Here is a 66,513-nt window from a genome sequence, read left to right on the forward strand (position 1 = left end):
ACAAGTTTGAAAAAGTTATCGAGATTATCAATGATTTCATGCTATTGTCAGAGATTAGCGATTTTCTATCATTTTTTAAAAAACATTATTGAAAAAGTAAAGGGTGTGGAAGTAGGCCAGACACTATTAGAATAATCTGGTGTATATTTGAGATTTTTTGACCCAAGTATGGAAATATTATCGAGATTAGCAAGGATTTCATGCTATTTTCAGATATTAGCAATTTTCTATCATTTTTTTAAAAACATTATTGAAAAAGTAAAGGGTGTGGAAGTAGGCCAGACACTATTATAATGATCAGGTGTATATTCGAGATTTTTTTAAACAAGTATGAAAAAGTTATTGAGATTATCAATGATTTCATGCTATTGTCAGAGATTAGCGATTTTCTATCATTTTTTTAATGTTTCATTGAAAAAGTAAAGGGTGTGGAAGTAGGCCAGACACTATTAGAATAATCTGGTGTATATTTGAGATTTTTTGACCCAAGTCTGGAAATATTATTGAGATTAGCAAGGATTTCATGCTATTTTCAGATATTGGCAATTTTCTATCATTTTTTTAATGTTTCATTGAAAAAGTAAAGGGTGTGGAAGTAGGCCAGACACTATTAGAATAATCTGGTGTATATTTGAGATTTTTTGACCCAAGTATGAAAAAGTTATTGAGATTATCAATGATTTCATGCTATTTTCAGAGATTAGCGATTTTCTATCATTTTTTTTAATGTTTCATTGAAAAAGTAAAGGGTGTGGAAGTAGGCCAGACACTATTAGAATAATCTGGTGTATATTTGAGATTTTTTGACCCAAGTCTGGAAATATTATTGAGATTAGCAAGAATTTCATGCTATTTTCAGAGATTAGCGATTTTCTATAATTTTTTTTATGTTTCATTGAAAAAGTAAAGGGTGTGGAAGTAGGCCAGATACTATTATAATAATCAGGTGTATATTCGAGATTTTTTTAAACAAGTTTGAAAAAGTTATTGAGATTATCAATGATTTCATGCTATTTTCAGAGACTAGCGATTTTCTATAATTTTAAAAAAAGCATTTTTGAAAAGGTAAATGGTGTGGAAGTAGGCCAGACACTATTAGAATAATCTGCTGTGTATTTGAGATTTTGTTGACACAAGTCTGGAAAAGTTATTGAGATTAGTGAAGATTTCATGCTATTTTCAAAGATAAGCGATTTTCTATCATTTTTAAAAATGTTTCATTGAAAAAGTAAAGGGTGTGGAAGTAGGCCAGACACTATTATAATAATCAGGTGTATATTAGAGATTTTTTTAAACAAGTTTGAAAAAGTTATTGAGATTATCAATGATTTCATGCTAATTTCAGAGATTAGCGATTTTCTATCATTTTTTTTAAAACATTATTGAAAAAGTGAAGCATGTGGAAGTAGGCCAGACACTATTATAATGATCAGGTGTATATTCGAGATTTTTTTAAACAAGTATGAAAAAGTTATTGAGATTATCAATGATTTCATGCTATTGTCAGAGATTAGCGATTTTCTATCTTTTTTTTAAAAACATTATTGAAAAAGTAAAGGGTGTGGAAGTAGGCCAGACACTATTAGAATAATCTGGTGTATATTTGAGATTTTTTGACCCAAGTCTGGAAATATTATTGAGATTAGCAAGGATTTCATGCTATTTTCAGAGATTAGCGATTTTCTATCATTTTTAAAAATGTTTCATTGAAAAAGTAAAGGGTGTGGAAGTAGGCCAGATACTATTATAATAATCAGGTGTATATTCGAGATTTTTTTAAACAAGTTTGAAAAAGTTATTGAGATTATCAATGATTTCATGCTATTTTCAGATATTAGCAATTTTCTATCATTTTTTTAAAAACATTATTGAAAAAGTAAAGGGTGTGGAAGTAGGCCAGATACTATTATAATAATCAGGTGTATATTCGAGATTTTTTGAAACAAGTTTGAAAAAGTTATCGAGATTATCAATGATTTCATGCTATTGTCAGAGATTAGCGATTTTCTATCATTTTTTAAAAAACATTATTGAAAAAGTAAAGGGTGTGGAAGTAGGCCAGACACTATTAGAATAATCTGGTGTATATTTGAGATTTTTTGAACCAAGTATGGAAATATTATTGAGATTAGCAAGGATTTCATGCTATTTTCAGAGATTAGCGATTTTCTATCATTTTTTTTATGTTTCATTGAAAAAGTAAAGGGTGTGGAAGTAGGCCAGACACTATTATAATAATCAGGTGTATATTAGAGATTTTTTTAAACAAGTTTGAAAAAGTTAATGAGATTATCAATGATTTCATGCTAATTTCAGAGATTAGCAATTTTCTATCATTTTTTTTAAAACATTATTGAAAAAGTGAAGCGTGTGGAAGTAGGCCAGACACTATTATAATGATCAGGTGTATATTCGAGATTTTTTTAAACAAGTATGAAAAAGTTATTGAGATTATCAATGATTTCATGCTATTGTCAGAGATTAGCGATTTTCTATCTTTTTTTTAAAAACATTATTGAAAAAGTAAAGGGTGTGGAAGTAGGCCAGACACTATTAGAATAATCTGGTGTATATTTGAGATTTTTTGACCCAAGTCTGGAAATATTATTGAGATTAGCAAGGATTTCATGCTATTTTCAGAGATTAGCGATTTTCTATCATTTTTTTAATGTTTCATTGAAAAAGTAAAGGGTGTGGAAGTAGGCCAGATACTATTATAATAATCAGGTGTATATTCGAGATTTTTTTAAACAAGTTTGAAAAAGTTATTGAGATAATCAATGATTTCATGCTATTTTCAGAGACTAGCGATTTTCTATCATTTTAAAAAAAGCATTTTTGAAAAGGTAAATGGTGTGGAAGTAGGCCAGACACTATTAGAATAATCTGCTGTGTATTTGAGATTTTGTTGACACAAGTCTGGAAAAGTTATTGAGATTAGTGAAGATTTCATGCTATTTTCAAAGATAAGCGATTTTCTATCATTTTTAAAAATGTTTCATTGAAAAAGTAAAGGGTGTGGAAGTAGGCCAGATACTATTATAATAATCAGGTGTATATTCGAGATTTTTTTAAACAAGTTTGAAAAAGTTATTGAGATTATCAATGATTTCATGCTATTTTCAGATATTAGCAATTTTCTATCATTTTTTTAAAAACATTATTGAAAAAGTAAAGGGTGTGGAAGTAGGCCAGATACTATTATAATAATCAGGTGTATATTCGAGATTTTTTGAAACAAGTTTGAAAAAGTTATCGAGATTATCAATGATTTCATGCTATTGTCAGAGATTAGCGATTTTCTATCATTTTTTAAAAAACATTATTGAAAAAGTAAAGGGTGTGGAAGTAGGCCAGACACTATTAGAATAATCTGGTGTATATTTGAGATTTTTTGACCCAAGTCTGGAAATATTATTGAGATTAGCAAGGATTTCATGCTATTTTCAGAGATTAGCGATTTTCTATCATTTTTTTTAATGTTTCATTGAAAAAGTAAAGGGTGTGGAAGTAGGCCAGACACTATTAGAATAATTACGTGTATATTCTAGATTTTTTTAAACAAGTTTGAAAAAGTTATTGAGATTATCAATGATTTCATGCTATTTTCAGAGATTAGCGATTTTCTATCATTTTTTTTTAAACATTATTGAAAAAGTAAAAGGTGTGGATGTAGGCCAGACACTATTATAATGATCAGGTGTATATTCGAGATTTTTTTAAACAAGTATGAAAAAGTTATTGAGATTATCAATGATTTCATGCTATTGTCAGAGATTAGCGATTTTCTATCATTTTTTTAAAAACATTATTGAAAAAGTAAAGGGTGTGGAAGTAGGCCAGACACTATTAGAATAATCTGGTGTATATTTGAGATTTTTTTATCCAAGTCTGGAAATATTATTGAGATTAGCAAGGATTTCATGCTATTTTCAGAGATTAGCGATTTTCTATCATTTTTTTAATGTTTCATTGAAAAAGTAAAGGGTGTGGAAGTAGGCCAGATACTATTATAATAATCAGGTGTATATTCGAGATTTTTTTAAACAAGTTTGAAAAAGTTATTGAGATTATCAATGATTTCATGCTATTGTCAGAGATTAGCAATTTTCTATCATTTTTTTAAAAACATTATTGAAAAAGTAAAGGGTGTGGAAGTAGGCCAGATACTATTATAATAATCAGGTGTATATTCGAGATTTTTTGAAACAAGTTTGAAAAAGTTATTGAGATTATCAATGATTTCATGCTATTGTCAGAGATTAGCGATTTTCTATCATTTGTTTTTAAACATTATTGAAAAAGTAAAGGGTGTGGAAGTAGGCCAGACACTATTAGAATAATCTGGTTTATATTTGAGATTTTTTGAAACAAGTTTGAAAAAGTTATTGAGATTATCAATGATTTCATGCTATTTTCAGAGACTAGCGATTTTCTATCATTTAAAAAAAAGCATTTTTGAAAAGGTAAAGGGTGTGGAAGTAGGCCAGACACTATTAGAATAATTTGCTGTGTATTTGAGATTTTTTTGACACAAGTCTGTAAAAGTTATTGAGATTAGTGAAGATTTCATGCTATTTTCAAAGATAAGCGATTTTCTATCATTTTTAAAAGGTTTTATTAAAAAACTAAAGGGTGTGGAAGTAGGCCAGACACTATTAGAATAATCGGGTGTATATTCGAGATTTTTTGAAACAAGTTTGAAAAGGTTATTGAGATTATCAATGATTTCATGCTATTGTCAGAGATTAGCGATTTTCCATCATTTTAAAAAAAACATTATTGAAAAAGTAAAGGGTGTGGAAGTAGGCCAGACACTATTAGAATAATCTGGTGTATATTTGAGATTTTTTGACCCAAGTCTGGAAATATTATTGAGATTAGCAAGGATTTCATGCTATTTTCAGAGATTAGCGATTTTCTATAATTTTTTTAATGTTTCATTGAAAAAGTTAAGGGTGTGGAAGTAGGCCAGACACTATTAGAATAATTACGTGTATATTCTAGATTTTTTTAAACAAGTTTGAAAAAGTTATTGAGATTATCAATGATTTCATGCTATTTTCAGAGATTAGCGATTTTCTATCATTTTTTTTTAAACATTATTGAAAAAGTAAAAGGTGTGGATGTAGGCCAGACACTATTATAATGATCAGGTGTATATTCGAGATTTTTTTAAACAAGTATGAAAAAGTTATTGAGATTATCAATGATTTCATGCTATTGTCAGAGATTAGCGATTTTCTATCATTTTTTTAAAAACATTATTGAAAAAGTAAAGGGTGTGGAAGTAGGCCAGACACTATTAGAATAATCTGGTGTATATTTGAGATTTTTTTATCCAAGTCTGGAAATATTATTGAGATTAGCAAGGATTTCATGCTATTTTCAGAGATTAGCGATTTTCTATCATTTTTTTAATGTTTCATTGAAAAAGTAAAGGGTGTGGAAGTAGGCCAGATACTATTATAATAATCAGGTGTATATTCGAGATTTTTTTAAACAAGTTTGAAAAAGTTATTGAGATTATCAATGATTTCATGCTATTGTCAGAGATTAGCAATTTTCTATCATTTTTTTAAAAACATTATTGAAAAAGTAAAGGGTGTGGAAGTAGGCCAGATACTATTATAATAATCAGGTGTATATTCGAGATTTTTTGAAACAAGTTTGAAAAAGTTATTGAGATTATCAATGATTTCATGCTATTGTCAGAGATTAGCGATTTTCTATCATTTGTTTTTAAACATTATTGAAAAAGTAAAGGGTGTGGAAGTAGGCCAGACACTATTAGAATAATCTGGTTTATATTTGAGATTTTTTGAAACAAGTTTGAAAAAGTTATTGAGATTATCAATGATTTCATGCTATTTTCAGAGACTAGCGATTTTCTATCATTTAAAAAAAAGCATTTTTGAAAAGGTAAAGGGTGTGGAAGTAGGCCAGACACTATTAGAATAATTTGCTGTGTATTTGAGATTTTTTTGACACAAGTCTGGAAAAGTTATTGAGATTAGTGAAGATTTCATGCTATTTTCAAAGATAAGCGATTTTCTATCATTTTTAAAAGGTTTTATTAAAAAACTAAAGGGTGTGGAAGTAGGCCAGACACTATTAGAATAATCGGGTGTATATTCGAGATTTTTTGAAACAAGTTTGAAAAGGTTATTGAGATTATCAATGATTTCATGCTATTGTCAGAGATTAGCGATTTTCCATCATTTTTAAAAAAACATTATTGAAAAAGTAAAGGGTGTGGAAGTAGGCCAGACACTATTAGAATAATCTGGTGTATATTTGAGATTTTTTGACCCAAGTCTGGAAATATTATTGAGATTAGCAAGGATTTCATGCTATTTTCAGAGATTAGCGATTTTCTATCATTTTTTTAATGTTTCATTGAAAAAGTTAAGGGTGTGGAAGTAGGCCAGACACTATTAGAATAATTAGGTGTATATTCTAGATTTTTTTAAACAAGTTTGAAAAAGTTATTGAGATTATCAATGATTTCATGCTATTTTCAGAGATTAGCAATTTTCTATCATTTTTTTAAAAACATTATTGAAAAAGTAAAGGGTGTGGAAGTAGGCCAGATACTATTATAATAATCAGGTGTATATTCGAGATTTTTTGAAACAAGTTTGAAAAAGTTATTGAGATAATCAATGATTTCATGCTATTGTCAGAGATTAGCGATTTTCTATCATTTTTTTTAAAAACATTATTGAAAAAGTAAAGGGTGTGGAAGTAGGCCAGACACTATTAGAATAATCTGGTGTATATTTGAGATTTTTTGAAACAAGTTTGAAAAAGTTATTGAGATTATCAATGATTTCATGCTATTTTCAGAGACTAGCGATTTTCTATCATTTAAAAAAAAGCATTTTTGAAAAGGTAAAGGGTGTGGAAGTAGGCCAGACACTATTAGAATAATTTGCTGTGTATTTGAAATTTTTTTGACACAAGTCTGGAAAAGTTATTGAGATTAGTGAAGATTTCATGCTATTTTCAAAGATAAGCGATTTTCTATCATTTTTAAAAGGTTTTATTAAAAAACTAAAGGGTGTGGAAGTAGGCCAGACACTATTAGAATAATCGGGTGTATATTTGAGATTTTTTGACCCAAGTCTGGAAAAGATATTGAGATTTTTTTGAGATTTGCAAGGATGTCATGCTATTTTCAGAGATTAGCGATTTTCTATCATTTAAAAAGTTTTATTGAAAAAGTAAAGGGTGTGGAAGTAGGTCAGACATTGTTGGAATGCTCTGCTGTTTGTTTGAGGTTTTATAGTCATACAAATATTATGAATGTCATCATTTTTCAAAATTGTATGGGTAATTTTCACCCGGTCCCTACATTTACATTTACATTACATTTATTCATTTAGCAGACGCTTTTATCCAAAGCGACTTCCAAGAGAGAGCTTCACAAAGTGCATAGGTCACTGATAATAACAACAAGATAGCCCCACAGCATTGCGGGTAGTCAAAAACAAGAAGTACATATTGTGAACAACCAAAAAATAGTGCTAAAGGGAAGAAACCATAAGACCATGTAGTTAAACAAGTTAAAATTACACAACATTAATCTCTAAGTGCAGGTGTACCTGTAGGAAAGCAATAAAAATAGGATTAACTAAAAAAAAAAGAATACAACAGTTTAAATCAGCTACCACTAACCAACAAGAGCAACAGTCTAAGCAAGAGTCATTGTGAACCTTGAGGAAACTAGCGTTGGGTTCAGCAAACCATTCCTAAGTACCATTGTACTCCCGGAACAAGTGCGTCTTGAGCCTTCTCTTGAAGGTGGAGAGACAGTCCGTGTCTCTGATGGAGGTGGGGAGTTGATTCCACCACTGGGGTGCCAGGCAGGAGAAGAGCTTGTGCTGGGACCGGGCGGTCTTGAGAGGTGGGACCACCAGGCGGTTGTCTGAAGAAGACCGTAGGTGGCGGGTGGGGGTGTAAGGCTGCAGAAGAGACTTGATGTAGTCGGGCGCAGTCCCGTTCACTGCTCGGAAGGTCAGTACCAGGGTCTTGAATCTGATGCGGGCCGTTATGGGTAGCCAGTGGAGGGAGATGAGGAGCGGGGTAACGTGGGAGCATCTGGGTAGATTGTAGACCAGACGGGCCGCTGCGTTCTGAATTCTCTGAAGAGGGCGGGTTGCGCATGATGGGAGACCGGCGAGCAGCGAGTTGCAGTAGTCCAACTTGGAGAGGACAAGTGCTTGGACAAGCAGCTGGGTGGAGTGCTCAGACAGGTATCTCCTGATCTTCCGGATGTTGTAGAGGGTGAATCTACACGACCGGGAGACCGCAGCAATGTGGGCCGTGAGGGAGAGCTCGTCATCCATGGTAACCCCAAGGTTCCTGGCAGAGGATGAGGGGGTCACCGTCGCAGATCCCAGGGTGATTGAGAAGTCATGGGAGATGGAGGGTTTGGCCGGGATGATGAGAAGTTCCGTTTTGGCAAGGTTCAGCTGGAGGTGAAGGTTCAGCTGGAGGTGGTGCATTTAAAAGCTTTGCATTTCATAGCATTCAACCCCAAGCACAACTGACCTCAGATATGGTTTTGAGTGTAGTGGAACACGTGGAGAATATCTTCCATCCATCATCAGACCCCTCAGCTACTCTCCGGTGATGTGATAATGAGGAGCCCCCATTGCTCCAGTCCAAGTCAATGGAGCCTGGTAACCGGAACTGGCTACAACAATAATACAATGATGTGCTTAGAACATTTAAGAGACTGTAACTTGCACACGCTCCAGGCACGCACTGTTAAACACCACTGGAATTTAACACCAATGGACACAAAAAATACTGAACAATGGCAACTGCAAGAGAACGATGTGTGAAACAGCTCAAAGGACTAGCTGAGCTGTAAGCACCCAACCCCACTGAAAAGGCTCTCACCTTGTTGTGCATGCCGACCATAGGTGCGAATCTCCTCGATGAACTCGGACACTTAAGCTATCAGGCCGTCTGCTGAAGCAACATTCGAGAGCGTACCCCTTGCCCACTCTAGGCTTCGCTGCATTGTTTCCATCCTGAAAGAAGACTGGTGTTAAAGTAGACAAGGCTAGATTTGTTGTTGTTGTATCCAAACCAGTAATAATTTATCGACCATGTGTATCTGGAATAAGAACGTGAACAAATAGTCTCCATAATAAATCGTCTAACAACTGAAAATAACCTAAAGGGAGAAATACCAGTAATATTAGAAGCTAAAAGTTGTGGTAGCATTGCACCCTGTGGTGGTCTGGTAACAACACAGGCTTGAATGAAATAGGATAAGTTTCGTTTTAAGATAAAAGAAAAAGCTAACGCCAGCCAGCCTTACCAAGGTTAAGCTTGTTTGCCTTCAGCAGCGAGTTTGCCTCAAAATACAAACTAGATTGACTAATCGACTTTAAGTAACAATAAAAGACGAATCTCAAGAGTTTGCAGCACCGGAGGCTAACTCGTTTTGCTAGCTACATAACTAGTGGATATATAGTTGGATATGAACTGTCCAGCCTTAACATGGTAGCTTTCACGGATAAAAACAAAACGCAAATAGCTAGTCTTTATCCAACAGTATAGACTAGTCAGTTACTGGCTAGCTAGCAAGGCAGGAATATCACAGTAGCAACCATTTGCTAAAAACAAACATACAAAAGCTACCCGCAAAGCCAGTGAGCAAGTAAAACCCCATGTTAGCCTAGCTAGCCGGTGAAGATTACGATAATAATGATTCATCACAAATAATGATTTCGAAAAAAACTGTACCTTGTCAACGTGGACTGAAGGTCGTCGTGTCCAGCGTTATCGGATAACAAAAGCCGAGTGCAGTCATTTAGGGTCTGCTTGCAGTTTCGTAGGAAGTTCCTTCTTGCCATCTTAAACTTCTGACTGTGCTGGGCTAAACTTGTTTTGAATCGGCCACTTCTCCAGTGGGGAGGATCCATGGTACTTGAAAATACAGGGAGGAATCCAATCACACAAGCCCAGCTAACTGCAGGAGGAGCTAGGGAAATTGTGGGCAGTGATTTGCATGTGGCGTTCAGGCGTTTATTTAACGCCTGCAATTGCACGTGTAAATATGCACGCGTTTATTTAACGCCTGCAATTGCACGTGTAAATATACACACGTTTATTTAACGCCTGCAAATGCACGTGTAAATATACACGTGTTTATTTAACGCCTTCAATTGCACGTGTAAATATACACGTGTTTATTTAACGTCTCCAAATGCACGTGTAAATATACAGGTGTTTATTTAACGCCTGCAAGCCTTAACTAATGCTACATTCATGTGTAACTTTCGCCTGCACATTTACGGCTGCAGCCGCTTATGAAACAGCTACAGGAGCTTCCTAAACGGGTGTCCAATCAAAAATACGCGTTAAAATTACGCGTACATATGACCCTTTTGGCTTTCCATAACACACAGCCTTTCTGGAAATGGTGTGCTGACCAAGCCCCACCGTCACCCTCATTTCGCTTCCAATCGCAGCTCGCCGTTACGAATATAAATTCTTTTTCGGCGGCCATTGTTGTTTTCAACTGGAATTGCCTCATAGCCGTGCTGGAGGCAGCCACGTTCGGTAAGTCCTATTTTTACACATTTTAAGCTAGAATCAATGATTGGGTTTGTGAAAGTACACTACCCTTGAATTATGGTGAAGGTTTGAGCACTTTGAGACCTTTAAATCGTGAGTTTGAAGAGATGGAAAACCGAACTCGAAAAGTAGCTAGCTTTTCTCCCTGTGTAATTAGCTAGTGAATCATGTAGCATCTCGGCGAATTCCTCAAGAAGGTGGAGGAGGGCAGCTTTTAGGAGAACAAGCGATTCCCCACAGACCTGTCGACTCAGAATTTTGATTTGGGTCGAGAAAGTCTTTGTAATAAGCCTATGCGCCAGGGAGACCGCATAGGCTTAGGCGGCAGCCATGTTTTGGTCGCGTCATGTTCATAAGTTCACCATTTTACAGTTCAGTCGACACAAAAACCTCGAGGTATTATTAGCACAAAGTATCAAAACACAAGGCTACAGTTTTCTCAGAAACTTTCTAGAAAGTCACTAATTATATATATTCACTACAACAGCTTGATTGATGGAAAGATTAAAATGTATTGTTTAGAACAGACAATAAGTCAGTCTTTTCAAAGGTATGCAATTTACTTAAATGTTTAGTTTAATTGTTTATTTGATAGTTAATATAAAGGTGAATTGCCTTTCGTAATTAACAACTATAAAAGTCATAATTTGCTCTATAGAAAGTCAACACAATTGATCGTTGGTTTCACTTGTTGCTTGTCTACCCTTTTGGTTTGCCATTTACTATGTAGTCTACTGTTGGTATTATAGGCTTGTGTGCTGTCAGTTATGTGTTTACTGCCTTTTTTCTTACTGTGCTGCCACATGCCAAAGAAAAATGTAATGTATGCATTTGATGAATAATAAAGTTTTGTTGTTTTACTATGTCTGGCCATTAAATCCATAGACATAATAATTTAATCATAGACATTCTTTATTAAGTGACCTAAAAACAGGTGTAAAGCCTGGTCATTTCCGGTTATTTTCTGCCACGAGGTACGAAGGCAAACAAGCATCTAAGTGAAGCAACTACTAAATCAAAGTAAGTCATCACAAATTATGCATACAACTTAAATATATTATATATATATATAGTCAACAGTGAATGAGGTTGTTAGGCTACTGGCGTAAAGTTAAGTTTGGTAATAATTTCAGTAGACCCTAACCGTTGTTTGGCCAAACGAGAACTGAACGTTATGAGCTAGCCTAGCCTAGCCTAGCTGTTGTTAGGTTCAGTTTTTCATGTTTTTTCCGCAAGATGATACAATTTCAACGTTTCATATGTTAAAGATATAATTGAAAGAGGCAAATAGTAGTACTATACAAATGTATTCGAAGGGTAGTGAGTTAGGTAGTCTGCGTTTGTCATTAAACTGAGTAGGAGACCTGTTTAGTAGGCTTTGCATACACATGTGCCATCGAAACCCAGAAACCACAGAGCCCCCCGATCAAACCCCGATTTACCCCCTGATTGTAACTTATGTCATAGAGTTATATCCGTGATTCAGACTGTAGCTTGTTGCAACATTTCTTAAACGGTCTTAACAGCAGAGGTATTGTAGTTGAAAGGGAATGGGTCTCATTTGTTTCGTTACCCGGGCTTGCATGATTAAGTTAATGACTCGTGTATAGCGTTAGCTATGGAGGATTATAGGGGCCAAAACTAAATAAATAAATACTTGGATAAATAAATAATTATATAACACAAAGCTTAAATAAATGACACAAAATATAAAAATGTTACATGTATTTGTGTGTATATATATATATGTTTACGTTTTCATGTGTTTACATTTATTCATTTATACTTACATTTATTCATTTATACTTACATTTATTTATTTATACTTACATTTATTTATTTATACTTACATTTATCCACGGTGAAACTTCCTGCAGCAAAATAAATCTGTCGTCCCCCCGTCACCAAGTCAGGGGGCGGGTCAAAGCCTCTGATTGGTGAATGAACAGTTTTACACACCAGGCAGGCTCAACCAGTCGATCAAGCTCTCTTCAAGCTAGAGGGATCCTCTATCGCCTCACTCTACAGCTGCTAGGGGTGTGCGACACTGCACGATGTGGTATAGATCCGATACCAAGGAGAAAATACAGGGCCAGTATTGCCAATACCGATACTTTGGGCTTAGAAAAGCAGTGGAGGGGCAAAGTGAGTTTGAGCGAAGTTAGATGGTGTTTGCACAACCACTATGATGTAAAGGGAGTTGTGTACTCAGTGTGGAATGAAACTTAAGTATCGATCTTATCAAGCTATCAATCAGGCTATTGATACCAACGTTGGTATCGATAGTTGCCGGGTTTCCCAACCCGGCCACTGTCGGTCTTAAGATCGATATGCCCACCCCTATGCTGTATCATCTCGCTGAGGATCGTGAACACATTTTCATTGATGTCTGTGTCAGTTAGGGCCAATATCATTCCTATAATTTCAGCGAAGATCTCAATATGATGTAAAAAAAAAGTGAACTGGCAGGTGCCTCCATCTCTTCAGCTTCCGCCAACATTTCGACCACTGTAGCATTCAATATTTCATTCATTGAATCCGCACAAGGTGCTGCCACCTTGGAATAGTCAAAAGCAGTCGATTCAAGTTGAACCACCAATCAGAGGCTTTGACCCGCCCCCTGACTTTGTGACGGGGGGACGAGAGATTTATTTTGCTGCAGGAAGTTTCACCATGGATAAATGTAAGTATAAATACATAAATGTAAGTATAAATAAATAAATGTAAGTATAAATGAATAAATGTAAGTATAAATGAATAAATGTAAGTATAAATACATAAATGTAAACACATGAAAACGTAAACATATATATATACATACAAATACATGTAACATTTATATATTTTGTGTCATTTATTTAAGCTTTGTGTTATATAATTATTTATTTATCCAAGTATTTATTTAGTTTTGGCCCCTATAATCCTCCATAGTTAGCTAGCTTTTAGCCGTGGAGTGCATTTCATTAACACAGTGAATGAACTAGTTAGTACTGTTTAACCAACACGGTTGAATATAGTAGGTTTAGTTTGATTTGTTGCCAACGTGGGACAACTGCACAAGGCTTCTCAGACATCACTCATGGTTCCCAACAGTTGGTGTGTAGCAGAGAGGATAGAGAGACTGACTTGTAACCTTACGCTCATGAGTTCAAATCCCCATTCAGCCTATTGTTGTTGGCCAAACATGAAATCGTTTTGCTTCTACATTGTACATTTTTATAATATTTTGCCATTTTGAGGAGGAACCCGCATCGATGCTTGCAGCTATATTTTTAATTGTATTCCACTTAGTATTATTAGTTAATGTATCCTTAGTATAGTTAGACCATATATCTAAATTTAAGATTCCTATATGTTTATTGTATGCACCTTCCTGCCAAAGCAAATTCCTTGTCTGTGCAAAATTTCATGGCGAATAAATCCCTTTCTGATTCTGGCTAATCGTAAAAAAGATTTACTGGAACACCAGCAACAGGAGGATGCATGGTCACAGGTGATGTTAATGTAGGAACAATAACCTATATGAATATTAATTGTTGAATTTTTCCAAATTTCTATATTGACCAAGAGATGGTGTACTTAGGGCAGAAAAAAAAGGCTGATCTTTTTAGGCTATCAACCTGCCCCCACCTCTCATATGGTAAAATATGGAGTTACTGGATGGAGTCTCAACTTGATGGCTCTTAAACATTATTGTGTAACTTACTGTAGCTTTGCTAGTTATGTTGATAAATAAGGGTCAATATTGTGGTGTGATTGTAGTTGTTCTTGGATATAAAAGGAATTGTGAAGCATTGTTCTGTGGATTCTTGATCTCCCAATAAATTAGGTTTTGAACATTGAGTTATCTGTTCTGACACAGTGTTAAAGCATTGGTAAATTGGTCCGTAAAAATCAATTGTTTTGGTCTTGGTTGAGCATTTAAAATTTGTGTTAACTCTATGCATTTTGTGTCAAAGCAACAAGAAATGTGTTAATTGTATAGCCAACACAGACGGATGTTGTGCTAACTGTGTTAAGAGTTTCGGAAACGAAACTCAACATAGTAAAAACTGAATATATAGACCAATTATTTGTTTGTAAACAATCGGGATGCGCGCGCATGTGTTTGCAGAAAACCGGGAAAGGATAGCATTTTAAATGGCAAAAGGACAATACGGATTATACAAATAGTTAGATTTAAAAAGACCAAAAAGGTCGAGGAGGACAGCCTTTAAGAAAAAAGAAAAGCAATTACCTATTGATCTGTCGAATCAGAATTTTTATTTGGGTTACAAAAGTCTTGAAATTTGAGTGAGAATGTCGCCCGGTACAGACCGCATAGTCGAGGGGCAACCATGTCTTCACGTCATGTCACAAAGTTCATAATTTTACAGTTTTACAGCATATTCTACATCTAAAAAGTCGACCAAGGCAGTAAAAATGTTTTTTCATTAACATCAATTAACCGTAAAATAATTGTAATGTTCCAGAACCAAATGTTCGAGATATATCTGTAATATCACATTACAGGCTGTTCTTAGCAGGTAAATATGACTTTTATTAATATAACTTCTCTGTAAAAGAACAGCATTTCCAATAAATACAAATCAAGAATAAAGTCTTATTAGGTTGTATTGATTTATCATATTAATTCAAAGCAACTTGTGTACCCAACGCACAGCATTCAGATGCTGTAATCGATATCCTAATACTACAGACATTACCGGCGCTTCAGATTACACCTGTAGCGCCTGCTAGCTGCGCGACTTGGATAATATTATATCTTGTCACAGAATTATCCAATGGACAGGTTAGATAGGGATCTAACTGGACAACATTCACACTCAAGGTGAACACTTTATGTATCCAAACTACAGACCATCACATTACACATATCAAAACAATAAATACTCAAGGAGTATTTATATATAATGTAAATATGCAATATTTCAGTACACAAGGCAAATATAATTAATACCTGTTCTCCATTCTAAAGTTTCTAATGATGGCAGCAACTGTGAAGCGGCTGAGATTTGGTTGGACCCTCTGGCCAGCCTCCCTCATGCTCAAACCATGGTCAACCACGGTGGCCCAAATCTCATTAGAGATCACCGTTCTCCTTTTTCTTTCTCCTCCACCTACTTCTTCTTGTCCTCTTCCTCCTCCTCCTCCTTGTCATCCTCTTCCTTGTCCTCTTCCTTGTCTATTTCCTTGTCTTTTTCCTTGTCCTCCTCTTCCTCCTCTCACTCTTACTCCTCTCCTTCTCTGGTTGTTGATATGTTCTAAGTTCTCAATTTTTCACAAAACAAAATAGAGGCTCAAGGCCCTTTTTATACTGCAGTCCTGATCGCAAATTGCTCACCAGACCTGATGGTTAAGAGATTTGAGTAGTTGCGTGTTGTAGGTTGATGCTTTGAGACTTTACTTGAGAAGTGTGTGCAACAACTGAACATTGTGTGTAGTGTTTTGACAAACGCAGAGTTCATCATGGAAAACCTGCTAGCGAGCTGGAAAGTTACCATGGAAACTTACCAAAAGGTTTCATTACCTCTCTTTCTGGAACGGAATCCTTGGAGTAAGCCTCTTTTCAGGGTTAAACAAACCAAAGTTTTCACTAAACCCGCTACCTTGAATACCCCCCCTGGTCACTTTCTTTTTTCTCTTGAGGCATCAACAACACAGCTGACAGGTTAGGCTCTCTGTCAATACACGAGGGTGACCTGATTTGGGTTTGTGAAAAAGAGGACACTTAGGCGAGGGGGGGGGGGGGGGGGGGGGGGGGGGGGGGGGGGGGGGTGGTAGTGTATTGCATGTCGCACCATGAGAATGCATACAAATGTCACAAATGAAATGAACCTTCACAAAATAGCAAAGTGCTAACGTGTCTTTTTTGTGGCATTTAGTCCATGCTTCTGTGGCTTTCAGTGGTTGTTTCATGTCTTTAATGTTTTGTCCATATTAAAGCAATAATGATAAATAACACATTCTAAATAATAATAACAGTCTTTATATGGCCACATGTTAAAATAAGAAAATTAAGACACTTTTCAGTCCTCCTCATATTAAAGCAATAATGATAACAAAGGCGGAAAGGTGCTCAGTTTTGCCAGATTGGAAATGGCGTAAAAGTATCGTACCAAAGGCTCAAAATGATCGTATTTGGAGGATAATTATCGTGCATCTGGCAACAATGAAAAGGCGGTCAACCAAGGACAGTTCTCTCTAGTCAGAGCTCGCTGGAGAAAGTGGAACGTAATACCTGTAATAAACTTGTAAGAGTGTAATAACTAGTTTGTGAAAGACCCAGAGAAACACAAATATCCCACAAGGCAAAATCTAGGACAATTTTGGAATCCCTGCCAGACGCATTTTTTAGGTCTCGAAAAGAGGACATGTCTGGGTAAAAGAGGACGTCTGGTCACTGTAAATACACATGCTGAAACAATTTCTAAAACAATTGAACGTGCTGTATCTAACCAACTGTCTAACTTTCTCTCTCAGAACAACCTGCTTGACCCCAACCAATCGGGCTTCAAGACCGGCCACTCCACAGAGACTGCCCTCCATTCAGTCACTACTGCCCTCCAGTCTGCCAGAGTGACTTCGAGGTCATCCGTCATCATTCTGCTGGACCTTTTCTGCAGCGTTTGATACGGTTAACCACCAGATCCTGCTCTACAGACTTTCTGAGATGGGCATCACTGGCACTGCACTCTAGTGGATCTCATCCTCCCTATCGGGAAGATCCTACCAGGTCTCCTGGGGAGGCAAACTGTCAGACCCTCGCCAGCTCTCCACTGGTGTCCCACAGGGCTCCGTCCTTGGACCCCTCCTCTTCCCTCTGTACACCACCTCACTTGGACCAATCATCACCTCCCATGGCTTCTCCTACCACTGCTACGCTGACGACAGGCAGCTGTACCTGTCGTTCCCCCCGACCGATCCGAGGATCTCAGCTAGGATTGAGGCCTGCCTCGCAGACATCTCCGCCTGGTTGACCGAGCACCACCTCCAACTGAACCTCGCCAAAACAGAACTTCTCATCATCCCGGCCAAACCATCCATCTCCCACGACCTCTCTATCACCCTGGGATCTGCGACGGTGACCCCTTCATCCTGCCAGGAACCTTGGGGTTACCATGGATGACAAGCTCTCCCTCATGGCCCACATTGCTGTGGTCTCCCAGTCGTGTAGATTCACCCTCTACAACATCCGGAAGATCAGGAGATACCTGTCTGAGCACTCCACCCAGCTGCTTGTCCAAGCACTTGTCCTCCCCAAGTTGGACTACTGCAACTCGCTGCTCGCCGGTCTCCCAGCATGCGCAACCCGCCCTCTTCAGAGAATTCAGAACACAGCGGCACGCCTGGTCTACAATCTACCCAGACGCCCCCACGTTACCCCGCTCCTCATTTCCCTCCACTGGCTACCCATCACGGCCCACATCAGATTCAAGACCCTGGTACTGACCTTCCGAACGGGACTGCACACGACTACATCAAGTCTCTCCAGCAGCCTTACACCCCCACCAGCCACCTACGGTCTTCTTCAGACAACCGCTTGGCGGTCCCACCGTTCAAGACCGCCCAACACAAGCGCTTCTCCTGCCCGGTCCTCCAGTGGTGGAATCAACTTCCCACCTCCATCAGAGACACAGACTGTCTCTCCACCTTCAAGAGAAGGCTCAAGACACACTTGTTCCGGGAGTACAACGGTACTTAGGAATGGTTTGCTGAACCCAATGCTAGTTTCCTCAAGGATCACAATGACTCTTGCTTAGAGACTTTTTGCTCTTGTTGGTTAGTGGTAACTGATTTAAACAGTTGTATTCGCTGCAAAATATTCTATTTTAGTTAATCTTATTTATTTATTTTACTGTTGCTTGCTTTTCTACAGGTACACTTGCACTTACAGATTCATGTTGTTTAATTGTAACTTGCTTAACTACATGCTCTTATGGTTCTTCCCTTTGGCACTTATTCTTTGGTTATTCACAATGTGTGCTTCTTGTTTTGGCTACCCGCAATGCTTTGGGGCTATCTTGTTGTTATTATCAGTGACCTATGCACTTTGTAAAGCTCTCTCTTGGAAGTCGCTTTTGATAAAAGCGTCTGCTAAATGAATACATGTAAATGTAGGGAGTTTTGGATTGTTAATATTGTTGCTAATGTTGCTAATGCTCTGACATTCTGGTTCCGCTTCGGATGCCATCAAGCGGGATCTCTAGTTGTAATTAGTACTTCACTAATCACAATCAGCATTCATTAGCAGAATGCTAGCGTGTTATGGGCAAAAACGACTCACCCTGTAAGAAATCGAAAGGACATAAGTACTCGTTCATTCCACTATCGACCTTTAATCCATGTTGAACATGCAAAACCTACAATCAAATCTGAGATTTGTCAACGACAATCATCCGTTGTTGGCCTCTTCAACAAGGGCCAAGGGTTCACACTGACTTTAAATTACTTTAATGTCTTTAAACACATTGCAATTTGCACTACAATACACAATTTGTATCTTTTTGACCATTTGTATTTTGTGTAGGGCTGTCAAGCGATTAAAATATTTATTCGCGATTAATCACATTTCACATGATTAATCGCGATTAATCGCAAACTATTTAATCTGTTAAAATGTTACCCCAATAAATTATATTTAAAAAACAAAATATTAAAAGGGTGTACTTAAAAACTTCAAATAGGCCTAACCGGATGTAATGTCCATATAAGAAGTTCAGATGGAACACAACTTAAATTGTGAGGGAGTTTTATTCACTCACAAACTATACTGCTGTAGCTATATAAACATCTCCAACATTTGACTTCTGGAAAATAAAATAGCCTACATTTAAGACATGTTGTCTCATAGCCTACTATGATATCCTGTTCCATAATATTTAAATCTCACTTAAAGATACTTCAGATACTTAAGCAACCACAGATTTACCTTAATATTGAAGACAGTTTCTATTTTGTTGAACTCAGTCAGCTGCTCGCTTCTTTTGGGAGTGTTGTCTGCCATTTGTTACAGGAGCGAACGCTGCTGCTGCTACTGCTACAGTGCTAACGCTGCTCCTAGCTTTGTGCTTTTTGCATGCGATAGTTTAGGCTGGAAGTACTGGAAGATAACTAAACTCAGCCTGAATTACGTGGAGTTCAGAACTCCACTTTGCCACTAAGAGCCGCAAAGACCAATATCATGCCTTCTATAAGCCCTGTCGCATTGATATGATTGACATGAGTAGTAGGGGGAAAGGGGCTTTAGAGCATCATGCCTGTGCAATGGCACAAGAATAATGCTAGTTCTACCGGGCACTTTCTGTGCGGATGATAAACCGCTGCTTAGTTGACCAAATCATATATTTGAATTTCTATTACAATTGAAATAGTTTGGGGAATGGTACTGTCTTATTTTCTTATCTTTCTTTCTTTATCTTTTGACTAAACTTGTCTCACCAAAGACAACAGAAAATCAGTGCACTTGTATTGAAGTAGCTATTGAATTTGTATTCAAATCACAAAAGTTAACTTACTAAAATGACTAATGTTATAGTCTTTATTTCATAGTAATGCCCCCCGCCCCTCCTTTTCAGGGTCATTCTTCTGGTCACCTTAGTTGTAACAAAGTCACTAATGGGAGTTGCATAGCTCCAATCATGGTTGCAAACTTACACCTGCTAGCAGTCTTTAAAAGAAAACTATAGGCTACAAGCTCATAAAAAATGAAAAGTGACATGTTGCAAATGAACACTGGGGTTCATGGAATTGAACTCATGTGTCTGTCTATTGCAGTTGTGTGACCTTGATGGTCTACGGCTAGCACACCTCAAGGTTCCGCCACCATGACACTCCTGGTGGACGCAGTCTGGGCGGTGTGGAGCATGCGGGGTGAACATCAGCAATGACCTCACCTGGTCTGTTCACACGGACAAGGTGGTCAAAGCGGCCCGTAAGCGCCTCTTCTTCCTTAGGAGACTGAAGAAGTTTGGTATGGACTCAGTCATCCTCACCAACTTTTACAGATGCACTATAGAGAGCATTCTGACTGGTTGTATTACAGTGTGGTATGGGAGCTGCACAGACCGGGAACGCAAGGCCCTACGAAGTGTGGTCCGTTCTGCTGAGTTCATCATCGGCAGGAAGCTCCCAGCCCTATAGGACACCTACCACACATGTTGCCTAAGGAAAGCCGGCAGGATTCTAAGAGACTGTTCCCACCCATCCTTCAGTCTCTTAACCCACGTTGCCTTCTGGCAGGCGTTACCGCAGCATCCGGTCGCGCACACGCAGACTGGACAACAGTTTCTACCCAAGGGCCATCAGGCTTCTGAATGGACACTGATATGGACATTGTTTTTCTGCACACTAGTCACTTATACAGTGTCACTTTCAGCTACTGGTTGCTCTATCAGTAACTTGCACTACTGTACCTCGCCAACAGGCTCCTGTATGGTCATTGACATAGTCACTGATCTGCAAATTTGCACTATTGTACTGTACTTACTTTGGTTAGAATAGGTTATAGGATTGAAACAGGTTTTTTGTGCATTAGGGTTAGTATAGTGTACTATCTATTGTTATCTGTAATTTAGGAAGTTTTAGTATTAGGGTTAGTATGGTCGATATTTATTGCTCTCTGTATATTTAGAAAGTTTCACTTATTTAAGCTCAGCATTGATGTAAATTGTGTTCCGTGTACTTATATGTTATGTTATGCCAGGTGCTTGCGTTGTCTTGTCTTAAGAATTTCAGTGCCCAGTCTAACCTTGTGTTGTTCTGTGTACCTGACAAATAAAAGACTTGAACTTGAACTATTCTAGTTCGATTAGCTTTCCATACCAATAGAGTTCTTCGCAATCGCCAAGATCCTTTATTTCACACGTATGAGTTCTTGTTTGAGCGATATCGATTCAGCCGACAAGGACTCATTTATTTGCAAGACCTTCTCGGGCCGTACATTGCAAATATCACACGTCGCAGCAAGCTTTATGAGCTTATGCTGCTGTATGTGAATATGTAACGCTATGTTTTAAGAAATGTCTTGTCTTATCTGTTGTGCCTGTGCTTTTTATGATTCACTGTGGGAGAGTGGGAAACGTCATATCGATTCCTTATTATGTGACGTGAAGAAATTGACAATAAAGCTACTTGAAACTTTTACTGCGCTTCAGACTCTCTGCCTAGCCTTGATGTTTTTTGTGTCAGGTATATTTTTTTAGGCAATGCAGAAAACATTGGCAAAGCCGCAGCATGTGTTGCTGTAAGAAAAATGTAGGCTATTGGCGCTCAACCAGGTGATGAATCAATTCATCATATTCCCTACCTGGCCATGTCCCAGTCAATTAAATCTAAGAGGGATTTACACATAGGCCTACATGCATATACACATATATAGTACATGATATAAGTGCTTTCTGTAGGCCTACATTTATCCTCACAAGTGCCTCACAAGCTTGTTTTTATACTTATTCTGAAAGAGTTGATATCATTATTTTCGCTAGCAAGATCTCATTCGATGATTAATTTCCATTAAGCGTACTGCCAGCAGGCACATTTAAAGAAATGTGATCTGATTGATTGGGGTAATAAAGCACTTAAGATGAGCCTATACATTTTACAAAAAAAAATACAAATATTACATTTTTTTCCCCAAGCTGCCTGTCTTGCTCTGGCAGCGGTGGCGGTGTTTGACCTAGCCATGATAATATGCTTATTGTCTTCGTAGAGACTCATAATAATAGTTTGCTCGGATGGTGAGAATATCACCGCTCTCTTTTTCGTTTTTTCCGCCATCATACCGTTAGAAAATCACTGTATGGTGATCAACCTTTCCTGCCTTTTGAAGCAGGACGTGCACGTGCACTTGCCCTGATGAGTTTAGCCTGATTGAAATTAACCACATGATTTAGATGCGGATCAGTCGTTGACGAACCGATATTTGCTGTTCTCAATTAGCTCGTTAATGTTAATGGACTAAAGGGACAATTGATCAACTTATGCTGGGGACACACTTAACGATTTTTTTTAACCTTATAAGATTTTCAAACTGTGAGAGGACAATAACGACAGTTCGGTGGGTAAAATGAACATACAGTGAATATCAAAGTCCATTGAAGTCCTATGCAAATCTCAAAATGAAAACAATTGGCTGTAAAACGCTAGCTTTTCAACAAAGCCACCGGAGTGACGTAGGACGGGGGACCGCCCTTTTTGGCTCTGGTCTGTATCTTTGTCACACCCCAAAATGTACATCCAGAACAGCCCTCTCACTGGTGTTCCTGCCCAGTCCGAGGTAGCGTAGATCTCCGATGCTAGTTTAGCTGCGTGCTGCTCTGTAGGCTACTTCTAAGCAATAACAAGGATATTGAAAATTGACCACGGTCATAAATGCTGTGTTCCAGGCTGTACAGGGAAGGGTAACACTTATAGTCTTCCCAAGGATCCAAACATTCGACAGGCATGGTTGTTGTTTGCCTATAAGAAGATCCCGGCGAAGTTCAACATGCAATTATACATTTGCTCTGAACATTTCACCCAAGACAGTTTTGTCAACCTTGGACAATTTCAAGCAGGATTTGTTAAGAAACTGAACCTAAAAAGATGTGCTGTTCCGACCGTACGCTCATCGCCAGAAAACGAATAGTAGTCTGGCCTATTGCTAACGCCTGTCTAGATGATCTATTTGAAAGAACTGGAGAAAGGCAGGTGCTAGATACAGGATACGTTAGCATTGCTAATAACTGTTACCAACAAAATCATACTACAGCTTGCGGTTGTGTTGAACGTAAGGTCGGAATGCACCTCTTTTCAGAAACAGCTTCATAGCAAATCCTGCTTTACATTGTCCCAGGTTTTTAAAACTGTCCTTGGTGAAATGGTTCCCGCAAACTTGTCGAGGGTCGAACTGCACAGGGATCTTCTATGCTATGATATAGACAAACATCAGCCATGCCCGTCTAGTCAATGTTAGATTGACTCTAGCTCATCTGCTTTTTATTAACGCTGATTTGCAAGGAATGCAAGAACAGCTAGATAGCGAAAACACCTACTGTACGAGTAGGCATGTAAACTAGTCAGATCAGATCAGTCAGGGGAGTCAGATGGCTGAGCGGTGAGGGAGTCGGGCTGGTAATCAGAAGGTTGTTGGATCGATTCCCCGCCGTGCCAAATGACGTTGTGTCCTTGGGCAAGGCACTTCACCCTACTTGCCTCGGGGGGAATGTCCCTGTACCTATTGTAAGTCGCTCTGGATAAGAGCGTCTGCTAAATGACTAAATGTAAATGTAAATGTAAACTAGTTTAGCTTGCTAACGTAAGAGCAAAGGTAGACTTGATTTAGCCTAGTTTACTGGCAATTGGGCTAACATTGTTTCATGTTCCTGACTGTGTTTCATTCAAATAAATAACCTGTGTCATGTAAATCTACAATTCACTATGCATGTTTGTCCAGATCTTTGTCAGGTTATTTTTTAGCAAGATATCTAGAGCTACAACAGCTATAGACCAATTATCACCCTACGTCACACAACTGTCAAGCAGTCTCAACTGCGCATGTGGGTTGCAAAAGACGAACTTCTCCCCGTTCTATTACTCTTCGAGTGTCGTTCAGGTCATCATATATCTCTGGCCACTGAATTGCAGGGCTTGATATTAACTTTTCGAGGCTCTTGGCCTTTGGACAAATACATTTACGTTCACTTGTCTATGCACAAAAGTCACTTGACCCCGATACCCTTAAATAGCCTGTCCAAGTGATCGGGCAAAACTAGCCTGGCTAACGGAGGTCGCTTTCTCAGGCAAATGACGAATGAAACAGACAGGTTAAAGAAATTCGAGATTCTGGCTATCTTCACCAGACTCGTATCTACATTAGGCAGTCCTCCCTGACGTTTCTGGTGTAGAATGGAGTGAAATACAACATTGTGCACACTGCCAGTGAGCGAGTCTGACTGAGGCTAACGTCAAAACAGTGTAACTGGGATGTAGTCTCACTCAGATTGCCAGTTTAAACAAATCAGAAAAATTATCGGACCAGCAGTCTAAAAGCAGAATTCCCATATCTCTTGAAAGCTGCCCTGCTCCACTTTTTAAATGTAGAATTGACTGTAAAAGTGTAAAATTATGAACTTTGTGACATGACCTGAAGACATGGTTGCCGCTCGACTATGCAGTCTGTACCGGGCGACATTCTCACTCAAATTTCAAGACTTTCGTGACCCAAATCAAAATTCTGATGCGACAGATCATTGGGTAATCGCTTTCTCTCCTGTAGGCATGTCCTCCTCGACGCTTTTGGTCTTTTTAAATCTAACTATATATTATCCGTGTGGTCCTTTTGCTATTTAAAATGCTATCCTTTCCCGGTTTTCTGCAGCCACAGTGCGCGCGCATCCCGATTGTTTACAAACAAATAATTGGTCTATAGCTAACTGAAGCCGAGTAGTAGTTTGGTTGCTAAGCTGTAGCCTAACGTTCTACCCACCTAAATCAATCCAGTTTGCTTCGACAACAGAAGTAGAAACAACATCATCATTTCAAATTATATGAAGTCAATCTGTTGAAAACAGTGTTGTGTAGTCTACAATAGATTTATTTGCGCGTTTTTATTTCAAGTCTACACCTTCGGTGTTTCAGTGAGTGCTGCTGTTGCGTTTTTGCTCCCCAGCTTCACTCGTTGAAAACCAGCTCATCAACCAGCTCATCTAAATATTAATGAGCATACCATAAAAGGAGAAAACCTAGTGTTTTTTCCCGGGAACATTTTAGAGGATCTATTAGGGGGCATAGAACAGCACCCGGGCCATTTTCAACCCAACCAATGTTACATAACCTGTTCGGAGACCTTAAGGAACAGTGTGAAATGCCCCAAAAATCCAGTCAATCGCCCCTTTAAGAATAAGCATGGCGGACTATATGCAGGAAGAAATTTTAATGATAGTTTTTGGAATTATTTTCACAGAAAATTCACGGAAAAAAGAAAAGGGTTTGCTGTTGCCAAAAATCAATTCCACTTAACTTTGTGTTTCGCCGTGACTCCGTTTGTTATGCTTCTGTCTTCTCTCAGCTTGCTTTCTGATTGGATATTGTTTTGTTTCACGTGATTAACTCGGGGTTTGTCCTCGGGGTTCCCCCCACACATTAGGATTTCTGATCGCCTCCGACGTCCTTCCGAGCAGATTCGATCACTCTTGACACACCTCACACCAAGGGAACATCTGATAAAATAATCAGTAGAACCATCAAGATTATCCTGTAGTGCAGGGCTCTTCAATTAGCTGGGGCCGGTTCTTGAAACTGAGGCAAAGTCGGGGGCCGGAGGATGAGTAATCACGGTAACAAATAAAGAAATTACAACAACATACTGAAGGAGTCAATATATTCTATTTTATAAGTGCTTAACAACATATGCCCAAGAGGCCGCATAGGCCCAATGATTCAAAAATCAAACCAGGTGAGCAATAACCAAGCCATATTAACAGACAATTGGAAAAAATGAAATTAACTTACAAAAATGGAAGACTAAGGGCGATGGGGGCCCCTGGGCTTGGGTAAATTTTCGGGCCCTACCAACTATACATGACTTTAAATAGAACAAAATGATACATACACAAGCTATATGTATTTAGAGCTGCACGATTCTGGATAAATTAAGAATAAAATAGAGATCACGATTCTGAACAAACAACAAAATAACATAATTTATATTAATTGCTGAAGTCAGCCAAGTAGTTCCAGCAAAACTGTTAACCGTTCTAATTGTAGCGCAGGCTACATTGTATTAGCAAAGAACATCCTTCCTTGGAATGAGCCTGTACAAAGTGTCTGAAATAAGTAACAATAACATCAGGGACGCAGTCATACAGTCAAAACCTCCATTTACAATTTTGAGAAACTTTACCAAGCCAATTACAACAATGAGTGACTTCAATATTGCTTTTAACCTATTTGGAAAATGTTATTTTTGTGAATTTACTGTCAGTCAGTGTCACGTAACTGCTCATCTCACATCTTATTCGATTTACCTCGCTAGTTAACCTAGCTACTTCAGACATGCTGTGGCCAACACATAAAAATCTTGATTTGATTTGGGGACAATGACATGGCTAGATAGCTGGCTAGTCTTGATGTAAACATACTGTCAAATTATAATTACTGTTTGGAGAATATGTCAACTTTGATGCGATCATCTCACATCCATTTGCTATTCAACTTGCTAAACATGCTGCGGCCGTACTGTAGCCTAGAACTGTATATGGCTGATACCTTGTTCGTAAAAATCTTGATATTGATTTGGGGACAATGACATGGCTTGTTAGCTAGCTAGTCTACTTTTCAAACATATTGTCAAATTATATTTACTGTTTGTCAACCGTACACAATGTTCTTATCTATGAATCGTGCCAGCAAAACTTTGTTTTCTTGCTAATAGCTCAGTCCTCCGCTGCACCTAAACGGGCGGGGCCCATGGGCTGTAGCCCAGTCAAGCCCAATGCTAAGTTCGACCCTGGTCACAAGTGATTATTATTAGGTATGTTAGTAGCACCGGCTGCAGCCGGCTGACTTGAAGCTGAGAATGCCATTGGCTGCTTCAAGTCAGCCGGGCTGCAATCGATGCCGGCGCTGCATGATGTCGAACGTACAATTTTTTATAATTTTTTTATCATAGTCACAAACTGATTGAGGTTACCGGAGCACACTCCGGGGGCCAGTCCAAAGCATCTCGGGGGCCGGATTCGCCCTGCGGGCCGCCTATTGAAGAGCCCTGCTGTAGTGTGTCCCCAGCATTAGGGTGACGAGCCCATGACTGACCGACTTAGACCAATGGGAAGAGACAACTCGTATGGAGAGGGTGAGGGGGGCGGAACTTCCAAGAGAGGAACGTTTTTTCAGAGAAGATGGCAGCGCAGTGTGGTAGCCTGTGAGGTGTGTTGTCAAACGAACTGATAACATGCAAGTCAGGAAGAACCGGGGGACAGCTGGCGAGTCTTACAGTTTTTCTCAATTGGTTTGGCTCATTTCACGAAACAGAAATGACATTCTCAAAACAACACGTGCAAACCTCCAAACCGCTGGGCACTTGTTCACAACAGATTGGAATTGTTCATTCCTTTAATCAAATTGCAATTGTATTAGCACATCCTTGTAAATGACAAGTGCAATTGCCTACAGTTTGCACACATTTCAAATGATTTTGCACATCTTTGAAATGGTTAGGTATAATTGCCTTCAATTAGGCCAACTATCAATTGAAAATATCTTGCTGGTCTAAACTGACTGTTAATTCTCAGTCAAGTGGTTGTTCTCTGCAAAACAAATTGGCATAATTTCCTTGTGTACATCATCAGCTGCACAATAGTTCACTCCACTGTCAAAATCTTTCAGGCACATAATACCATGAAAAACATAATGGTATATACTGTAATATGGATCTCTTGGATCATCTACTTACAGTCATTGTCAGGTGCAACTAGAACTTTACTAAACAAGGGGACACATCCGATCACCAATCACACAGTAAGTTTAGTTAGCTGACAGGAGCTATCCAGGAGTATAAATCCTTCCATCAAATATTTAGAGCTTGTCCCAGGCCAGCTCGGGGGAAACATCACTGTTTTTGCTGCCATTTCAGAGAATGGTGTAGTCACCCACATTCCCAGTCTTGGCCCATACAATACCCAGACACTCCTGGTGTCCTTGGACTGCCTGCACTCTGATACATGATACCCTCTACATGAGACCACTTTCTTACATTTGTCATTGTGTGGGACAATGTAAGCTTCCACCGTCACCCGCTCATCAGGATTCACTGCCCATCAAAGAATACTAATGGTGCTCATATCACCTAACTCCCCATTCCTTAAACCTATCCAGGAGGTTTTTTCTGCATGAAGGTGGAGGGTTTATGAGCATCGGGCTCAAAACCAGAGGTCCCTGCTCCAGGCAATGGATGCTGCTTGTGATGATGTCACAGCAGATCAGTGTAGGGGATTGTTGCGGCATGAACAACAATTCTTCCCCTGTTGCATCGTAAGGGAGAACATCAGATGTGATGTCAATGAAATCTGTGGCCAGACAGACAGTGAGGACGACAACTAGTGAAACTCCAGCTTTGCTTTACTTTCTTACTGTATTTGTTTCCTTCTTGCCATGAAATGCACCCTCTGCAACTCTGACTAGGAGGGGGTCACTTGCCTGAAACTTACTGTGGTTACTCATACTACTAGTGTAGGTTATACATAATGTTAGTTTTGATGTGCTTATTGTATGAAAGTATATTGTGCTGTACACATTTCCTGTAACAGTAACCATGATGTATGGCAATTACAGTAACAATTTCCATGGCAGTGTAAGTGCAATATGTGATGTGAAACCTTGTAGGTTACTCTTGAATTACTGTAATCTTTTTTCTGTTTGATACACATTTACATTTTACATGTATTCATTTAGCAGACGCTTTTATCCAAAGCGACTTCCAAGCTGTCTGCTTTACAAAAGTGCATAGGTCAATGGTCCTAAACAATGAGATAGCCACAAAAACATTGTGGTTAGCCAAAACATGAAGCATACATTACAGTATTGTTGCTTGCTTTTCTACAGGTGCACTCTTGCACTTTTGAGGTTCATTTTGTTTAGTTGTAACTTGTTTGGCTCCAGCTCTTATGGTTCTTCTCTTTGGCACTTTCTGTATTTGGGTTTTTCACAATGTATGCTTCATGTTTTGGCTACCCGAAATGTTTGGGGCTATCGCATTGTTACTGTATGATCAGTGACCTATGCACTCTTGTAAAGCTCTCTTGGAAGTCGCTTTGGATGAAAGCATCTGCTAAATGAATACATTTACACTGTAAATGCAGATTGAGACACATTGTATTCTGGAAAGAAAACATCTACTACAGTAACTGTAAGCACAGTGCACATGAGGGATATTTCTAAGGTCCACTGCCATACTGACAAAACATCTAAACATTTTGACCTGCAGTGTTTACACAATGCCAAAGGGACTTTTCATTTTGGGGGCACTGACTATTTGTATGAGAGAAGGATTTAGTTTTGACTGATAAGTTGTCTGTTTTAGGAAAGAGATGACCCTTTGCAGGTGTTCCATGGTGTTTTGCTGAACCATCTGGGTTATTTTGGCAAATGTATTTAAAGGTTTGAGAATGTTCAATTTTTTCGAGCGATGAGCCAAAGCAATCGAGAAGGAACTTTTCATTTTGAGGGCACTGACTATTTATATGAGAAAAGGATTTGGTTTTGAAGCATGAGTTAACTGTTTTGGGTGAGATATGACCTTTTGAAGGTGATCTATGTAGTTGTGCTGAACCATATAGGCTATTTTGCTAAATGCACGTGGAGCTTTGAGAATGTCATTTCTGTTTCAAGAATTGAGCCAAAGCAATCGAGAAAAACTGTAATGAGACGACGGCGTCGGAGTCCACGGTAAACGGCAGGTTCAGGTGTATTGCCCTCCCCACGCTCTCCCTCCCCCTCCCCTCGTGTCTCCTCCCGTATGTATTCTGCCACTCGACATTCTCCACAGTAGCACTGGGCTTGGAGTTAACTAATGTTACTGCTACCGCTACCGCTATTAGCCTGGTCTTAACCAGACTCTCGTACATTTCATTTATACGAGAGTCTGGCTTCGCTCCATTGACAAGCGTTGACTTCCTTGTAGGCGGGAACTCTGTTGAAATTTAAAACTACTGGATCTGCCCAGAGCCACTCTGATCTGCCATAACCAATCGCTAGTGTTCGCCTTAGCCAATTCCTTCACCACTACTGTAACAGAGCTAGCTGCCGTAGCTGGAAAATCAAACTTTTCCCGAACCCCGTGGGGAGGAGGGCCACAACACCATGGCCACCAACAAAACTCAGCAAAACGTGTTCTTGCTCCGGCTTTAGCTGTTGGATATCGGCAGCGTTGCCACAACGGACTGAATGGCTTGGCTCGCATCTTTCTCCGCCGCCATTACGGAACTACAACACAAACTAGCGCATGACATCAACATCAACATGTCATCGTTCTCAGCCACGAACTCTGTTCGCTGATTGGCCGGTTAAAAAGTAACCTGCAGAATCTGACTTACCAACTGAACGGCCAGACCGAGTACAGAAGCAAAATCCAAATTGAGCGCAAGTACGTAGGTCGGCAGAGCCAGGCTATACCGCTACTGCTTTAGCTAAGGCTACATCTGCAGCTACAACAAAACCAAGTGTATGATACGTGAAATGGACACGGTTGACTGACTTTTACGCGAGTGAAATGGACACTATTGACTGACTTGTGAAGTGAGCGGCACAAATTTTATGGACAGTTCCATTGCGGAATATGGACTTAATGCCTACCGTGGTGCAGTGCACTTAAATTACCGGTGGTGAAGTTTACTGCTGTAAATGTTCCATTTGCTTTGAATTGTGTTGAAGAAAAGGTTTACGGTGATAATATATGTTCCATTATCTGAATGGTAAATGTGAAAGGTGATTCCCTGTGTTAAGATAAAGGTTTACTGTGAAAATAACTGTTTGTAATTGAAGTCTCACTTCAAATTAATGTTATTGTTATTAGTATTATTATACTGCCTGGGAAAATAAGTTATTTGTCTAGATAAAATAAATGTTTTATTTTTCCAGTTAAGGAAATCTGGGCTGCAAGTTCACAGGAAGGGACGGGGTTGTTAGGGTGAATCCATAGTTATTTAGGTTAACACATCACTAACCTGAACTCCTAGTCCTTTGAAATATCTGATGGGGAATTCTCACCCGTTTCAACCCTTACGACGAATGGGCCCTGAGACGCCAACCCAGTGTTCTAGTCGGTGAAGTAATATGTTGTGATCAACAGTGTCAAAGGCTGCACTAAGGTCCAGTAATACTAGGACTGATGCTTTATGTGCATCTGTATTTAGGTGTATGTCATTTATAAGTTTAACAAGAACTGTTTCAGTGCTGTGATTAGCACGAAAACCTGACTGAAAGTCATCAAGGCAGTTATTCAGTTTCAAAAAAGTGGTTAGCTAATTAAAGATTTTTTTTTCAATAATCTTGCCTACAAATGGTAAATTGGATATGGTCCTGTAGTTGTTTAACGTGGAGGCTTCCAGGTTATTCTTTTTCAGTAGGGGTGTTACAAAAGCTGTTTTCAGGGAGTTAGGGAATGTGCCAGTCTGTAATGATGTATTTAACTGATTCTTAAAACTTTGGTAAAAACATGTCCCACTAAGAAAAGTAATAATTCTGTTGGAAATAAATACAACTTTCATGAATGAAAAGAATCAAGGTTATAATCAGGGGGTCCTTTGCACATATGTAAGGTTATTTTAGATTTTTTTTATTTATTTTTTATTAATTTAATAATCATATGCTGGCCCAATCAGTTGTCCTCGGTTAGGAGATAATCTAGATATAGATTAGAGATAATCTTTATAATTAAGATAAACATATCTTAATTAAAAAAACAAAAAGTAATAATTGAATTGAATAATATCTTTACCACATGAAAGAGTACATTGTAATATGTATTAAAAAGTACTAACTGTGAGTTTTGAACAATATTTACTATTATTTTGTGGTGTTTACTATTATGAAATGTGTCCCACATATTCGTCACCACCGTCAGATATTTATAAAAAGCTATAAATCAGGCAACTACAAGGTCAACTACATTCCTGGGGATCCCATTTTCAAACCTTCAGCTCTACTGCATGCTTCAAGAACACTCAAGCTTCCGTAAGCTTGCTATTTTCTCTTAAACTTGTTCATATTTTTGGACACTGCTACTGTCACAACCATAACAGGTCTTTCGTATAAAAAATACTAGATTAGATTATGACATAAATGTATACTTTTGAAGAAGAGGTCTGAAGTAGCTAGCAACAGAGGGGAATCAAGATGGCTAATGTGAACAACTCAAGCATATCATGTGAAAGAGTAGTTTTTTGTCACCACCGTCAGACGTCGCCACCTTCAGGTTTTCTGTCTGACGGTGGTGACGTACAGTCTGACCGGGGTGACAAAAACCTCCAGATGGTCCTCAACGGAGGCTCGAATATTATTGTCGATCACAATAAATACCAATATGACCTGTAATGTTTCATTAACCTTTTTTATGTTTTTATTTATGTCATTCCCCCTATATTTCTTCCATACAGGCCTACACTTAAGCAATATAGCACGAGTGAGAGGATGTCCGTGGATATCTTCACAGCTGTGGTTCGGCTGCAGCTACAAGCCGAAGGCCTCAGGAACATGTGTTTGTGAGGCCTTCGGAGTCGTAGCTGCGTCATTTGGGATGCACATAGTACACTTACTACCTACCTACATAGCACATAGTATACAATATCCCTTGTAGGCTATGCATCTCCAATGACTAAAGCCAATTGAAAATGGCATGACAACCTTTAACCAAATCTAACTTTCACTGTAATCCCCCCCAATTTAATAGTCATTACACTCAACTTTGACTTTATGTATTTTAGGAAGTTATGGCTAGGCAGCAGCTATCTGTGGAGGAGAAAAGGAGAGGAAACAGGGAATATCAAAAGAAGCGTAGAGAAAAAATACACAGTGAGGCAGAGTTAAAGGAGGAATACCTCAGAGCGGAAAGGCAAAGATGGAAGAAGAGGGTGAAGGAAGGGAAGCTAAAAAATATCAATGACTTGAGTGAAAGGGAAAAAATAAGTCAGAGAAAGGCTTGGAAACATAGACAACAAGTATCAAGAGAAGGTAAGAGAAAGGGCCCAGATCACCCAGAAACTCCCCCAGACAGTCCAGTGGATCAGACCATACACGAGCCAGCTTGGAGTAGGCAGGCTATAGCAGGAGAAAGGGAAAGAAAGAAAACAAGAGCAAGATACTCTAGAGAGGTGAAAGCTTTGAGAAATAAACTTCAAGAGGTAACAAAGGATAGGAACAAAATGAAAAAGCGTTGGGTACGAGAACAAGCTAGGAATAAAAATCACCAAGAAAAAAAACAACAACTTTGTTTTCCGGCAACTTTCAGATTACTAGTCCGACTCCTTCACCGCTCAGCCATCTCCCTCCATTAAGAAAACTCTGCTGTTCGACAACGCACTCATTCATGAATTGAAACAAAACAAGTCTAACCACAAGAACAATAACTTGACTCTGTCAGGCAAAGTACTGAAAAAATATCGGCTAATTCACCAGACAAAGCAATTTGGCGTAACATATAACACACTGCGGAAAAGGAGGCTTACTGACAAAAAACCTGCATACATTCAAACAATTACTCAGAAAGTTCATGATTTCTACCATAATGCAGCACGAATGACAACTGACAAACAGGACACAATCACATGCAAGAAAATAAAGCATCAGAGAATGATTCTGAGTGATACAGTATTGAACCTCCACAAGGAGTTCACCAAGAAGGAAACAAGAGTGAAGTTATTTATCCTTCTGTGCTTTACGTCCATTCTATGTCACAGAACCAAGACCATCGGATCGTAAGACATGCCAATGTCAGTACCATGAAAATGCTGTCAAGTGTTGACAAGTTTAGCAAACTGAAAAATAGTTTTGAACTTGTGTGCTGTTCACAGACAAGCGAGGAATGTCTTCTGCGCTCCGGCACCCGGTGTCTCCACAAACATACACTTCCCACACCACTGCAAGACCAGACCAATGTTAAATGGCAGCAATGGGAACGAGTTCAGGATCAAACAGCAGATGGGCTCCACTTCAACACGAGAGAGCTTATCCAACAAAATGAAGACAAACTGAAGACAGAAACAACAACACACGTGTGCTCAGTTCAGAACCAGACCAGAGAGTACAGGAGCATGATCGAGAAGTGCAATGATAGCACAGTAATTGTGCATGTGGACTTTTCTGAGGCGTGGAAATGCAAGTATAGTTCTGAGGCACAGTCATGCCATTTTGGTCAGAACCTCCCACAGCTCAACCTGCACACTGGCATCTACTATACAAAAGAACAGAAGAAAGGCTTTTGCACAGTATCAGAATCCAAGCGACAAGATGCATCTGCCATTTGGACTCACATGAAACCAATCCTGACAGATACTCGTTTAAAGTTTCCAAAAGTTGATACTATTCACTTTTGGTCAGATGGCCCCAGCAAGCAATAAAAGAACAGAAATACATTTTCTCTCTGCAGTGTCCCTCCAACTATAGGTTTCGAGAGAACAACTTGGAACTTCTTCCTCACCTCACATTGGAAGGGAGCCCCAGACGGTATTGGAGGAACTGTGAAAAGGACTGCAGACAGCCTTATACTGCAGGGGAATGACATTGTGAATTGGAATATCTTCCATGAGATGGTTGGCAGAAGCCTCTGCAGCACTAGGCTCTACATCATTACTGAAGCTGACATGCAGCCATATGATGTACTCCTTTCTTAACCACTAAAACCTGTACCTGGAACAAGGAAACTCCATCAGGTCACACCGACACACCGAAACAACTCTGAGATCCCTTGCTGATCACTCTCCTGTTTCTGCAGTGAGCCACTGATGTGCGACTGTTTCAGCCCAACAATATTTCAGGTGACTGCCAACACACCTAGGGTACAGGTTGAGGATGATGGTCCTATACCAATGCCAAAGAGGAAATGTCCTTTGGCAATGTTGATGGAGGAAATGGAACGGGAGGAAAGGGAGCAGGAGGAAGAACGGGAGGAAAGTGAGCAAGAGCCAATGGAGCAAGAAACACTGACCAAGAGTGGTCCTGACGGGACTGTGACAGACCTATCTGCTGATGTAGTTCATTGCGGAGATTGGCTTGCGGTCATTTATGACCAGAACTGGTGGTTAGCAAAGGCTGTCACTGTGGACGCTCATCATCAAGATGTGGAAGTGAAGTTTCTCCACCCTCATGGACCCAACACACAGTTATATCCAAAAGAAGGTGGAAAGGATATGTGCTTCATACCATTTGACCATATTCTGGTCAAACTTGTGGAACCGTCATCACCAGGTTGTGCAAGCAGGACGAGGAAGATATACAACCTATCTGCTGAAGTCATGGACTTCATAGAGGAGAAACATATACACCATATACTTCCTGATAAAGCTAAAGGAGTGGTGGAGTGAGGTAAATAAGTCAGGGAATACACACAGGAGTTCACGTATGAATTATTATTATTTGTGTGCCAAATATGTTCTGTGGTATTTACACAGAATGCTTTCTGTATTTTGGAACATTTCAATTTATTCAGATTATTATGAAGGGGTACTTTGATAGCCTATTGCTAATTTAACCTTTATGTTTCTTATTGAATGTTTGCCACAGTGCACACAATTGTTATCTGTTCTACATGTCCAATATACAGTTTACAGTTTTCCGAAGAATAAAATGTATAATTTTATGAGTAGGGGGCACTAGATGACAGTTTAGGATGATGTCAGTGGTACATAGTACATTATTCCTACTGGTAATGATTTTATTTTTTACTATGATGATTTGATATTTGATGATATGGGAATGATATTGCTTAATTGTACCTTATATTCCTTGAAAAATGTTTATCACAGTGCTCATGATTGTTATTTCTTGGACCCAATAGTTAGATAAGGTTGTTAAACGAGAAGCGATTGACTTGACTGGTATACATTTTGGATTTGTATGTTGTAATGAGGCCACTGTCACCACCGTCAGATTAGTGTCACCCCCTTCAGTTCTTAAGTCACCACCGGAGTTTTATTTGTTTTAAATGAATATGCTTACAATATGTTTCTTCAGTGCTGTTGACTTATTAAAGTAATAGTCTCTTTTAATACAAAAATATGTGTGTTAAATAAAAAAAACGTATTTTTTCAATTTAGGCTTAAAGTATACGTTGTATGATGTTGGATCCTTTAAAGGAGTACACGTGAAACAGTGTAAAAAATGTACAATGGTGAATATTAAACATTTAACAGCATATATGTGTATTAAGAATGCCAGATAATGATTTAAAAGACTTTAAATACATATTAGACCAAATAAATACAAAATAATTTGCTTTTTATTGTGTCTGACGGTGTTGAAAAACAAAGTAATGACTGGAAAAATGCCTATTTTATGAAAAAAAATACTTGCTGAACAGCCAAGACCTTGGTCTATATTGATATACCTTCACATTTTGTAATTTAACCAACTGATTTGATCATTTAAATAAATAAAATAAACCTCTTTTATCCAAATTCCCAAGAATCAGTGATTTATGATTTCTATCAGATTTGTCGTTATGAGGTGAATGAGAGATTTAAAAAAGCTGGTAGGTAGAATATCCAATTCACATGTGGAAGAATTTAGGTTTTGTACAGTTTTTTCAAGGATTTTATCATCAATCAAGCTAAATTCAGACATCAAATTAAGTGCTCCTCTTTTTGTCGCTTGTGGTTTGAGTGATTTGCATTGAGATAATATGTTCAGTCTGATTTTATAAATTTTACCTTTGAAAAAAGATACAAACTGGTTGCACTTATTTGTGGAGACAAGCTAAATGACCTAAAAAGTGGGCCAATTCAGTTTACTTAGTACAAAAATAGTATATAAATAAGTACACGGCTAGTATATGTTAAGTACCATGAGAATACTTAAGTATACTTACAAATTAAACTTGAAGTATGCTTCTTCTTCGTAAGGGAAGGCGTTTGCAGACCTGTCAAAGTCCACATTTGCAGTTTTTCTAATATTTCATTCCAGTACTTTGTCTGAGTATTACATTGAAATAATATAATTTGATCTAAATTGGGGCTAAGTGAGTAACTGTCTGTTTGTGCACATAATCGTAACTCTTATTCGTACAAACTTGAAGGCTACAAAACTTATTTTGTTTTCAAATCTTGTATATCTAAATGTCTGTCCTACATTTAATGTCCCCACACTCCCGTATTTCATTTGTGCATGGTTGGATTGTCAATTGTTGATATTGCTGGAGGGGAATCAACAAGTAATCTAGTAAATAATAATAAAAGTTACAATGTAACTACAGTATCCGTCAGAAACAATTTTGTCTAAAATTGGTTGATTTAATGGTGCAAACGAGGGTCTATATTACTGATATATCTGTGGAAGAGGATGAAGAGCTGTTCATAAGGTTGATGATGGCATCCTATTTGATGTATAGATGTTTCAAGTAATAGGACAGGATAGCTTCAGTATAGCTTCAGTCAGGAATACACAGCAGCATTCACATACATCTCTCTCTCTCTTACACACACACACACACACACACACACACACACACACGCACACACACACGCACACAAACACACCTTCTCTGAAAGAATTTGTAGTAAGTAGAAATAGTTAACCCACCACTATATATGTTTGTACTGACAACTCATATATTGTATACAGTTCACAATGGTTTATCCAACTGTATTACACCAGCATATCTGTTCATTCTGTACAGAAAATTGGGTCAGTTTGTATACATGTAATGGTGGGCACAATAAGCTCCAACAACAACAACAAACAAAAGTCAGTTTTTGCTCTGCTCAGACTTCTGTTTCCGGTGGGCGAGGCGGGCCTCACGTAGCGCCTCCAGGGTCTTGCGGGGGTCCAGGACGAAAGCCAGGGCCATGGTCGCTGTGCCGTCACCGCTCTGGCGGGAGAAGCACAGGAAGGTGGCCCAGAGGAATGCACAGCAGCCCATGAATGCCGTCCGCAGGTACAGTGGCAATAGCACAAAGTTCAGTAACTGTTGGAGGTAGGGGGATGAGGAAGAAAAGGTCACAGATGTCAAAAGTGGAGATTTGTTTTTGCATGTGTGTAGAGTAAGCGAACCCATTACCGTCCATTCAAACTCACCAACGTTCCAGACCCCATTATCATCCACAACCGTTTCTTCTGTTAATTTCTTAAAGAAGATATGCAGTAGCAACGAAAGAAAGTAACTCATCGATATGTACACATCTTATATTGCTGCACACCGAATTACAGATTCTTACTTTTGAGTATGTAAATACGCTCTCAAACTGTATGTGTAGCATCTGCCTTCCGTAGCGTGAAATTTGACTAAAATTTGACTTTCAAAATTTGAAAGTGGTTGGGTGGACAATAATGGGACCCCCTGGCTAACTGCAAAAATCAGGAAAATACAATTTCTAGGCATATCCTTATTGGATTTTAAAACCGGAATGTTATAATATAGGTGTGTATTTATACATTAAAGTACAATGCTGTGACATACTGTTTCTAATTTGTATTATATCGACATTTTGGTCAAATTTCTAACAAGCGTTGAGGTGCACCGATCCGATACTAAGATCGGATATCGGCCCCGATATTGACAAAATAGCTGGATCGGGGATCGGAAAATGTAGCCGATCCGCTGGCCGATCCATGCAACCTTTGATGCGTGAGTTCTAAATATTTCCGACGGTGCCCACAGCAAGCATAATCCTCAAAGCAATGCTACTAGCATGCTAGTGTTACCCGTTAGCCTTCTCATTAGTACATATTGAAGCCATACAGCGTTTGTCGCATAGTTTTTGTCTATCGGAAAATATTCAGTTGGTATTTTTGAAATCGCATATGCAACGTTATGCTGTGAGAAACGCATTCGAAAGATCACGTATGTGCGATGCTACTCGTTCTACACTGTAGATTCTAGAGTATAGTAGAGTCGTTGAGCTGCAGGAATTCGGCGTGCTCCTAGCATTGTGCTTTTGGATGTGCTTGATTAAATTGGTACTATTGTACATTGCAGTTCTACCACCACCCCTCAAAACATTTACTTTGCAGACATTGCAAACAGCCGACGAACTAGTTGGAGTTGCAAGCGTGAAATATCTCCACACAGCCAACTCTTTGGCTCGCTCCATGTTGCTTTTAAGTTTCTGTCCACTGGTTTGACACGAGCTGTACACCGCACGGTGCAATGCTTCAAGCTAAAAACTTTCCAGTTTACACACCAGCGACAACAAATAAATAAGAATTCAAATAGTTTTACATGTTTACAATGTTTGGTTGCTGTTTGATTACTATTGTATGTTTGACCAATACACTATTTTGTTTCTACTGCTACATTTTATTTATTTTAATAGGCCCTACGTTTGATTACATTCCATTTTCGTATTTTGAATGCGAAATATATTGCATGAGGAGTGGGGGTGGGCATCCTCATGTCACTGAGAACAAACTCAGACATGTGTGGGAGTTCAGCAATCTGAAGTTCGGTGTTTAAGTGCTCACTGTAAACATAAGGAACGTTCCTTATCAGTCACTATAAATAAACAATGAGACATAAAGATAAGACTTGCAGCTCCGAACTGCAAACAGAACAGTTTTCTTTTTTACATGTTATGGCAACTAAACCACTACTGCGTGCTACTCTGTTGCCTCGATTTGATTCATGATTACACAAACTCATCACACACACATTAAGTAATCTTCATGTATCAATACAGTGGCCTACAGTAACAAATATGAAATATTTCTTATTTACCTGCATGAAAGGCCAATACATGAGTCCAGTCTGAAATATAATGGAACACACAAACATTATAACACTGACATCCTCCCTACAATCCATTACAGACAGTTCTTCTTAAAGGTCACTTACTATACAAAGTCTCTGTACTTTGCCTTGAGTGCAGTGTGGGGCTATTTATACCAGGCTTGCCATATCACAATGCAAGCATCCGTCTTAGGTTACACACAAACATTTACTATTATAATCTACAATAGTGTCCGGATTATGGTTTTCTCTTAAATGATTTTTGATTTTCCTTGATTTTCCTTGAAAACTCAAGTTCAAGTCTTTTATTTGTCAGGTACACAGAACAACGCAAGGTTAGACTGGGTCCTGAAATTCTGAAGACAAGACAACGCAAGCACCTGGCATAACATAACATATAAGTACACGGAACATAATTTACATCTATGCTGAGCTTAAATAAGTGAAACTTCCTTGAAATATACAGATAGCAATAAATAATCGACTATATTCGACCTATAACCTATTCTATTTCAATCCTATAACCTATTCTAACCTAAGTGGAGTCCAGTACATTAGTGCAAATTTGCAGATCAGTGACTATGTCAATGACCATACAGGAGCCTGGTGGCGAGGTACAGTGAGGTACAGTAGTGCAATGTTACTGATAGTGCAACCAGTAGCTGAAAGTGACAGTGTATAAGTGACTAGTGTGCAGTAAATCAATGTCCATATCAGTGTCAAACTATAGTAATGATAACACAGGTGCATGGCAAAGATACAACAGCGCACTGGCTGTACCAATCTGGGTTAATCGGGGGTGAGCTCGTTCCGTAAGGTGACTTTCCTGGGGACCTGTTCGTTTAGTCTTACCTTCCACGTGTTGAAGAACTTCTCCCTCCAGTCCTCAAAGACATCATCTTTGCCCTCCAGAAGACTCGCACCTTAAAGGAAGATATTTAATCAACACTAAAGCAATCCTGTTCGAAAACTAGGCCTAGGCTATTAGGTTAAGCAGCAATCCAATGTGTCATGATACAGCACTTGCTTGCTCTATGACTGACATAGAGGTTTAAATACATTTTAAGTCTGAGGTAAAACGTTGTGTTAACATCGCAGTGGTTTAAATACATGACTGATTGCCCTGTTTCATTCAGTACTGTTAGCTCTACCTGTGTAGAAGACGCTTGTCGCCAATGGCGACGCAAAACTTTGGTCCAGAAGCAGTTTGCGTAGAACCATGCCGGCTGATTTTCCTGGAAAACGTTGTTCCAACGCTCGTAACCAAAAGTAGTTGAAGTTGCCGTGGAAGCTTATTGCAACGATAGCCACATTTTGAGTGTGTTTCCAATCCATCTGCTCTTTCTGCGCCATGAGTTGATGCACTAAATCCCCACCGGCAAATAAACATCCATAAAGGGTAACGTTAGCAAGCCAAGGAAAACGTTTAACGGCTTCTTTTAGAACAACTTTTCTCATTTTGACACGAAGAGACCTCCGTGGTTCTGGTGAATAAATAGGCTACCGTACAATTCCCTCTACTCACAAACCATGCCGGCTAATTTAAACTCAACCCTAATGTTAGTTACCCAGCCAACACGACGTTCTAGTTGGTTTAGGCCCTACTGTTGAACATCATTCAAATTCAGTTTCAAGTACAAAAACGAATCTCTATGAATACCAACGATCTCATTTTAAAAACGTCCAGTGATGTAGTGTAGTAGCGCATTAAACCTGCTACAGTCTCATTTGGACGAGAGAAACGGATAGGTTATAGGCCTATCCCTAGTTAGTCGGCTATGTAATTATTTTCGTCAAATAATAAAAAACCGTAATAGATACAAGTCGTCTATGTCAACATTACATTAATATGAAAAACTGGTAACTTTCTATTTCCTATCCTTGGTCTAGTGATAGGTTACTCCGATTTGCCTCAGGTTGAATGAGGGGCATCCAAAGCCTGAGCTTCAATTGCTAATCTGTGGGATTGTGTCGCCGCGGTCAGAAATAGATCGCGCACCAACTGCTCGACAAAGCTTTACAAGATCCGTTTGTTGTGAAACAATTGTAAAGAGTTGGTTTGGTCTAATCTGTTCTCTGTCAGATCTGTTTTGCTGGGTATTCTGTGGGCGTTCTTTACGCACAAGAGTAGTGCTTTGCGAGTATTAGTAGTACTCTCTCTCTCTCTCTCTCTCTCTCTCTCTCTCTCTCTCTCTCTCTCTCTCTCTCTCTCTCTCTCTCTCTCTCTCTCTCTCTCTCACTCACAAATGAGAACGACCCTTTATCATTAGTTATTCAGTGAACTAGTAGCCTAGATAACAATTGTATCATAACTTTGATAGCCATAGGCTATTGTAACTAGTTATTGTTATTTATTACAAATATCCTAAAACAAATGAGATAATAGCTTACACAAAAAGAATACGTTTCAGACACAGTATTGCTTCTTTAAACTCTAACTGCTTAGGCTTGTGTATAGCCCAATTAAATATGCCTATACACATTCATTGACCTACATCAACCACTAGGAGGTGACCTTGCAGCTTCTGGACTTTTGGTAGGAGGAAGCGTTTATGGACACAAGAGCAAAACAATTTTGCTAGGTTTTATGGAAAGCCGTTTTAACATTTAATCCCAAAATAATTGATATCAATAATTGCATTTTGGATATCAATAATTAAACATTTTCGAATCTCAAAAGCCATGCCCCAAAACGGCTTTGACCAATTCTACCTTAGCTACCGGTCACTACTTGAAGAAGCTCCATCAAGCTTTCGGTTGTTAAGGCATTATATTATGGAGCTAGAGCAGTGACAGTAAACTGAGGTATTAAAAATAGAAATTGCCATCAAACAGGTATTGGCACTGAAAAATTTGAGAAAAAGAAATCTCTCAATCCTATTATTATCGAGGACCAAACCTGCCAAAATTAAAAAGAAATTAACAAATAAATGTATTTATACATAAAAAAAAAATTAACATAAAAAAATTAATGTATGAAAAAATATTATTTACGTATTTATTTATTTACATGGCCATTTATTTCTGTATTTATTTTTGTATTTATTTCTGTGTACATTTATTTCTGTATTTCCTTGTCCTTAAGCTAATGAGGTAAGCTGTCAATCAATGTGTGTCACGGTGTCACCTTAACCTCATTGGTTGATCAGTATCAGAGTGCGAAGATGGACTTTCCATGCCTGGGGTTTCTATGACTACCTTAGTAAACAAAAGACTGCACACACGTAACAGATAGCTAGAGATTTGAGAGTTTTGGCTAGCTAACCTAGCTAAAAAAGTGCTAGTCAAGATGTTTTACTTTTTTGCGTTGAGGCTCTGGATACCAATTTGTACCATTTAGGTGCATGCAGAGTCATAAAGAGAAAGAGTTGCGTCAATTGATTGCCTTTACGTTCATGGTACTGTACTGTAGGCTAGTTAGAACTAGAGCGAGCTAGCATCAGTTTCAAACACAGCACCATCGTCGTTGAGGAACAGTTGTACTGTATGATGGAGCTGTGCCAAGGTAAGAATGTGTAAGTTCTTGGCCCATTTTCTGGCATCTAGTACATTTAACATTTCAGTATCTTAAAGTGCCGAGATTTTTTGATGCTAGCTAGAAATGTAGAAGCCAGAACGTAGCAAAAACAACGTGCTACGAAGTGACTAATGACCTGTTAATGTAATGTTAAGTGTAGCTAGCTAATTTAGTGCACTATTTATATTTATTGAGTAACTAATGCCTACAAACAAGTTTGTGTGAGAGAAAAGATGTATTTAATTATTGATCCATAACTGTGGTCGCTTATTTGCACCAAAGTCTGGGAGTTGGTACAGTAAGAAATTGGATGATATTATACAGTGTCAAGGAACCATCAACGAACAGAGTACAACATGGTTAATCTATTCATAAAGTGAATGTTTACTAGGCAAACTATGAGTTAGAGACCATTGTAACATTCAGTCCATTATGTGATTATCATTACAGCGTACTGTCTGTGTATGTGTGTGTGTGTGTGTGTCTATGGCTCTTGCAGTCTGGCATTGCTACTGAGGTTGATGTGAGCTGAAAAGGAGGCCCAGTGCCTTGGAGGTGGATTTCAGACCACTGGACGAAGGAGCGCTGGATGGGAGACCACTAGTTGAAGGAGCGCTGGATGGGAGAACACTGGATGAGAGAGAGCTGGATGAGGGAAAATGTGATGGAGTGGGCTGTCTTATATTTAAACCACAGTATTTTTGTCATTACTATGCTTTTAATTGTGGTCATTATTGAATTATATTGAGTTTGCTCCTGTTGACTTTAGCAAACCACCTCTTTCTCCTCTCATTATCAGCTGGGAAGCTGTAGCTTACATCACGACTCCCTATTTGGAGCATGCAAAACATCCCCATGCATCACACCCAACCATTATGAAAGCCAAGATACTAGGTGCAAGACCAAGACAGCGCAGTGTAGGCAAAAAGCGTTACCTTTATTGTGTCACCCTTTACACACTTTTCATAGCAGAAACTAAAATAACATGTGTACATATTTGAATAGTCATGTTGACTATCATGTAGTTGTACTGTAGCCTTTCACAATCAAGTCCTTGAGGTTTAGTCATTGTGCACTACACATGCATACAATTTTATTAAACAGTTTCCTATTTCTATCATTACATGGTCATAATCACCTTGTGTGCTGTCAGTTATTGATGATTCAATAAAAAGGAATAAGTAGGGCAAGATTAAATAAAGATGCAGAGCAAACTCCTTGTTTGTAAATTACATTTCATGAAAACACATGAAGGGTATGAAGATATTCTTAAGTTGGAGTAGAGCTCTGGTTGCATCTATGGCGGTTGATTTGCCTGATGGACTTGCTGTTGATAATGACAAAAATGCAGAACACACCAATACAAATGCACTCCATAAACTATGACTAAATTGTGTTGGTCAAACTGCAGAGTATTACAGTATACGGCTATGGAAGTTTACCGGCTACCTGACTATCTAATGTTACAACATTGGTTTAAAATGATTAGAGCTACTTCATAAGACATTTACACAAGTTCCTTAGTTTAACCGGAGCCTGTTGAAGGAGAGCCTTGCCACTCCCTATTAAGCCCCATTGTACCGAATTTGGCTGCAGTTCCACCAGAGTTCCACTGGGGGTGATCGCGAGCGAGTGCATGTTGAATGGGAGTGTATGGAGCTAAACGGCTAAATTTGTCTCTTTCGCCTGATTGTCGTTGAGAAATCTCCGATTGGATTGTAGTTTTTGCATGTTCAACATGGATTATACGTCGAAAGTTGAATGAACAAGTACTTATGTCCTTTTGATTTCTTACAGGGTGAGTCGTTGTTGCCCATAACACGCTAGCATTCTGCTAATGAATGCTGATTGGTTAGTGAAGGACTGATACAACCAGAGCTCCCGCTTGATGGCATCCGAAGCCGAATCAGAATGTCAGAGCATTAGCAACATTAGCAACAACATTAGCAAGCCAAAACTCTTTCTAGCATGTGTATTGACAGGGAGAGCCTAACCTGTCAGCTGTGTTGTCGATGCCCTGAGAGAAAAAAGTAAGTGACCAGAGCTTGCCGTAAAGCAGTAGCTCTGGTCGTACAATGTGTGTGATGTCAATGACATTTTCAAAAGCTTTTTAGAACAGAAAGGCGACTTTAAAACAAAATAACAGACAGCAGTGTGTATTTTTTTTGCCTTCCCTTTCAAATTCAGAATTCAAATTACTAGACAAAAAATTATATCCTGAGAAAAGTGGATTTTGAGGGGTACCGCTCCATAGACCTCCATTCATTCTGCACCCGCTCGTTAGCGCCCTCAAATGGAACTTTAACCAGTTCAGAACCCGGAAGTTTCCCGAGAGTGGCAGTTCTCTCTATATTAGACATTAGGTGCGTTCGACATGGACTGCAGCTGCATGAAACGACCGGCGAGAGTAGCCGCTTGCAGTCGGGGAGGAGTTGAAAACGGCTCTGTGAAGTCAGACAGTCCAGCTTCTCGTGGTTTGCTGCGTTGATGTCAGTCATGGCCGATCAAGCGCTGTTTGCTAACTTTACTTTATTTATAATTTAACTTAGTCTTTCCGTTAGTGAAGAGGCTGACTAAAACCCTTTCTTCAACAAATGTTTTATTCAATTAAACTTTTTTGAGCGTTGGCGAAACTGAAGGTGTCCGAATATTCCAAAACACGCGTCAAAGTTGTCGTGTGTGAGCCTGGCCAATCATGAAATTGCTGTGTCGTCACTTGAACCTGTGCAGTTGCTCTTGAGAAAATGCGCTCGGCTACACAGCTGGCAGTTCTCGAATCGATCTCACGGTACTTTGATGGCGACGTCACAGTGACGTTTCCTCGGCGCCGTCTCAGACAAAAAGTCAGACAAAAAGTCTAACCAGAATGCACTTTTTCAAGTCAGCCGCCTGCAGCCGGCTGCGGCGCCGCATGAGAAAAAGATTAATAAATATAGCTGCAAGCAGCAATGAAGTGGCCAAGCAGTCAAATGACCCATAAAACACTTTAGAAATCCTCAGAACAGGGTTCCGAGTGCATGCAGCAAGTTTGGTGTTAATCCATCAAAGATTTGCTGAGATACGACCCAACTTCCTGTTTGCTGGCTTAATGGCACATTTTGACTGCCTGTACCAGGCAAACGGTTCTGAAAATCAAAAAATCATGTGAAGCCCTTTGTGAGGCTTTGTCTGAAGATACTCTCTGCCAAATTTGGTGAAGATTGGACAACATGTGTAGGAGGAGTAAAGAAAAAAAGTTTTTCAATGAATTCAAAATGGCGGCCGGATCAATTCGGCTATTATCACAAGTTATCATGTATCACACACGGGATGTCCCAGCATATCATGAGACAAAGGAACCACTTAATAAAAGCAAAAACATCAACAGTTATTGGCCAAAACACATTTTTGCTTCCTGCGGCCACGCCCATTGATCACATGACACCAAATTAATTGGACATCTTCATACGATGGTTCCGAGTCAACATACCAAGTTTGGTGTTGATTTGTCAAAGATTTGCTGAGATATGACCCAACTTCCTGTTTGGTTGCTTTGTTGCCAATTTTGATTGGCTGTAGCGGACAAACGGTTTTGAAAATCAAAAATATTTTGATAACTTCTGTGACATGGTCTGACGATGATGTGTGCCAATTCTGGGGAAGATTGGAATAAAATTGTAGGAGGAGTAGGCTTTCAAAGGTTTTTGATAAAACCGGAAATAGCGGAAAATCTGTATTAACGGAAATTGACGCCATGGTGTGCGTTGAGCTCGTCTCGATCCAGGGAATCCAACGGTACCTCATTTTTGAAAATCGGTCATACGGTTTAAAAGTTACGTGTGTAAACACAAGTCCAACTTTGACCAGTTGGTGGCGCTAGAGTGCTCCAATGAGAGACATGAAACTTGGTGAATATAAAGAGGGGACTGTGCTTAATGAGTGTGCCAAATTTCACAACTTTTTACCAGATGGTTCTAGGGGCTTCCATAGACTCCAATGGGAGAAAAAGATTAATAATAATAAATCTAGCTGCAAGCAGCAATGGAGGGGCCAAGCAGTCCAGAGCAGGACATGGCCTCCATAGCACTTGCGCAACAATTAAGTCACAGCAACCTGTTGCACTGATGCAACACACCACGTTTGGTTGAAATATCTGTTTGCGTTCCAAAGTAGTGAGTGTTCAAAGTGTTTTTTTTTCTGGTATAACATCACAGGCCTCCTCTGCTCCTCGTAGGAACGATGGAACCCAAGTTTGGTGACAATCGCACAAATGGTTGCTGAGTTACGCTCTCACGTGTCTTTTGCGGCTTTGCCGCCGCCTTTGATCGTCTCAACCGAACAAACGGTTTTGAAAATGGAAAATCCATCTGACACCTTTGTGAAACTTGGTCTGAAGATCATCTGTGCCAAATTTAGTAAACATTGGACAAAATTTGGGGCGCGCAAAAGGTTTTTACACTTCTCCATGAAATCCAAATTGGCGGCTGCGTCAATTCGGTTGTTATGAAATATTATCGATGGTCAAGCTTGATATCTCACAAGACATCAACAGACAAAGAAATTACTTTATTAAGGTAAACACTTCATCAGTTATTAGCCAAAACAAGTTTATGCTTCCGGCCACGCCCCCTTTTACTCACATGACACAATCTTTGGAGGACATCCTCAGAATAAGGTTCCGAGGCGGCGTACCAAATTTAGTTTCACTGCCTCAAACAACTGCTGAGATATGACTTCACTTCCTGTTTGGTGGCTTTACTGCTGATTTTGATTGGCTGTCAAGGACAAACGGTTGTGGGGATCAAAATGCTCTACCATAACTTTTGTGCGGCTTGGTCTGAAGAGCATATCTGGTCATTTTAAAGAAGATTTGACAAAAATTGTAGGAAGAGATGGTTTTCAAAGGTTTTTGATAAAACCGGAAATAGCGTAAAATCTATATAACCGGAAATTAAAGCCATGGTGTGAATTGAACTTGGCTTGATCCAGGAAATCCAATGTTACCAAATTTTTGAAAATGGGTCATATGGTTCAAAAGTTGCGTGTGTAAACACAAGTCCAACTTTGACCCGTTGGTGGCGCTAGAGTGCCAAAGTATGGGACATGAAACTTTGTGAATTGGACCAAGGGACTGTCCCCAATGAGTGTGCCAAATTTCACAACTTTCGACCAAGCGCTTCTAGGGCCTGCCATAGACACCCAGTCCTAAGAATAATAATAATAATTATAGCTGCAAGCAGCAATGGAGGGGCCAAGCAGTCCAGAGCAGGATATGGCCTCCATAGCACCTGCGCAACAATTAAGTCACAACATCCTGTTGCACTCATGCAACACATGAAGTTTGGTTGAGATATCTGTTTGCGTTCCACAGTAGTGGGTGTTCAAAGTGTTTTTTTTCTGGTATAACACCACAGGCCTCCTCTGCTCCTCCTGGGAACGATAGAACCCAAGTTTGGTGACAATCGCGCAAATGGTTGCCGAGTTACGCTCTCATGTGTCTTTCGCGGCTTCGCCGGCGCCTTTGATCGTCTCTACCGAACAAACGGTTTTGAAAATGGAAAATCCATCCCGACACCTTTGTGAAGCTTGGTCTGAAGATCATCTGTGCCAAATTTAGTAAACATATGACACAATTTGGGGCATGCAAAAGGTTTTGACACTTTTCCATTAAATCCAAAATGGCGGCCGCGTCAATTCGGTTGTCTTGAAATATTATCGATGGTCAAGCTTTATATCTCACAAGACACCAACAGACAAAGAAATTACTTTATTAAGGTAAACACTTCAACAGTTATTAGCCAAAACACGTTTATGCTTCCGGCCACGCCCCCTTTTAGTCACATGACACAATCTTTGGAGGACATAATCAGAATAAGGTTCCGAGTAGGTATACCAAATTTGATGTCACTGCCTCAAACAACTGCTGAGATATGAATTCACTTCCTGTTTGGTGGATTTTCTGCTGATTTTGATTGGCTCTCACGGACAAACGGTTGTGGGGATCAAAATGCTCTACCATAACTTTTGTGAGTCTTGGTCTGAAGATCATATCTGGTCATTTTGAAGAAGATTTGACAAAAATTGTAGGAGGAGTAGGCTTTCAAAGGTTTTTGATATTCACCGGAAATAGCGGATAATCTATACAACAAGAAATTGACGCCATGGTGTGCATTGAACTCGGCTTGATCTAGGGAATCCAATGGTACCTCATTTTTGAAAATGGGTCATACCGTTCAAAAGTTGCGTGTGTAAACACAACTCCAACTTTGACCCATTGGTGGCGCTAGAGTGCCAAAGTATGGGACATGAAACTTTGTGAATTGGACCAAGGGACTGTCCCCAATGAGTGTGCCAAATTTCACAACTTTCGACCAAGCGCTTATGCGGGCTGCCATAGACACCTATGGCGGAATAATAATAATAATAATAACAATAATAATAATAACAATAATAATAATAAATAGCTTCGCTGCTTGGCCCCTAATAATAATACCACCAATAACAATAAATATGTGAGATAACAGCTTCGCTGCTTGGCCCCTAATAATAACTAGAAAAGGCTGTTCCTGCGAAACAGCAGTGAGAATGCTGAAAACCTGAATGGGGATAGCTGACCATGCTAAAAAAGCTGAACATAGTGAACATTTAGTAGAAAGTTATAAGATGAATGTCTTGTGAACATTTTAAAGGTTGAATGGTGTCTCTATCTGAAAGTATGCTGAAGTAGTTAAGTTTGAAAGAGGAGGACTGAAAGTATGCTGAAGTAGTTAAGTTTGAAAGTGGAGGAAGCTTTTTTAATGATTTGAAAGGATTTACCATTACTTTTAATGGGACAATAATTTGCACAAAAACCTTAATTCATTAGAAAGTATAAAAGTGAGAAATACCAGAAGTCATAGCCATCATCTCCTGAAGGAGCTGAACGTTTTGATACAAAAATTGTAGGAATCGGTGAAAGTATGCAGGACTAGTTAAAGGCCAAAAAACCTACGGAAGAACTAAGAAGTTGGAATAATAATAAAGAGAAACAGAAAAACAATAGTGAGGATGCTTAACAGCATTCTAACAACTAGAAAAGGCTGTTCCTGCGAAACAGCAGTGAGAATGCTGAAAACCTGAATGGGGATAGCTGACCATGCTAAAAAAGCTGAAAATAGTGAAAATTTAGTAGAAAGTTATAAGCTGAAGCTTCAAAGTGCCTGAAAGGTATTTTAAATAGGGGCTGGACATAGGCATAAAACTACAGAAAGGATAAGAAAAATGCAAAACAAAAACTGAAAAAAATCTGAAAGAAGAGAAACAATGCATACAAATGTGAACATTTTGCAGATTTTTTTTTGCTGGAGTTTCAAAAGGCCTGAAATGTATGTGAGAAAGGACCTGCAGCAAGATGAAGTCAGAAAAGTACAGAATAGAGGAAAAAAAGTATAAAGTACTGGTAGTTGGAAGATACTGCTGTGAAAGGTATTTTGTAAAGGACCTGGAGCAAGATGAAGGCAGAAAACAGAAGACAAGAAAAAGAAAAATGCTAAACAAAAAGGGGAACATTTCAGAAAGATGAGCTGCAGGAAAATGTGAAAATTGAGCAGAAATCAGTTGCTTAAGTCTGGGTTGAACGAATTTGAAGGTAAAAGGACAACACTGGAATGACTTGAATTTGCTGGAAAAACGTAGCAACCGTTGGTCATTGGTAACTGACTGGCAACATTTCTAACCTAGAATCTATGTATCAGGTTCAAGACGGAAGGAAAACTAATCATGCGTGCCTGCACACCCTGTCCTGTTCAGACACTTAATTTAAGATGACATCAAAATAATAATTCATAGTGCAGGGTTGTCTTGTCCCTGGTGAGTTTTTTATACGTAAATAACAATATCATGCTACATCTAACCAGCGGATCATTTCTTAAAAGTGTGTCAAAGTGGTAGCTTATGTATTAACACCGTAGGCTTAATCATAACCGAAGGCGTGAAGCTAGAGAGGATGCAATGGAAGATTTCCTAGATCTAGATCTACTACTTCAAATTGAAAACGGAGAAGATATTTAGAGTAAAGACAAGTTACTTTACATCTGTGTTCAATATCGTCAATTAAAAGTAAAAACTTTCCAGTTACAAAGCGTTTGTTCGTAGGATCAACGCAAGCTGCAGCAAACAAGTTATAACTACCCCAGCCCTGGTTTGGCTGTTCGTGACGGTCAGCTATGACAGTCGCGCCTCGATTTTTGCAGATTTCTGTAAATTTTGCTAAAATAAAAACGACCTAGCTAGATTATGTACACTTTAAGTTCAATGTACATACCTTGTTTGGCCAATTTGGTCGATACTGTAGTTGAAGAAAAAGTCGAACCGTTTTATGGAGAGCCATCGAGCTAGCTCGATTATAAGAGAATAACAAACATTTACCTAGCATCCACACCTCAAACAAGTTAACCTAGACGCAAAACTGTACGTCCAATCCAAAAAATAAGGATATTTTCAGATACCCAAGACTCTGCCGAAACCATTGATATCCTTTATGTGTCTGTGCGGTCAGAAATACAACTCTTTTGGCAGTTTCCAAAACGTCACCCAATTCTGCTTTCATGGTGCATGTCTGTTTGGTTGCCACGGTGATGGCGCAGCTGTGATCGCTAACGAGCTGGGCAGAGAGAATCACAAATTTAGCTGGAACCCACACCTCAAACAAGTTAACCTAGACACAAAACTATACGTCCAATCCAAAAAATGAAAATTACACAGTTCTCAAATACACATGTATGGTTTTAATGAATGAACACGAAAATTAGACCATCACGTAGCCTTACAAAAATGAACGACATTGAATAATTATCGAGGCTAAGTACCGCCAGAAACTACTGGTTCATCGCATTCAGTTGGTTTAAACGGCTGCTATAATTTTAGCTGACCACTAGATGTCACTGTGCTCTCCAATTTCAATGAGTAGAACAAAACAGTAGCCTACCATTAGCATAGTAGTTAGTAGAAGAGATATTAGCAGCATCTGCAGAATTAGTAGTTGTAGTAGTGGCATAAGATATAGCAGTATCAATAGTGGTAGTAGTTGTGTTGTGGTGCTCTTATTGTTTGAATGAGACGAGTTGACTGAATAGCTTGTCTTGTGTCTCCACTAATCAGCTAATACCAATCACCTGTATAAGAGACTGGCGCGTGTTTGTGTGGTTGCCACAGTGATGGTGCAGCTATGATTGCTAACGTTCTAAGGGCAGAGAATACCAGAAATTTAGCTAGAATCCACACCTCAAACAAGTTGACTAGACGCAAAACTATACGTCCAATCCGAAAAATAAAGATATTTTCCGAGACCCAAGACTCTCCCGAAACCAGACATGTCCTTTATATGTCTGTGCGGTCAGAAATACGACTCTACCGGCAGTTTAAAAACACGTCTACTTTCGAAATTCTCTGACGAATTTTACCCACCTCTCCATTGAAGTTAGTGAGAGAATTTGAAAGGTTGCTCTCGCTTCAAGCCTCAAAGCTGAAAATCTGTAAATGTGAGCTCTTTAGTAGTTACATTGGCTGAAAGAGGACAAGTTTTCCTACATTTTAAGGTATAACTTGTTTCTGTAAGTTAAACTTTATGAACGTCAGAGGAATTTGTTTGACAATTTAGTTGAATATCAGAAAAAGAGCAGCCAGCAGAGTGTGCTGGCTGCTCAATCATAAAAATAAAGGAGCTAAATTTTTCATGTATTTCATACTGTCACAATTCAAAATTGGCTGAATATATTTGAAAGAGCTGAATCATTTGGGAATAGCTGAATGTCTTGTGAACATTTTAAAGGCTGAATGGTGTCTCTAGCTGAAAGTATGCTGAACTAGTTAAGTTTGAAAGAGGATGAAGCTTTTTTATGATTTGAAAGGATTTACCATTACTTTCAATGGGAGAATAATTTGCACAAAAACCTTAATTCTTTAAAAAGTATAAAAGTGAGAAATACAAGAAGTCATAGCCATCATCTCCTGAAGGAGCTAAACGTTTTGATACCAAAATTGTAGGAATCGGTGAAAGTATGCAGGACTAGTTAAAGGCCAAAAAACGGCGGAAGAACTGAGAAGTTGAAGAGCAATAGTGAGAATGCTTAACAGCATTCTCACAATAATAAAACTAACAAAAACAATAGGTGTTTCTTTCCAAAAGTGTTGTAGTACTTTTGTGTGGCCAACGCTACACATGCTAACATTGCCTAATCAGCTGTGCAGTCATTAACTGATGCTTGTCGCCTTACGTAGGGAGAGTAGTGGGGACGGATCGGGGTCACTAGGAATCTGGGGGGGACATGTCTCCCCCGTCCCCAGTGCCACCTGCGCGCATGCGTGGCAGAAGATTGCTGATTGAGTCAGCGAGTATAACTTGGAGAGAATTTTATATTTTTTTATCTTGACTGTTCCATTTATTCAACATTTATATGTGTGTGTGCGCATTTAAACAAATATATATTTAGGTGAAACCTAACAGGCACTAAACGCACTTGGCAGCAACTGCAGATAAAATACAAAAATAGAATTGACCGCTATGGTATATTTGCAATACAAGGAATTGTGATGTTATTGAGCTTCATCAAACAGCACTCAGTGGCTATATTTTCTGACAAAACCTTTTTTAATTGTCAGCCATCTCCAAAGTGCCAGTATGTTATTTTGTCAATTTGAAATGTGTAAATACTTCTATACATTCAAGTCTCAAAATTAGTGTTTTACTGGCCATATTCAAATTTCACATACATTACAGCCAAAAGGAAAAAGGCTGATAAAAGGACATTCCATATCTGACACATTCAGATCGCAAGTTTCAGCTAAAGAGTAGGACAAACAGGGTTAGTTTAATAAAACTTGCTAGATTGTTAGCAGGAGTAGGTTAGCTTCTCGGAGTATGTTGCCGTCGTAACTGACTCAGAGAAACTTTGAACTACCTCTTTGATACCATAAACCCAGAGCTTCCATCAATTCTAAGTCAACTAATTCAAGCTTTCTCTAAACCTGCTTTCTAAAAACCCCCCCATTTAGTCCAACTCTTCTAAGAGCCAGCAGAGGGAGTAGTAAAGCCAATATTGATGTTACATCGGGTTTACATGTATACTTTAGAGCAGTGAACTTCAACCATGGCCCACTGTCCTGTATGTTTCAGATATGTTCATGCTGCAACACAATTTGTTAAAAATCAGGTGTTCTGGGGCAGGGAAATATCTAAAACATACAGGACAGTGGGCCCTGAGGACTAGGGTTGAAGACCACAGTTTTAGAGTGTAAAAATGTTTTACCCAAAAAGGTTCTTGCCGTAACTATATAAATGTATTCATTTAGCAGACACATTTATCCAAAGTGAGGTACAATTATGTATCAATGTATTAAGTACAGTAGATGATTAAGTATAGCAACCATACAGTTATTTTTATGTTCTATGCAATATATTTGCATTGCACATGAGACATGTGTAAAATAATTCCATAAGTATGAACTTTCTAAATTAGTTAATTTCACATCACAGTATTCAAATGTGTACTGTTGTTGAATCATAATCACCTCAGCAAACATCTCTGACATGTCACACCAACAAAGGAATACCAGCATGTCCATGATGCTCATCCAAATAATCCAATAGCTTCCCATGTGTAGGTCAGCTCTGTTGCCTCCTCCAGCTCACTGGTGAAGTGTAGGGTCAGAAATGTAGGAATAAGAATAGGTGTGAGGTGTGATCCGTATCCTTCCACAGGACTGGCTAAAACCACTGAAAACCAACCTGGTGTCCTGCTTCCTGCAGCACAACTGCCTGAATGTCCAAGAACATCATAACCTCTTCCCTTTGTCTAGATGGGAGTTGTGATGGAGCAAGGTCCTCTGACATTACCCCAGGGTTACACAGCTCTGGGACCCATTCTGGCTGACCAACACCTGAGAATTCAACTTTTCATGAATGGAACAAGAGTGTGCTGAGCCAAACGGTCTTGTAGTATTAAATTTGGTTAATCTCAATCTTGCTATTTCCATGAGAGTATACGTCATCGTCATTTCCCAAAGGTAGAAGAAAACAGATTTTACAGTGTTCAAACACCTATCCTGGCAGTCGAGTTGTACAGTAACAGTTCTTCTCTCCCTACCCTCCACAGGGATGGGGTGATAAAGTCTCAAGAAGTGAAAAGTGCAGGTCTGTTTGGTCCAGGCTGTCCAACTCCAAGGTAGCCTACATGCCGACCTTTTCAACAGACCCAGCTGTTGTGAATGAGGTTAAGAGGGTTCATTCATTAACCACTGGCTGTCCACCATGATGTTTCACTGTGCTCACAAACCATGTGACATTGATTAGGTAGTATAAAACAGATTAGATTCTGAACCTCCATCCCTCACCTCCCTTCACGCCAGCACCCACTGACCCCTCTCTCTAAGCCTGTGAGGTATTTCCCTCAAAATGGAAACAGACAAGGAGAGCTGCAGTCCACTAGAGACAGCTAACTACGCACCCCCTGGGGGAACTTGTTACGCTTGAAAATGCCCCCTTTGTGGACCCTTTGGTAGCAACATCCCTCCCACCTTCCAACATGTTCCAGCAACATACATGTGTAACATTCGTATAATGTAATTACTTACAGATCCTGTGTAACCACAGTGTTGTTACTAAAGATTGTGGTAAAACATCAGATTCAGGTGCTTGTAATAAGAGTTAGTTTATTAGTAGGTGATAAGGCTGTAGTGAGTTAGTCATTCTTATTAACACATTAATGTTAATCAGCATTCTTATAAGGGCATTATTACCTACTAACGAACACTGATCTCATCTTACAGTAACACTAACCACAGTTATTAAAACGTTTATATTGTTATTAACATGTCTTATTAACATGTTAATAAGCATTTTAGAAGAACCTTGTTACCTATTAACTAACATTTATTACAAGCACCTGGATCTAAACTGTTATCCTAGATTGTTGTTGATAAGATACTTAGTGGTCAAACTGAACTACAGGTGAAGTGTGTCCCACAGTGCTTTACCCCATTTTGTTGACTAGGCTTTCCTTGTACAAAGGGTGCTTCTCACCCTTTGTACAACCTTCTCCTCTGCTCTTCTCCTCTGCTCTTCTCCCTGTACACCAACAGCTGCACCTCCAGTCATCCGTCCGTCAAACTCCTGAAGTTGGCGGACGACACCACCCTCATTGGGCTCATCTCTGGTGGAGACGAGTCTGATTATAGGTGGGAAGCGGACAACCTGGTGACCTGGTGCAGCCAGAACAACCTAGAGCTCAATGCTCTCAAGACAGTGGAGATGGTTGTGGACTTCAGGAAGAACACAGCCCCACTCACCCCCATAACCCTGTGTGACTCCCTAGTCAACACTGTGGAGTCCTTCCGCTTCCTGGGCACTATCCTCTCCCAGGACCTCAAGTGGGAACTGAACATCAGCTCCCTCACCAAGAAAGCACAACAGAGGATGTACTTCCTGCGGCAGCTGAAGAAATTCAACCTGCCAAAGTCGATGATGGTGCACTTCTACACAGCCATCATTGAGTCCATCCTCACCTCCTTCATCACAATCTGGTACGCTGCTGCCACTGCCAAGGACAAGAGCAGGCTGCAGCGTATCATCCACTCTGCGGAGAAAGTGATTGGCTGCAATCTGCTTTCCCTTTAGGACCTGCACACCTCGAGGACCCTGAGGCGAGCGAAGAAGATTGTGGCCGACTCCTCCCACCCTGGACACTTCCTGTTTCAGACACTCCCCTCCGGCAGAAGGCTGCGGTCCATCAGGACCAAAACCTCACGCCACACAAACAGTTTCTTCCCTTCCGCTGTTGGCCTCCTCAACAAGGCCAAGAGCTCACACTGACTGAATGTCTTAAAACTATTTACATTTTGCTCTACATTCAATTCCTGTAATATTTGTATTTTAGATTGTATTTTACATTGTAAATTGGCAACTTATATTTTATTGTATATTTTATTTTAATTGTATTCCACTTAGTATTGCTAGTACTCCACTTAGTATCGCTAGTTTATGTATCATTCCACTTAGTATTGCTAGTTTATGTATCCTTAGTATAGTTAGACCACATTTAAATTTAAGATTCCTATGTTTATTGTATGCACCTCCCTGCCAAAACAAATTCCTTGTCTGTGTAAACATTCATGGCGAATAAATCCATTTCTGATTCTGATTCTGAATACAGTGCAAGAGAGCACTGCACACAAGCCAAAATACACAACTTCAGACAGTCAATGTTGCAATGTCCAAATTTACTTTGTATTCACACTGTGAATGAGGAGATTAAGTAGTGTCAGATTGAATAACATTAACTAAGTAGCCATACACGTAGTTAGATTTGGATTTGCATTTAAACAGGGTTCTCAAAAAGCATAAGCAGAAAATCAAAGTCAACAATTGTTGGAAGACATCACTGTGCCAAAGACAGGGAGGCATCTGAAACCCCGATGGGGTCTTCCATGACTTGTTGTTTATATGTGACATGCTTTCAGTCTCTTGTGTGTCCGAAATGCTGGGAATGTGGGAGTCTCAACCTCCCTAAGGGTGGAGGGGCCAGGGGGAGGGTGATTATTGTGTTGATGAGGATGCGTCAGCACAGTATACATATTGAGTGGAGTAGTATGGAGATCATGGTTCTGGAACATGATACTAATGATAAACTGTGTGTGCGTGTGTCTGACTTAAGTCTGTATGCCAGACAGTAATTGTTGGAATGCTGAAGCAGCATTCCAAGTATTGTTCTTTGAATCTTTATTCAACTTCTTCATATTCTTCTTCTTCTTCTATTTCTTCCGCGACACCTTTCAGTACCTTCAAATCTTCAGATACTAAAACCGTTCAGCTATCAAAAAATTCAACAGTTTCAGGCCATTCCTGCTATTACTTTTCAGCTTTGTACCCCTTATGTTTGAATCAATATAAATCAATATTCATAATATTTTTAACATGGGTTTCCAATGGAGTTCTTTCAAATCCTTTCAAACTTCTTAAAACTTCTTCAACTTCCAAATCCTTCTTCTTCCTTAATCTTTCAGCTAGAGCCACCAACTAAACTTAAAAATGTTGACAAAACCCCAAACAATTTTTTCAATAATTCAGCTCTTGATATCTATTCAACTTTTTTCAATATCACTGATTATGTTTCATGACTTTTTCAAACCGTTTCTGAGATTTACATGGGTGTGTACGTGAAAGCCTAGAGTGCAGACTGAAACGCTTAGAGTGGAGGGGAGCTTAGGATGTCGTTGAAAGAATATTTCTAGTTTGCCAGCATTGCCACAATTAATGCTTATTTTTTGGATCAATAGATAGGAAATGTTGTGCTGGTCGTAGACAGTTGTCTGTGGAATCTAATAGACTTCCACATTTGTTCAGAGCCCCACGAAAGCGAGATAAAGTCCAACTCTCGCCCCAAAGAGTCCAATGCAAATCTGGAGTGGGTTGCACCAACTAGTCTTTGCTAAGACTGTCATAAGTCCTAGGTCAGTCTTAGTTAAGAACGGTCTTAGGCCCATATCTAACGCCTGTTGCACCAACTGAATTTACGACCAGTCTTAACTAAGACTGGTGGTAACATGCGCGTTCATGAAAGTGCCCGTGGAATTCTAGAATGGAACGTGCGTTGCCATGATACCCATACATTTTTACCATGATGATACCAGGGATGCCAGACGCCTGGCGGAAACGCTGCTTGACAGCGATTGCCTCGGCCTCGTTAGGCAAGTTGACATAATGCGGTAGGCGGCGACTCAGTGCCAGCAAGACCCTACGAATAACTCTACGAGCTGTAGATTTATGCACGCCGATCATGTCCCCCACGGTGTTTTTAAATGCACCGTTTGCATAAAACCTCAGTGCAATTAAAAACTGTAACGTTGGCGTCAGGGCAGCATTTCGGTCTGCCTGAAAGCGCAAATCGTCGGACAGTTCGTCCACTAGAGAAAAAATCTCAACCCTACTGAAAAGAAACCTCTGAAATAACTCCTCATCATTGTACATATCCAGCGGGTTAGTTCTGTCTCGCACTACTCTCTCACGTTTTAAAGCGCGTTCATTATACAATCTATAAATTAGACGCGCCATTGTTATAGGCTACTTGTTGTTTTAGCTGCACTCAACGGTTTTGTGAAAATTAGCCTACTATAGAAACCAACACAGAAAACGTTCTGTTTTAACATAAGACTCCTCTCCACAGGGCGTAACATTTAGGACTAGACTTAGAGAAAAAGCAGCTTAAGTCAGCGTGGTGCAACAGGCGCAACATAATTTTAGACATAGAACGTTGAGTTACGCCAGTCTTAGTTTAAGACTGGTCCTAAATCCTGTTGGTGCAACCCGCTCCAGATGACAAATTCATCTGAGAAAGCAAAAACAACCAGATTTAGAAACTGCCCGTAGAGTCGTATTTCTGACCGCACAGACATATAAAGGACATCTCTGGTTTCGGCAGAATCTTGGGTCTCGGAAAATATCTGTGTTTTTGGGATTGGACGTATAGTTTTGCGTCTAGGTTAACTTGTTTGAGGTGTGGATTCAAGCTAAATTTCTGGTATTCTCTGCCCTCAGTGCGTTAGCAGTCATAGCTGCACCATCACCGTGGCAACCACACAAACAAGCGTCAGTCTCTTACACAGGTGATTGGTATCACCTGTCTTGGTATCACCCGGCGTTTGCATCCCATGCTTCTCTTCATGCCCTTGCGCTGACTGAGACATGGATCCGCCCAGAGAACACTGCAACACCAGCTGCTCTCTCCGTCAACCACTCCTTCACTCACTCACCCCGCTCAATCGGGCGGGGTGGTGGGACAGGTTTGCTTCTTTCCCCACATATTAAATACACATCCACACCACTCTCTGTTACTGCCAAATCATTTGAACACCATTATGTGATGCTAACTAATCCTATCAAAGCATGCTTAATTGTTCTTCATCGCCCACCAGGACCGCTAGCCGACTTTGTGGAGGAGCTGGACATGCTCCTCAGCGTCCTTCCGGATGATGGAACCCCCCTGATAGTCCTTGGGGACTTCAACATCCACCTCCAAGGAATGCAGGCTGTCGACTTCTTGTCTCTCCTGACCTCGACCTGACGCTGCTGAGCACACCGGCGACCCACAAGGCAGGCAAACAGCTAGACCTCGTCCTGACACGTAACTGTATCACTGACTTAACCTCTGTAACCCCACTGCACATCTCTGATCACTACTTTATCCAATTCTCTGTCTCTCTCCCTCCAACCCCTCCTACCTCCCCTCCCCTCGTAACTTTCCGGCGCAACCTCCGCTCCCTATCCCCCTACCACTTCTCCTCTATTGTAACATCCTCCCTCCCTCCCATTGACGAGTTCTCGTCCCACCCCACTAACACTGCCACCGACACCTTGCTAACCACTTTAACTGCATCACTTGACTCTCTCTGTCCCCTGTCTACCAGGCCTGCACGATCTTCTCCCCCCTGCCCGTGGCTTACGGATGTTATTCTGCAACGGTCCACCCTTCGAGCAGCTGAGAGGAGATGGCGCAAGTCCAAAGACGGTCTGGACCTTGATAAGTATCACTCCCTCCTTAAATCCTTCTCTTCTCACATAAATGGTGCCAAAACCCTCTACTTTCTTAACAAAATTAACTCCGCTTCAAACCCCCACAAACTTTTCTCTTTCTTTTCCACCCTTCTTAACCCACCTCCCCCACCCCCTCCCTCCACCCTGACAGCAGACGACTTCTCCTCCTTCTTTGAGAAAAAAGTCGCCGACATTAGCAGTCGATTCCCTAAACCCACCTTTCCTACCCCCTCACCCTCCATTACTGACCCAACTAAATGTTGAAACTCCTTCTCTCCCCTGTCCGAGGCAGAGCTCTCTGACCTCATTCTCTCTCATCGCCCCACCTCCTGTCCCCTTGATCCTGTCCCCTCCCCTCTCTTTCAAACCATCTCCCCCTCTATCATAACTTTTCTGCTCCATGTTCTAAACTCCTCTCTTACCTCTGGCACCTTCCCCTCTGCCTTCAAACAGGCCAGAGTTACCCATTTACTCAAAAAACCCTCCCTTAACCCTGCCGTCCTCCAGAACTACAGACCGGTATCATTGTTACCCTTCTTTTCTAAAACAATTGAACATGCTGTATCTAACCAACTGTCTAACTTCCTTTCTCAGAACAACCTGCTCGACCCCAACCAATCGGGCTTCAAGACTGGCCACTCCACAGAGACTGCCCTCCTTTCAGTCACCACTGCCCTCCAGTCTGCCAGAGCGGCTTCCAGGTCATCCGTCATCATTCTGCTGGACCTTTCTGCGGCGTTTGATACGGTTAACCACCAGATCCTGCTCTCCAGACTTTCTGAGATGGGCATCACTGGCACTGCACTCCAGTGGATCTCATCCTACCTGTCGGGAAGATCCTACCAGGTCTCCTGGGGAGGCAAACTGTCAGGCTCTCGCCAGCTCTCCACTGGTGTCCCACAGGGCTCCGTCCTTGGTCCCCTCCTCTTCTCTCTGTACACCACCTCACTTGGACCAATCTTCACCTCCCATGGCTTCTCCTACCACTGCTACGCTGACGACACGCAGCTGTACCTGTCGTTCCCTCCGACCGATCCGGGGATCTCAGCTAGGATTGAGGCCTGCCTCGCAGACATCTCCGCCTGGATGACTGAGCACCACCTCCAGCTGAACCTTGCCAAAACGGAACTTCTCATCATCCCGGCCAAACCCTCCATCTCCCATGACTTCTCAATCACCCTGGGATCTGCGACGGTGACCCCCTCATCCTCTGCCAGGAACCTTGGGGTTACCATGGATGACGAGCTCTCCCTCACGGCCCACATTGCTTCGGTCTCCCGGTCGTGTAGATTCACCCTCTACAACATCCGGAAGATCAGGAGATACCTGTCTGAGCACTCCACCCAGCTGCTTGTCCAAGCACTTGTCCTCTCCAAGTTGGACTACTGCAACTCGCTGCTCGCCGGTCTCCCATCATGCGCAACCCGCCATCTTCAGAGGATTCAGAACGCAGCGGCCCGCCTGGTCTACAATCTACCCAGACGCTCCCACGTTACCCCGCTCCTCATCTCCCTCCACTGGCTACCCATAACGGCCCGCATCAGATTCAAGACCCTGGTACTGACCTTCCGAGCAGTGAACGGGACTGCGCCCGACTACATCAAGTCTCTCCTGCAGCCTTACACCCCCACCCGCCACCTACAGTCTTCTTCAGACAACCGCCTGGTGGTCCCACCTCTCAAGACCGCCCGGTCCCAGCACAAGCTCTTCTCCTGCCTGGCACCCCAGTGGTGGAATCAACTCCCCACCTCCATCAGAGACACGGACTGTCTCTCCACCTTCAAGAGAAGGCTCAAGACGCACTTGTTCCGGGAGTACAATGGTACTTAGGAATGGTTTGCTGAACCCAACGCTAGTTTCCTCAAGGATCACAATGACTCTTGCTTAGACTGTTGCTCTTGATGGTTAGTGGTAGCTGATTTAAACTGCTGTATTCTATTTTAGTTAATCCTATTTGTTTTGCTTTCCTACAGGTACACCTGCACTTAGAGATTAATGTTGTGTAATTTTAACTTGTTTAACTACATGCTCTTATGGTTTCTTCCCTTTAGCACTATTTTTTGGTTGTTCACAATATGTACTTCTTGTTTTTGACTACCCGCAATGCTGTGGGGCTATCTTGTTGTTATTATCAGTGACCTATGCACTTTGTAAAGCTCTCTCTTGGAAGTCGCTTTGGATAAAAGCGTCTGCTAAATGAATAAATGTAAATTTAAATGTAAATGGATTAGTGGAGACACAATCTATTCAGTCAACTCGTCTCATTAAAAGACTGAGAGCACCACAACACAACTACTACCACTACTGCTATATCTTATGCCACTACTACAATTACTTATTCTGCAGATGCTGCTAATATCTCTAACTAACTACAATGCTAATGGTACTGTTTTGTTCTACTACGCCAGTGAGTGCATTCGCTTGACCATGACAAACCCGATAGCCATTGTCGGTTAATGCCAATAATACGATTACTCCGTTTACATGTGTAATTAGTTATGTAATTACTCAAACACGTCTACATGATTCTTTTTATTAATCGTTGTATGCTCCATGGACAAAACTTGCACCATCATCCTTCTGCAACAAAAGGTCGCCGGGTCGTCCTGTATCGGTCCAACTGTTGTTTGTTTCATTCAATCAACACATTGAATCCAAGAAAGCCGAGTAAACGCACTCAATGATAGGCTACATCTGCTACTGATATTACTATCCCAACTAATTTCAGCTGTTAAAACTATAATATTCTTGTTACAACTAGTTATCCTACTTCTTCTGTTTAACAGTTCAGCTTTCAGCTTCTCCTGCATTGTAGGCTATTTAAGCTCTTAGCTTTGTTAATGCAGTTCAGCTTCCACACTCTCTCTTTAGTGTGAATCATACATTTTAAAAATTAATTTCAGCTTTCTTTTCTCATTTCTGTATTTTCAGCCATTTAAAAAAAAGAATCCGATTTCAGCATTCCAACACATTTTCAGCAGGAAATGCATGTTCTGGTTCAACTTGAAAAGGGTTATTTCACGCCTGAAAACCCTGTTTGTGTTCGGAATTTTCATCTTTAAAAACTGATTTGTCTACTGCAGGTAAGACACACTGGATGTGTGTTTGAATCGGCTTTTGTCTCTAAATGGACACCTGTTTATGCGTACGTGCGTGTGGCCCAGGTTTTGTGTGAGTGTGTTGATGTGTGTCTTCCGGTCAGTGAGGGCTCATAGACAGAGGGCCCAGACAGAGGCTAGGGCTGGAGAGCCCTGGGCCTCTTTGGCTCAGCAGGATCTCATCTGGGGAAACAGCAGATTGCAGGAGACAGCCTCAAATATGAACCTTCAGCCATGTTGATGAACCACTTAGGCTATCCATAAGTATACTGTCTCCTTCGCAAGTTAGTTAATGGATGCCACTTAGGCCTACATATGGATATTATCTACTTAAACAATGTCTTATAACTTGTAAATCACATCTCACCATTATTAAAGGGCTTGTGCAATTGCCAAAAATATATTTATCCTTGTGTTTATACAGTATATTATTTAATAACATGCCACAAGTCTCTGGCATGGATAGATAAAGGTATGGTCAATATTTGCAAAAATATTTTTATAGTCTGTGACTGCGTCATGTGGACTGTTGAGAAGGAGAGTGTGAATGACCGCCAGTGTTCAAAAGCAAATCTGTGGATAAGAGAACGGCTTAGGGACATTATGGATAGTGCCATCTACTGGAAACAGATACCAAGTGTTTATTAGCAATTACGTTGGTGAATACATGCAGCAATCATTGTTTCTAGAAGCAAATATCTTCAAATTGTCTAATTTAATCTCTTATAGCAAGTGTCGTACAGATATTAACCCAATTTTAAACATTGCAGTAAAACGTTGACTGATCCACCCAACATATTGTTATTGAAAGGTATAAGATATGCCTAAACAACACAAACTTCCACATTTTGGCAACTCATGACGAAAACCCAGGACTGCGAGAGCCCTCAAAAGTTTAGAAATGTGGATAAAAGTAACAAACTTACTGTTGCAGTAGGCTAAATCTACATACATTACTAACATTTAAATATAACAATATATCTATTCCCTAATCCAAATTATTATTATTTAAGTCATTGGCCGGACACAAAAGAATTGTGAATCAACCTTGCAAGCTAAGGGTTAAAAGGTGTCACGGCGCCTTGCACACAGGTGCCTTTTCTCCAGTAGGCGTCAGAGACTGAAGTCTCTGAAGACATTTTTTAGTAAGCTCATCATAACTGTAACTCATCTACGATCTGCAGTCGATGAAGACTAGCCAATTCATGTAGTTTCAACCTAAGTAATAGGTTTCACATACCGCTACCTTATCTATTTGGACTATTATACGTGGATTCACACGGACTGGAGAGTCCTCCTGCTACACATCGAGTTGAACACAGGTCTCCACGCCGTTTTTATTTGTAAAATTAGTTCGTGTACATTTTACTGGGTTGTTAAACTGACAGGTTTTCACATAGGAAAGTAAACTTCAACATTCAAATACGTTTTTAATTATTTGGGATCTTTGCGATCGTCCGTTACGCGCTGGATATGTGGTGGATGTTGTTTCCCCGGTGGATTTGGTTTGTGTTTGGACGATGTTTCGTCTTCTACTTAATAGTAGACCACGATCGGGTAAGAGCGATGCCCATGTCTGTTGCCAAAGTGGTTTACTCTCATGCAGGAATGTGTCCCAACGAGATGAACCCCAACTTGTGGGTGGATGCAATGAGCACCTGCATGCGCGAATGCGAATCCGACCAGGTAAATTCACGAGCTTAGTGGTGGAAAGTTTGTGGAGTAGATACACAAATAATTTTTTATTGTCTGTACATTACAACGTAAAAAAATTACTTTCTGCTGTGTCCCAATTAAAGGCAGTTCAAAATAAGTTGCAATGAGGAAATCCAAAAAATGTAATTGCTTAGATATTCTTATTAACAGACGTTTTTACTTTGAAAAATTATTGATCCATAACCATTTAGCCATTTGTATGTCAACTGGGTTGTGCTTTATTGCCTTATTACTTATTTTATACCTTTATTATAATTTCAGTCTTCCATTTATTATGAAAGAATACTTCTTAATGCCAAAGGCACATGCACAATAATTTTCCTGTTTCCCTACCTAAGGACTGTGAGACCTTCGAAAAGTGCTGCCCCAACGTGTGTGGTAACAAAAGTTGCGTGGCGGCGCGCTACATGGACATCAAAGGAAGCAAGGGTCCCGTGGGCATGCCAAAGGGTGCCACTTGCGACAAGTTTATGTGCACCCAGCAGGGTTCCGAGTGCGACATCTGGGATGGCCAACCCGTGTGTAAGTGCCGTGACCGCTGTGAGAGGGAGCCCCACTTCACTTGTGCCTCGGACGGGATGACCTACTACAACAAGTGCTACATGGACGCGGAGGCCTGTTCCAAGGG

At 39.9% G+C, this 66,513-nt stretch overlaps 2 protein-coding genes and 1 long non-coding RNA gene across 3 annotated transcripts in view; 1 reads left to right on the top strand and 2 right to left on the bottom strand.

Moving 5' to 3' along the window:
• Positions 1 to 8,537: 8,537 nt before the first annotated feature.
• Positions 8,538 to 9,912, bottom strand: LOC124465528. Its single transcript, XR_006955839.1, has 3 exons — positions 9,766 to 9,912; positions 8,911 to 9,044; positions 8,538 to 8,701 (listed from the first exon to the last, which is right to left on the bottom strand). It is a non-coding gene; the product is annotated as an uncharacterized LOC124465528 (long non-coding RNA).
• A 27,961-nt stretch (positions 9,913 to 37,873) lies between these two features.
• On the bottom strand, positions 37,874 to 41,979 carry LOC124465514 (mpv17-like protein). The gene is made up of 4 exons (XM_047017350.1): positions 41,164 to 41,979; positions 40,865 to 40,935; positions 40,001 to 40,030; positions 37,874 to 38,251 (listed from the first exon to the last, which is right to left on the bottom strand). Exons 1-4 carry the CDS (start codon positions 41,468 to 41,470, stop codon positions 38,033 to 38,035), a joined length of 627 nt encoding a protein of 208 aa, XP_046873306.1. The 5' UTR covers positions 41,471 to 41,979; the 3' UTR covers positions 37,874 to 38,032.
• Positions 41,980 to 65,642: 23,663 nt separating this feature from the next.
• Positions 65,643 to 66,513, top strand: part of wfikkn2a (info WAP, follistatin/kazal, immunoglobulin, kunitz and netrin domain containing 2a) — a 3,060-nt gene continuing 2,189 nt past the window's right edge. Inside the window, exons 1-2 of the mRNA XM_047017353.1 lie at positions 65,643 to 65,855; positions 66,224 to 66,513. The exon at positions 66,224 to 66,513 is cut by the window's right edge and continues 27 nt beyond it. Of these exons, the coding sequence (XP_046873309.1) occupies positions 65,643 to 65,855; positions 66,224 to 66,513 (503 nt within the window). The remainder of the gene's footprint in view (positions 65,856 to 66,223) is intronic.

Source organism: Hypomesus transpacificus, unplaced genomic scaffold (genome assembly GCF_021917145.1).
Source record: "Hypomesus transpacificus isolate Combined female unplaced genomic scaffold, fHypTra1 scaffold_52, whole genome shotgun sequence".
In the NCBI taxonomy this organism is placed as follows: Eukaryota; Metazoa; Chordata; class Actinopteri; order Osmeriformes; family Osmeridae; genus Hypomesus; species Hypomesus transpacificus.

Bases quoted from the DNA above. Each gene is read 5' to 3' on its own strand.
- LOC124465514 (XM_047017350.1), bottom strand. From the start codon at position 41,470: ATGAGAAAAGTTGTTCTAAAAGAAGCCGTTAAACGTTTTCCTTGGCTT. The intron at 40,936-41,163 runs GTAGAGCTAACA...TCTTCCTTTAAG, and splicing joins GACAAGCGTCTTCTACACAG to GTGCGAGTCTTCTGGAGGGC. The intron at 38,252-40,000 runs GTAAATAAGAAA...TACCTCCAACAG, and splicing joins TGTATTGGCCTTTCATGCAG to TTACTGAACTTTGTGCTATT.